The sequence below is a fragment of the Anopheles cruzii genome, chromosome 3 (assembly GCF_943734635.1).
Source record: "Anopheles cruzii chromosome 3, idAnoCruzAS_RS32_06, whole genome shotgun sequence".
Taxonomy (NCBI): domain Eukaryota; kingdom Metazoa; phylum Arthropoda; class Insecta; order Diptera; family Culicidae; genus Anopheles; species Anopheles cruzii.
This window is the reverse complement of record NC_069145.1, coordinates 34,557,498-34,629,586: the sequence shown is the minus strand read 5'-3', so window position 1 is coordinate 34,629,586 and position 72,089 is coordinate 34,557,498. Positions and strand designations below refer to the sequence as shown.

General features: G+C 48.2%; 1 protein-coding gene and 1 non-coding gene across 2 annotated transcripts; one reads left to right on the top strand and one right to left on the bottom strand.

Annotated features, from left to right (window-relative positions):
* The first annotated feature begins 33,463 nt into the window (after positions 1-33,463).
* Positions 33,464-33,536, top strand: Trnav-cac (transfer RNA valine (anticodon CAC)). The gene has a single exon. It is a non-coding gene; the product is annotated as a tRNA-Val (tRNA).
* Positions 33,537-37,874: 4,338 nt separating this feature from the next.
* LOC128273132 (muscle segmentation homeobox) lies at positions 37,875-57,900 on the bottom strand. The gene is made up of 3 exons (XM_053011051.1): positions 57,665-57,900; positions 56,941-57,616; positions 37,875-38,364 (listed from the first exon to the last, which is right to left on the bottom strand). The coding sequence occupies exons 1-3, from the start codon at positions 57,809-57,811 to the stop codon at positions 38,024-38,026; spliced, it is 1,164 nt and encodes a 387-aa protein (XP_052867011.1). The 5' UTR covers positions 57,812-57,900; the 3' UTR covers positions 37,875-38,023.
* Between the last annotated feature and the right edge of the window lie 14,189 nt (positions 57,901-72,089).

The following is a 72,089-nucleotide window of genomic DNA, read 5'->3' as shown; positions in this document are numbered from 1 at the left end:
TTCATTTGTTTCCGACCGTTTTTGTGAGATCTGGTTACGCCCTGAATCTCTATTACAACTATCTCTAATCTGACACGCTTGAATTCGTCCACCACAACGTCTGGTCGTGGTCACCTAATTCCAGATACAAGAACTAAGACTTGACAAAGCGAAAACTAACTTACGAAACTAATCTTCTCAACAAACGCTACAATCGTCGCGTAAATATACGATGCGCCGGCCCATGCTAATACGTTTAGTCCTTAGCCGGCCATATTAACGGGGCGCCATTTTCGACCCGCGCACACCTATCACCGCTGTACGATCTATAATTGGATAATATAAATTGTATGTATTTAGAAGCAATTGTTCCGTCAATTGGCTCAACGGGGTGTAGCGCAAAATTCAATTTGACTTTCCTTCTTCTCGCGCGCGCCGTAAGGGCCCAAGTCCTGGCGCCGTGTAAGGTGCGAAAGAAGAAACGACACCCAGCCGAAGAAAGTGAACCAATCAATTCGAAGAATTCAATTTCTAATTTATATGCTAAAAAGACGCGAGAACGCACGGTGCCCGAACGTGGCGTTGGCCCGGGGACTTTGGAATCGAAAATTGGCATTGGGGAACTTTTGTGTTGGGGGCACCGAAAAGATGGCTACCCGAACTGATACGGTTTTTCACAAAACCTTCACAGCGCCCAAGACGTTCGACTGGTCTGTGAGGGAGGCCAAAATTGGCCACGAAGCTGCCGATGGAAGACGTAACGAAGGAAGCCCCGGGTCGTGAAAACTTTGCATGGTTTATGGGATTGCTTTCCATTCATATTCAAATTTTCGATTTGCCGAAACGCTCAGCTCCTGGCACCCGAGCGAGCAGTCACTTTTTCGGGGCATGTAGTTTCCATTCACTTCAGCCACTTTTATTGGTTCCACTTCTCGCGTCTTGCGAGGTGTTGCTTTTATAAGAAATCAATTTCTCCCGCCGGGACATTTGGGGCCCGAACTGCTCGAAGAATTTATCGCCTTCCAACGGTTGGCGCGTCGGAGACCGTACCATCTGGCCGTATCGAGAAGCAATTCCGCCATTCTTCAAACAGTTAAAGGTCGTCCAATGTCGCCGATTTAATTTGCTTCCAATACGTGGCGATGGAAAACGGAAGATTTTCCGTCGCCGGAACTCGTTTGGCTGCCGAAAAACCCGAATCGAGTTGAACTTCGTGTGTCTATTTACGCTCCACAAAAGCGTGCAATCGGTTGAATTGGGCGATAGAGCTGCGCGAAGCTGGCAGAGATTTATCTGAAAAATCAATTAAAAAAGAAACGAGACCCTCCCAGGGTATGCAAAGTAAAGCTCGAACAGATCGGTAATGGAGATGTGGCTGGGCGTGTGAGTCGAAGTGTGGAATTGGAACAATTTCCAATTGGAAGATCCCTACGTACCGCACCGTACACGGAGGCGGTCCGGGGCACAACTACGGGTGAGGAGTTAATCGAGTCCATTAGTAAGGGAACACTCTCGGCGTGCGCTGCGCTCGGAAAGGGAAGTTAATAGGTGCGATGATTTGTTTACACCCAGCGTCATTTTTCGTCGTCCCCGTCCCCGTCCCCGGGGGAAGTGATTTAGGAACTTCCATTTGCCGGGTCCGCCGCGGAAAGCGTCATTATTTGGAAAGTAGATCAAACCGCCGCGCCAGCCCCGGCCCAAAATCGTGTCCCAGCGTCCTAGAGGCGGCGCAACACGGTGCACCGGTGCTTAATTGATGATCGTCAGCTGGCCGAAGAGTCGGAGTCGGTTGGCCAGAACCCAACATGTGTCTGTGTGGCGGTGTGGTGGTATGGTGGTGTGGCGGAGCCTGACTGCCTCCTGCCCAGCAGCCCTGCAAATATTGACCGAGCCGAGAAGCCCCGGATGTGAGTCCCTCCGATGTGGGTGCGATATTGTGTTGTGGCTGTTGTTTTGGACACTCAGCCGGAAAGTCGAAACGTCTGAAGGCCGAGGTCTGACGGCGAAACACATGGGCAGGAAGGAAGGTGCTAATCCTTCGAACAACACACACAGGGCGATCGGCGAAACGCACCGTTCGGCGCACAATTTCAAATGGGCCCGGATCTTCCGTTTCGAGTGGCCAAATATTGACAGAGGATCGCTACTTTCTAACTTCAGTTCGACGATGTGTTTGAATTTGCGGCCGGGATCGAGTGAAACCGGAGCTCCAGAGCGGTACATCCTTTTGAGGTGCGGTGAAGAATCAGGCATTCGATTGATCTTTTATAGGCAAAGCAAATTGCGTCCAGATTAACAGTCGAACTCTTCGACAGATGGCGCTCCAAGCATCGAACTTAAAGAATGCTGCTAAAACAATGACAAATCGAATGCATTATGCATCCTACGAACGTAAAGCATAACTTGCGCAGTTCCTTAATTCGTCTTTAACATGTCTAATTATTGACGCAGGTTTTCATTGAGTTTTGGTCGAACGACGATGTTCGTACCTTGTAAATGTTTCAGTTGCGGCGTCGGCCAGCCACTAACTGTCGTACTGGTATTGTGGATGGGTTTTTTGCTTTCGTAGCCAGAAAAAATATGATTGGAAATAGTATAAACTAAACCCTTCATCCAATAGATTACGTTGCACTGATTCACATCAAATGTGCTTCTTGAGGTAATTTATTCACATTGGGAAGATCTACAACTTGGGCAAAGAAGGTCTTTATAGGAATCACATTCTTCATTTTGACTCCTGTCTCAACTATTAATTGTAAAAAGGTGTTCACGGAGCGGCTTCTTCAGTTTAGCAAATAAGTCACATGGTTTTAAGTATGGTGAGCACGAAGATTGTGGAGCGATCTGGGTCGGTTTTGCATTGAAATAATCACAAAATGATCACGCAAATGTAATGCAAAACAAATATCACGATTAATTTGAACCAAGAATTGTCTCTGCAGAATTCCGGTTTTTTGTGACCCACATCATTACGCAAGGCACGCCTAACACTAAAAAAGTATTCTTTGTTAACCAAATTACGATACTCGAAGACAACTGCTGCCCGTTATTTTATAGCCACAGTAGTACGTTCAAGAATTTAGCCATCAAAAACATTGCCAAAAATGAGACAACAAAAATCATTGATAGCACGAACCGAAACGAATGGAACCTATGTCTAATATGTTCCTGACCATACTCAAGCTTTCCCAATTGTTCAACGATACTAATGACTATATCACGCAATTTTACATAGCGTCATTTTTATTTCTAGTGATTAGAAGACTAATGAAGCAATTCGAAGGCTGTTTCAAACGTGACAGAAACTGGATCCAGTATGACACCTCAAGAGCATAAGCACTTGCTTAAAGTGACAAATACGAGATTGATTGGAATAGGAAAATCATAGTGGTTCAAAGTGAACGACTTATGCAATTCTTCGGACTGCAAGAACTAAAACTGGTCGCCTACAAGCATGAAATGAGGATCTTGGTCTATTTTGCCAACCGATCTAGGGACAAAATCAACAAGAAACATCCCCAAATAGTTCAAAATGGTGGCGTTCGATTGAAATTGAGTTATCCACATTACAGTTGGTGCCAATAGTTCAAATCGCTGCCTTAATATTGTCGCAAATTACTCTCTCTCTATCTGTGACCGACGACGACAGAAACTGCGAGTTGTTGGCGCGTTTGGTTTCTGTTTCACTCGCCAAAACTCCAGACTAGACGTAGAAGTCCGTAAAACTCGCGACGCATCGCGCGATAAAGTCCAATTATCTTACCTTGCCACCATTTTCGAGCCGTTCCACCGCGCGGGAGCGTATACTTTTAGCATAAATTGGTACAGGAGACCCCCGTTTTTCGCAGGCTGTGGTCCCCGGGACGATCCCTGGGACCGGCGGGTCCGAGGTCCCTAAATAATGCAGGAATTTCAATCAACCAACCCAATCATCGAGTTCACGCATTGAAATGCCCCGCTCGGTGCCACGACGGATGGCGCCTGGTGATTGATATCGAATGCATTTTCCACGACGCAGCCGCTTGCGTCGCTCGCCGTGGTGATCATCATGAATGCATGATTGTGCGGCCCCCAAGGACAAGCGCCAAGGAGCAGCGGGGGTCGGGCTGCTCCACCCACCAACCGACCCCTGCGTGGGCTCGTTAGCCACGCGGCTCGCAACTCCACGGCGATGCATTTTCCGTCCCGCGTTTGTTCACGTCTTTGTTGATTTTAAATTGATCTCTTTCTCGATCGATCGTAACGAGCTTGTCGGATGAGGACTCCAGCCTCCTCCACCGCCCCCAGCCGGCTGCCCAGCCATCCAGTCAGCATAGGGCTATGGAACAAGCATGGGCGCACGCGTAGATTTTTATGCCATTCTTCGTGAGCGAGCAACACCCGTCGCCCCGCCACCCGGGGGCGAAACGGAGATAAGGCCTGAAGGGCTGGCCCGGCCCCGGTCCCGACCCGGCCGCGGGGTCTGAGGAGCGAAATATTTACAGCGATAATAATTGCTCTATATATTTCCCATCATGACTAATTGACTATTATGCAGCTCGTACTCGTATGTGGCCGACGGCGACGGTGGCCTCGGGGGCGCTTGCGGGGCGCTTTGCGCGAGACAACTCAATCTCGTCTCCGGGACACGAACGGAGCCGGCCAACCGGTCAGCGGAGCGCGGGAAAACGCGCCGCGCTCCGGCTTCGGCTCCGGAAAGGAAATTTATTAACCTGGGCCAATCGTGCAGTCCAGGGGGGGGGGGGGGATGGCCAGGAGCTGGAGCATAGAGCCGAAGGCCGTCGCGTCCGTCGGCCATCACGCGATCCCAACCTTAATCCTCCGCCCGTGTCTCTCTCTGTCTCTCTATATATATATTAATATTATTTTTGCTGCCTTATAAGTCGATGACGTTAATTTGCATTTATCAAAAGCAATGAGAGACACATTATAAACATTTTCAGCGGCGCAGCGCTCTTGATTGCTGCTCCTTCGACGGGACGGGGCGGCCCGGTCGCCAACTGCAATCCCACAACAGTTGCGGCCACATCATCAGTAAAGCAACCTTTTCGCGTTCACCGTAGACCATAAACGGCCACAATATCATTGTTTTCGGGGGCAGGGATTTCCACCGCTTCGCAATGGGCCGCTTCACACTATTTGTTTTCCCATCCCATTAGCGTGTGCCGGGGTGCCGTGGAAAACGAGCGGCGCCTTTCACGGGTCTGTTCGTCCGCCGCCCGCCGGCCATTGATTCCGACGTTCCGCGTCTATTATCCTAATGAGGCTCTTCGCCGGCTAATCTAAAGATGCCATTACGGCTGCCTGGCTGGCTGGCTGGTGAGGTTGGTGTTGGTGGTGCGCATTCAGGGCATTACTGACGACACCGAGATTGGGCACCGAGCTTACGGGGGCTTCCGATTGAGTTGGGATTGGGGCCCCAACTGATACTTTACACATTTATCAATAATAAACGTGATCACTGAAGGCTCGAGCTTAAGTTGCGTTGGATCTTCCGTCACGCGTTGCGCCGATCCGTCTGATTCTCCAAGCGAAAGACATTAGTTCGAACCCTCGACAGTGCATTCCTGCATTTGAGTGCAAAGCTGTAAGTTTGGTGCCAAGCATGGTTTTGTCCGTTTCAATCAAAGTCCGTCCGTTCAAATGTTTAAGGATTCGCGGACAGACAGACAGAACTTTATGTAACTAAGCTTGTTTTACTTTGGAGCCATTTTAAGAATACCTTTCCGCACAAAATTGTATGATATTCGACTTCCTCGTGAGTTTAGCTAACAAAATGGTCAACAAATTAATCTCGAAAGTCTCTAATGCGGCCCAAAGAACTAACGTGTAATAGCGACACAGCGTGCAGTTCAAACTGTTCCTCTACTTGTTTATACAAGAAAGCACATGTTTATCGAAATAAAAAGAATAACTCAACTTTATTCAAAGTAGGTGTCATCGATTGCGTTACATGTCTGCCATCCCTCTCGAAATTTGTGGAGGACACGCCAAAAAGATTGTTTGTCTTTTAAATCAAAGCATTCTTCAACCCTTCTTTCCATATTTTCGTAACAATAAAGCGCTCCTCAGCTAGGTTTCCCAGTGATGCAAACAGGTGGTATTCGGAAAGAACCAAGTCTGGTGAATTCTGCATCCAGATCCGCGTGCGAAAGTTGTTCCCAACGAAATTATTCAAACGCTGCCCTGACCGGTTTTCCAGTATGTGATAAAGGTTTATCATGCAACAAAATCACTGTGTGTTGTATAGCATTTTGGGCGCTTTTTATCCAATGTTGGTAACCGAATAAACTGCTTTGAGTGGCTCATAGTAGATCAAACCCTTCCAATCCCACCAATCAAAGAGCATTGTATTCCGTCTATAGTGATTTAACCGTACGTTCGATGTTGATAGTTCTCCTGGACTTACTGAAGATCTTTCACGCTTAGGATTCTCGAAATGGATTCACTGTTCATCGCCCATCACAATCTGATGGAGAAATGGCTTCGTGTTGTGCCTGGCAAACAGCATTTCACATGGGTTTTTTCGGACTTCCTGCTGCTTTTCGTTCAGTTAGTGTGGAACCCATTTTCCGGATCATCCCATGACCTTCAAGCGTCAGGAGGGCTTTTTGAGTCACATCTAACTGGTCCGCGATTTCGACAAGCATTCGATGCGATGCAATTTTCTTGAACCTTGGAACCTTGAAGCTTCTTTTCTTGGCAGTGAACCTATGGCGTACGCATTTCGCACATTCCAAGCACAAAAATCGACATGTTCAAAGCTCTTCAGAGTACAACTTGTTTTGTTTGAAATGGAAATCGCCTGCCAGATGTCAAAACAAGGCAGTGTTGCTAACAAAGTAGTGTTGGGACAGTTAAATTGACAGGTATATAGAAAAATAAGATATAAAATATGATCCTCTACAGATCCGGAAAATGACTTCATCAAGTTGACTTTATTGGTGGATGAAGCAGAGAATCGCTACTTTGTTGGAATTATTCAACTGCATAACTCGATAATGGAAGGTAGCAATGAGATGAGAATTGTTCTTAATGGCCCAAAAAACGATTGAAACTGCTGGGTTTGGGTACATAAACAGTGCCGCTTTCTAATTTGCATACATCCGATGATTGATGCTAATGAAAAACGATGAATAATTGGATTCGAGCGCGGTGCTCGGTACGGCGGCATCCCGCACCGCCGTCCGCGCCGACGGAAATCGCCGACAAGATGCTTAACAGCGATTACACATTTCTAATTTCCTATTGCACCGCGCGTTGCGCCTTGCCGTTGCCCGCCGGCCGGCCGCTCTCGTCGATCATTATTCATCATCCTTAACCCGGTCGCCCCGCAGGACACCCGAACCCCGTGCTTGAAGCTAATAAAAAACGGATTGTAAAACGCATCGCTCACGACGAGAAGAGTGCGCGGATCGCGGGTCCGTGTGCAAACACCGGCCGTGTGCTGGTGTTGGTTCTCCGCGGCCAGTCCCCCAGGTCCACTGACCACCGTGCCTCACGGACTGCCAGCGACGGCACACGGCCTCGAGTCTGCCGCAGCCAATTATGAATAAAATAAGAATTTATCTTCCGGTCCGGGGTGCTTCCGGCCGTCGATCATGTGCCAAACCGGCGTTAGCTCGTACTCCCTCGTCTCTGCGCCTGTGGCCACGTGGCACTCTTTATGAGATTCGCCATGAGATTCGAGTTCCGAGGACTTTTATTGCCTGGCGCTGCCGTTGTTTGCCGATGCCGCCTTTCTTCCGCGACGCCAGCCGGCCATTATCTGCGTTATCCTTGCGTTTATCTGCAGGGCTCGGTCTGGTTCTCGGGTCGTCCTTGATTGAAATTCGTTTATTTCTCCGCCCTCGGGTGCGTGAAAACCGCAACACCTCGCGCGCGCACACACAAAACACACTCTTCCGGCGGAGTGCCGGATAAACTGGTCTGGTGTTTGCTCAACTAACAGTCGGCGAGCTCCTCGGGGGTTATTCCTCCGGTTGACGTGATTTTTTGACCGGCTCCGGGGCCGCGTGGCCGCGTGGCCAGAGCCGGGAACAATAAAAATCAGTGCCCCGGTCCGCAAGATTCATATGTCATACGGCCTCCTCCTTGGCCGACCCTCCTGTGTGTGTTTTTCTCCCGCCGTCGGTGCCGCGGGCCGCCTATTGTTTCCCACCGCCCCGGCCACCGCCGGCGCGTTCCCCCTCTTGCGCAAAAGAGCGTTTTCCGGGATAAATTTAATTTCTTTCACCCGATTAATCTCGAACATAAGTCTCCCGTATCGCGTTTCCATTAAACACTGTTTAGTTTAACAACATGATGTGTTTTCTCCCCGCCCCGCCCCGACCGGCCTCGCCTTGCCCTGGCCCTGCACGACTGTGAAATCGACCCTGTCGTCGGTGGTGGCGGTGGCGGTGGTTTACAGCAGTCTTCCATCGCCCACCGTAGGGGGAAATGACTCTATCATAATCGCATTTACTTGCTTCGCCCGAATGGCACTCGGGGGCCGAGAAGAGAAAGGGGCTCCGCCGCTCCCGGCGCCTCCTCGGAAGAAATCAGAACCACGAGGGGTCGAACGGACGACTTCGGGCTCGGTGTGGCTGCCTGCGACAGAGAAGGGCGGAAGAGGATATTAATGATCCTTCTTGTGCTGTTCCGAGTGGGCCGCCCTCGATCCGGTTGTCTTGTAGGTGTCGTCCGGCGCGAGGGGATGCCGCGCGATGTTTGATGTTTCTCGGTGCTGTACGCAATTATTTCATTACCAGTTCATTAGGGTTGGGCATGCCGTTGCTGGTTGCCGGTTGAGGGTGATAAATTGGCCCGCCACCGACAACTCCTTTGCCGCGGGTTGAGTGTGTGTGTGTATGAACGTTTAACGATTTCGGTTTAATTGACGAAACCTTCGGTTTTGTTTTGTCCGCGTTGCCTTCTTGAGAACTAATTTGCATGGAACGTGTGTGTGTGTGAACCCACGAAAACCTGCCGTTGTTGATTATAGAGAATAAAGTGGACTTATTTATCAAGCTCTAACGTCTATTGTTTTGCAAGAACCTATTCGAAAGTTTTCCCATTCTTGAGCTTTGGTTTTGTCATTTTCATGTTTCTGTTGCTTGAATTCTTTTGTTTTTCGTTCTTTTTTATTTGATCTAACTATATACATTCAAATGTTTACCAGGGCCTTCTCGTCAGTTTAGAAACATTTCATTCTTGACTCTAGTTATATAGTGTGACTAGATTTGAATATTTTGACTTCAATCGAACCTTACCGATATTTCGTCTATGTTTGTATTTTTGTTTATCGAATAAGTAGAGTCAACAGTCAACGTAGCTTGATTGACAACTTTCAGGACTGACTTAGAACGAATCGTATCATTAATCCCATACGAGTGCGGTAATAGTCAATTAAGCCTAGCGGCTTCATGACAGTTCATAATAATTGATTAGATAATCATGATAAAACTGAAATCATTATTGTGCTATTTCTAACGAATGTAGTCGTTTTTAACAGAAGAAGTTAAAATAACATTCGGACAAGAATCGTATTATGACCACTGCTTGCTGACGAACATAAATGAAAATACGAAATGCCCAATACCAAATATTTGAAAAAAAACATATTTTAAGTGTATTTTAAAGTTTGGTCGCTGAAAGTAGAACAGGTTCGATATACAACATCCACATTGCTGGTAGATAGATAAAAAATGAAAAATTATTCTACAGAATGTGCAAGACCCAACGCCAAAGATACTAACTCGTCCTTAACGCAGACATTTTTCAAATGTGAGGGTTATAAATAAAAGGTTGTTAATTTGAAAATCGCGCCGTCTGGGCGGCCAAGCCGACACATGTTGTTCATTTGGACAGAGCGTCGATGAATGCGCACCCGTTAGTGATTTATTTCTTCTGGCCCATCGCTCCCAAAAGCAAAAAATAAAAGACTTTCCATCCTGCAAGCAAAGTCAAAACCCCATCTTCTTTCCCCTCTAAGAAGCTGCCAGTCCTCGGCGCCGTCCGTGTAATTGATACCGGCATAATCTTAGATCAATCATAATTAGCAGCATTCGACGGTGGGCATTTCCCAATACTCGCTTCCCAACGCCCAACTCGGGCGCGCGCGCGCAGCATTAACGAAGAATCGGCAGGAATCGGACCACAGGAAACGGGTGTGTGCGCATCCCGGTGCGTGACGGTGTCGATGCGCACACTTCTCCGCACCGGGCGACCCTCGGAAGTCCTAAACGGATTAAATTACGCCGCCAGGCGGGCCAACCGGAAGTTTCCGGTTTCGTTACCGTTACCGGAGGCCTAGCGCCGGCTCACTTCCTTTTAATTCCTTATCCCAATATTTGACAAACGATTTAGTGTTCTGGACGAGCGACCGAGCCCGCCAGCCTCCGGGTGGACAGCCTCTGAACCCCTTCGGCCGGAAGGCTCTAGGACTCCCGGATCCCTTCGCCGAGTGCGAGTGGACGCCGTCGTCGGTGGCGTCGGTGCCGGGATGAGATTAAGCACCACCGCACGGCGGCGACCGCTACGGATTCTGTCGCCCGTGTTGACTTTCTCATGGAAACTCGATATTTATTGTTGCCTCGATGCGATATTGCTTGTCGGTTTTTTCCTACCGGCCTTCCTTCACCGGCCCTAAACCCACTCGTGTAGTAGTTTGGTCGAAATTGTTTTCTCCCCTACTGTCCTCCAATTACAACGCAAAGCCGATGATGATCGTTGTTGGACGTCGGATTAGCGTCGCCGGGTGTGGGCCGGTGGTATGGTGTCGAGTGGAGTGGTTCGTTTTATCGAGAGGAACTTTTTGACTTTCTGCCAGTAGCCACGATGGCGTGAGAGCGTGAGAAGTTCAATTTACGAAATAAATTGTTTGTAGTTCCCATTGTTTTCGCAATGCAGTCAGGAGTGCCGTACGTCCACACAGAGGATTAATAGTATAATCGTAAAATTGTATAGGTAATAGAAGTGTCGCTTCCTTGCGAAACAGCACATAGTATAGTATTGCTCGTAATTACCCTTTATTTCATTTTTTTATATTTTGTTTATTTAAAAGCAAATCTTAGTTTCATTACATGTGGTCTATTGCAACTTCAGTCAAAATTCAGGCCATTTCGAATGATGAATTCAGTTCGTATAGTTTCTCAGCTAACACATGTTTTGGCTTGGTATAGCAATCTTGGCAGAAAAATGAATCCCCTGCACGGAACATGCATCATATTTTGTGTGACAAGCGAATTAAAGTTCTTCGGGTGGTTTTCATGTGTTGACTGTGGCTTATAGTGAAGCTGGACCTCGGGCCAAAGCAACGTTTATCGGTGATCCAAAACGTTCTCAGGAAGCCGAAAAGTTTACAGGACGTCGAAGGGTGCCCGATCTCGCCAAAAATACACGAAAACATTGAGGAGCTAAAGAAAGTGGTGCGGACGACCTGAACATATCAATTAGCTCATTGGCGATTCGATTTTTACCAATATTTTGCGACATGAGACAGTTCAGTGAGAAAATGCCCCCAAAATTACTCAAATTTGAGCCCATATTTTTGAATAGACACTAAAAACTTTTTCTCTTTCTTATTGTTATCTTAAAATATTTTTAACGCTTCTTAAAAGATGCATAAAAGGATCATAAAACCTCGAGTCTTTGAAGTGCTTTGAGGATTGTAAAAAAAGCACTAAGCAACTCATAGTCCCAATATTTTGTGAAGATACTTCGTGTACTGAAATCGTAGGTAGAATTTTTAAACATTGGCCTTTTTTATAAAACGATTAATTTTATCTTTGCTATTATTCCGTTGTGAGTGTTCAAAATTTAATGGTTCGATTTACCGTTCTGATTTAAGCATGTGATGAACATGCTTAAAGTCAACCCCAATGAAATCAAAGTCTACATAGCATCTGATATCCAAATAGTCTGAGTTAAAATTTGCTTACTTTATATAGTAAACACGCTTTTTATAGAAAACCCATAACTAATTTACGCATCAAACCTCCGAGTCAAATCCTATCCTATTCGCTAAAAAAAAAAATTAATAAACTTGCGTCAAATCGCGTAATCGCGAACGGTCAACTCAACGTACAACAATCAAATGAAAGACCACACCTGGCGATAGTTTTAGTGGAACCATCAGCAACGCTGACGCATCGTCCCTCTTCATCGAGTACTCCGTCCTTGGACGTGCCACCGGCCTCCGATTGACTCCGAACGACCCGAAACGACTAAAGAACGATAAATCGCGTCACATTTTCTAATCTCCCAGCACAGCATAGGAACCCCAACCAAGGTCCAGGTCCTGCTACGAGCCGGAGCCATTGGCCCGAGCGTCCGAATGGTCCCGGCCTGCCCGGCCATAAAGTTAAATGTCCAATTATGCCGCAGTAAAACTGTCCACCGTGTCATGCCGGCGATAGTGCGGACGCGTTACGCCGTACACCGTAGTGCCGCCCCGTTGGTCGGCTTGGGAATCCGCCCTGGACGGATGGAGCCCGAAAACTTTATCTATCCCAATTTCCTCAAATGTCACCTCCCAGGGCACCGGGTGGAATGTAGTCCTTTTAATTCCACGAGATACCGTAGCGTTCCGGGCGGGTCGTAGGGTCGGTTGGTCCGAACGGCCCGGCCACGTCAACAGACGAGCTGACAAGCAACCGGAGCGGAAGAGGCGACGACATGCGTACTAATCAGTGCACGCTAAATTAGTGCCACTCGCCAATGTGTGTTCCATCGGACCTGCTGCGGTCCTGCTAGCTGCCAGACGTTCCGAAAACGGGAGCGCCATCTTTTCCGGCTCTTCCATGGGGTTCAGGTCTTTTTATCGCCCTAAATGCCGCTCCCTATCGACCCCACGGGCCACTGGTATTAATCTTCGACCGGTAACGATCACGGACGGATGGATGGCGCGTCGGGTCCCTGCACGCCATCCGTAATCAAACGTGCATGGGTCGCCGTCGCCCCGGCAAGTGCAACATCCAATCAGCGAGGACGAGATAGGGCTCCGAGCGCCCCGAGCATGCCCGGCGGCCGAGCATGTCACGATGGCAAAGAAAACGAGGCAAACAGGAGATTGATGTGGTTTTCCACCCAGGTCCTGACGGTACGGGAGCATCACCGATGTCGCCTTATATTTTATTATTTATTACAGTTTTATTACAAGAGAAAATTTATGAGATGTGAAAAACGGATACCGAAGAAAAGTGACTCGGTTAGCACCCGCATCTCGGCACCGCCCCCCGGGCCGGAAGTGCCAGGACGTGGCAGTGCTGCTCAAAAACGGGATGCTAAAGGATCCATGACACGGAGAGCGAACTATGGGACAGGGACTAGCTTCGACTGGGCGGCCGATATCAAATATGTAGCTGGCTCAATTGTGGCTCGGCGTGTCCGAGAGGAGTGCGCCGTCCGATCCATCTCGTTGGTTCCATTTTATTTTATCCCCTTGCATGACAATGCCCTTGCCCACCGTGAGGCTCACCGCGGTAGCCTGCGGTGGCCAGTCATCCCCTCACGAACGACCGGATATTTGATATTCGAGATTATGCAAGGGATTCCGCATGCATGGGGCCCCGCCGGTCCGGACTATTTTCCGACTCAAAACTCACCAACACACACTGACACACGACTTTCAAATTTGATTTAAGAAACGCCTTCCTTCGGTGTGCTTCCCCGGGAAGGATCATAAAAGTGTTGCTCGAGTTTCCAATCTTCTCACTCGACGCGATCGACCCGAGACGATGAAGTGTATGTTATATTTTTATGGGCATTTTATGATCTTCACAAGACGGCGCTGTCGGTGTGGGCCGATGTTTATGTAAAGCGAAGGGGAAGGAAATAGAATTCTTGCGCGGAACATCGTACGGGCGTGCTTTATGCTTAACCGGATGAAAGCCAAAGTTAAGTAAGAAGTATCAATCCAGTCTGGACAACCGAAACACATATTAAATGATAGAGTCCTACAATTAAAAAAAACCGAAACCTACAATAAAATTAATGTTGTTAATGGTGTTAATGGAGAAGTTCGAAAATTGGACCCATATTCAAAAACGAATTCATTCAAAATGAAAGAATATGAATGTATCTTCGCCACACTACACCAATATTATCGATTAAATATTCATTAAATTAAAAAAAAAATGCCGGAACGGACATCGATACATCATCGTCACACACGGCGAACTCGTTAACCGTTTATTCCGCACCCGCTCCGAACACCGACGGTAAGAAAACCAGGCTCCAGATCCTGTGACCGGATTCGAAAAAACGCCGACTATCAATTGGGGCGCAAATTTTAATATAAATGTAAATGATACTCGGCTCGGGCCCCGGGCACATTAATAAGGATTACAGTGTATTAACGAGGCATCCCGGGGCCGTTTTTATGACGTGCTTTGTTGTCATAATTTCCCGGCGCTCGTCAGCCAGTGCACTGCCGGTGCTACTCGTCGATCCCTTTTTCGCTCCCTATAACACTTATCTAATTTCACGCAATTTTAATATTCAATCTGTCCGAGCTCATCCCGCACGTCGTCGCAGCACCGGCGCCTTTCTTTGACTTCCCCTTACGACAAGGATGGAAAACCGCAATTTTCCGAACATCGCCGCCGCTTGGCGGGAAGGACCCATACTGTGCTCGCCGGATGTGACGTGATCCACGCTCACACTGGCCAAACTGGCGCACACGCGTAATAAAAACGTAATTTCGCTGCTTCACTCGGTGGCTCGGTGGCTTCTGGCAAGTGGTGCTAGCTTCTCGCATTTCACTAAATGGCCACCGGAGGCCCGGGCCCCGGAGAGCGGCTCGAAAGAAACAGAAATGTCCTGCCGTATCCCACTGCGACGCCAGCCTACGCGCGTGGGAAGGAGTGCTCACCGACCGAGGTTCCCCCCCCTGTGGCTAAGCTCATGCGAAACCATCGCAAAACAAGCCGACGGAAGGGTGTGCTTTGCAACAACCCACATCCGGACGCCCGGGAGGGTGACAACCCCCGGGTGCCCGTTTGAAAAAGGATCTGCGCTCAAGATGAACGCTCACTGCCGGTTGGGTGGAAAGGAACAATATGCTTCCATTTATGTAGCTATAATGCGGCCAACAACATTAGTTTTCCTTTTTTGGGTCGAAATTCGTATTATCACGATGGTGAGTAGCGAAAGAGTGACTACATACATGATGTTGGCATAGATCACACACACCAAGTTGAAACAAAGTATAATAACGAATTCGTAAACTCGTTTGTGTATTTTACTGTTTTATTTATTTACTAGCAGGCCCGGCGAACTCTGTTTCGCCCCAGAGGCAATGGGCCCCCGGTGATAGGAGCAGTCGGTAACGCTCGTCCCTGTATCGCAGCTGGCCATGGGTTCGATTCCCGATTCCGGCGTTCCAGGGGGGTTGGCGCGGGACTAACAATCCCGCCCGTAAAAACGAACGTTTAGAAAGAGTATCAGAGATTAACATTGTCGCTGGTTGGTGCAGGCTAAAACCGTTCAGCGGTCGTTGTCCAATAAGAAGAGAAGCACTTCATTTCGTCAGCTGATCTTGGAATTACTGGCAGTGTTTGGCGGAAATTTCAGGACAGTAAAATCATTGCCCCTCCAAAACATCTCGCAACATGCGCCAAACATCTCGATTATATACGTCATTAGTGAGCTAGTGAACGCTGCATTAGTGAAAAAGAGAATCCAACAATTGTTTTCTGTTGCTCGCTCTGTCTGTCCCGTTGCAGTATATAAAAAAAGACACATTGTGCGTATTGTGGCTTCATTGTGACGCGATCGGATTATAAAAAGTATCCTATCTGGGGCCCTTGGACCTAAGCTACCTCCACACCAATTTTCAGCCAAATCGGTTCAGCCGTTCTTGAGTTATAAAGGGAATAACAATAACGCGGTACTCTTTTATATATATAGATTTATTTTGAACTATACACGACTCGCTAGACTTAATTGACTTTAATCGCCTTCATATCTACTCTTAAACTAATAAATTGTAAAAGTTGAATACGGCGACGAAATATCGCTAACGCTTAATTGAAGCCAAAATATTCAAGGACTTGTTAGAATCTATAACACTTGAAATGGAAAGGGTTAAACTGCCCTAGTCTAGTAGAGTACGGAACTGGAGTCAAGAAGTAATAGTTTCTAAACTGACGAGATGGTGCTGATAAACGTTACATAGACAGAAAGACTGGAGTCAAGAGCTTCAAGTTCAAGCAGAATACGATCTAAGGTACGTTACAATAAGATTTGAGTAAACAATCCATAAATGAAATGAACCCATCTTAAGAGTTAAATAATTGAGTGGTCCAGAGCTGAATGATTCTTGTCGTTCAACAAAAAGTTCAAACCCCGTGCAATATAAATTGGTACACGATTGTTTCAACACCCGTTCATTGCGTGCTGTTTGATTTCACAAACCTCCCCATGTTACGGCAGCAACAGTGGCCGATTTCCTGCTACGGCAATCCGAACGCATCGGAAGCGTCCGCGGAGTGCCGCGGACCAAACGCTCAACATAGAGAATCAGCCAACACACCGACAACCGTTTGACATTTCCTAAGCAGACCTCGTTTCCCCGCTCGCTCCGACCTGCCTGTCAGACATCCCGACAATCGAAGGCAATATGCAAAACCACGGAACTCGAATGCCAACTCCAGAGACTCTTTTTCATCACTGACTTCAACACTTCCGCCCAACATACGGCGATAGCGGACCGCTACGGCCGAGTGTCACTATATCTGGCCGAACCCCCCCCAACCCAAGCCAAGTGCCGTAGTTTTTCCTGTCAAACATTTGTAAATGAGTTTTGCATTGTTTTTATGCCACCGGCGCTACCGGCGCTCGGTTTAATCGGTTTTATAAACGAGTACTAATAAACCCTCGTCGCCGCCATCGCCGCCGTCGGCCAACCGGCCGAGCCGAGCAGGCTGTGGGTGGGTGGGCAAAAAATTTAATTAATATTTATTTATTGGATTTCTATTGTTATTTACTGCCGGCGATGGCGGCGGCCCGATGCCGCGTGTAGCGTGGGACGTGCACAATGCCATGGGACGGCCGATGGAAAGTTTTTCTTGCAGAAAATCCGCAACACCTTCCGAACACGTCCGGGATCCGGGGCGAAAACAATCGCCATCGTGTGCTAACTCTATCGCTGGAATCGACCCAATTTACAGTGCGGCGGCGCAATTTGGCCTCAGTCGAGCAAGCGTTACTTCTGTCGAACAATCCTAAAAAACCCGCTTATTGTTATGTGATTAAAAGAACAAAATATTTGTAAGTCTTTAATTCATGTATTAAATTGTAGTTCAACTAAAACCGACCATCCATAAATGCTGAATCTTAAAGGACCACGTCTACCAAGATACGGCGGTTGTATCCTATTTTTGTCCGCCACTGTGTTCAGCGCCCCCAAAATGGAAACAACGAGGGCACCCGGAATACCCGGGCACCCGGGATGGCAGGCTAAAGGTTCAACGTGGGGACAGCAACAATACAAAATTAATTACAAATCGTGAAAAATACAAAAAGGAAATTATATTTCATTTTATCGCACATAATTCATCAGGAGAAGTGGAGAAAAAGTGTGTGTGGATTCGCCCTCTCGTTCATTGCCCCGGTTTTCCACTGCAATTTGGCGTAAGTTCAAGCTCTCTCTGTCTCTGTCTCTCTTGGCTATTTTGCGATTGTTGGTTTTTCGCTCCATCTCTCTCTCGCTCTATTTTCTATTTCTCGCTCAGTCTTTGTAGGTTTTCCCGCTTCGTTTGCTTCGTTCCTGAGCGATGTCACATTTTCCTGCAAACAGTGGAATCGGGGAACCCTCGAACACTCGAGCATAAAGCAACTCCATTTTCGTCTCCCGAGGCCTGTGGCTGGAGATTTAATCCTACAGCCAGCACGTGCTGGGGCCATGATCACCACGGGCAGAAGCCAGGGCAATCGCTTATCTTCTCGACGTAACGTTTCCACGGAACTCCACGGCACGCGGTTCACGCGCAGAGAAAAGACGTCATATTTCTTATCGCCTTCGGCGTCATTTTGCCTTTCCACACAATTTCCCCGGGTCCCTGGGACTCCTTTTCTGACGGAGTGTGTCGTCCTTTTAAACTCGTTTCGTAAGTATTTGGGAAATGTACCGAAACATGCCAATTACTGGCGACGCGGACCGAAGCGAGGGAAGCGAAACTGCGGATTTGCAAGTACAGCTTCGGCAAAGACACTTTTGTCTCTGCTGTTTCCATCTCCCGGTATCTTATTATTATTCTGTCATTTTCTAACTCGACTTCCACTTGTTCATGATTTGTTTCTCTGGTTCGGTAGCGGTATTGATCAGGCATTATCTAATATGTGGCATTGAACGGCGAGTTTAATGTTGCATGCTTATCTTCACTGGTGTAAAAAATGCTATCCCGCATGAGTGTATGTTAATTTATAACCACTTTCGAATCAGAGTATATTGTTTGCTTTACGGCATTGCTTGCGCAAACAACCAAATCACTCAATTTATTGCGAAAACCATAAATGAGCATTTTCAAGGTCTTGGAAGTAACTGTCGGACCCCGTGGCGCTACGCTTCGCAATCTCATTAACGACGACGAGTAGCGAGTGAGCAAAAAGGAGCCAACCGGCCACAAAAAAGAACTGGAGCATTGCGTTAGAACGTCTCAATTACGGAACATAATTTCTGCCGTCGGGTCGCAGGGCTCAAATGTTCTACTTCTTCCCATTTTTTTTGGTTCGGACGTTAGGTAAGCAAAAACGGTTCAATCATGTACCGTAGTTATCTGGTTTTTCTTGTTTCGTTGGAACGCAAACCTACCTCCCGACGGACATAAAATCGTGGCCAGAAAACACGACACAACTTTACGACTTCTCTTGACCCGCTTTGTGGCTCATATTCTGGAATCTCAAACGATAGACATGGTGGTGTTCACACGTAGTAAACCGATGATCTTCATCGATGATTTTATTCGCCAGAGAATCCTCAATCACTTATCTAGCTTTTTTTCAACAAATAGTTTGATATGTCACACACTTCACAACAAGCCCCAGTGAACAATGTCCGTCGTTAGCGTAACGCCACGGAGAAGCAAAAAAATGTAAACGACACCATGACAACCGGATGCCGTGTGTGTCAAAAAAAAAGCCACGCAAACGCAAATTGGCACTGACACAGGATAAGAAAACCGGCCCAGCTATCATCAGCGAGCGAAGCGGGCAAAATAATAAAAACGTGCGATAATGGCCTTAATCCTGGTGGAAAATCATTCCTAAACAGACAGATTATTCATCTCGAGCCGAGGCTCGCCGTCCGAAGATAGCGAGCGGGGCGAAGGCGCTTAATGCCGGCCATTACCAAGCCCCAATTCCAGCACGCGGGCCCCGGTCGATGTTGGCCGACGGTAGCGAAGCACTAATTAAGACATCAAAATATTGATAAGTGAGACAGGAAAATAGAGGAACAGGAAGGAAGGCAAAAACCCACAAAATGGTTGAAGGAGCCGCTCGAGCATCGCGCGGATTATGTTGCTCTGGGAAACGGCGTTAACTGTGGCGGTTGGTGAGCGGGACATTGCCATTGGAACGCCAGCATAATACATTCCGCTCGGGCTCGGGCTAGAAGTATGACCACCGCTATGTCCCGCACGATTCAATTACTTTCGGCGCAGCTAATTATCTGGCTCAATTAATATTGGTCACCTTGTGCGCTCGGGTCGGCAATGTCTTCATTCTGTCGGGCGACGGTACGTGAGACACAGCAGTAGCTGGGGCCTCCGCCAGCATCCCCACGGGCCAGTGTCCTTCGTCGCGGGTACCAGTGGGCTGCTTTACGTTTAATTAATTTGTTTTCCAGTAAATAACTCCAATTATAAATGCCGTCCAAAATGCGGAGCACGCACCTCTCGCTCACGAGCCGTGCGTTCGTGAGCGGAAGAGCCACGGGAATTGGCCCCGGCCAGGCCTGGCTGGCTCGAAGAAGCCCAAACCCGGGCGCGAACCGGGGACGACTTTAATTACATAATTTGCATAATATTTCAGCAGCCCATGTCTGAGAAATTGTAACCACCGAAGCTAAACGCTCGACCGTGTCCTCCTCTCGCTCCTGATTGCGTACGTCCCGGGGGTCTCCCCACGAGGTTGTAAGACCTTTCCTTTCGTTTTCCTTGTTTTTTCGGCTCCTCCGATAGACACTGACGCACACAGTCACCAGCAGGGAGTTCACGCACACACAAACACTGAAAGCCCGGAAGTATGCCGAGGAGCAGCCCAACGAGAAAAGAGCTGGCGCTATGTAAAGGGGTTCCCCACGAAAATGGCTCCGCTCGACACGATGCACATGCCCGATGCACGCGTCTGCGCAGTCCTGCGTCCCTCGGTGCTGTTGGCAATGCAAACACCGCGTTTTCCCGAGCCCTGCTGATAACGATCCTGCGCTCATCGGCAGCCGGAGGCCCCGGAGTAGTCGGTCCGGTCGGTCGTCGTCGTTGCAATCGATTCCTTCGGTGGAGTTCAAGCACCGTCTCCTTGGTTGGCTCTCCGTTGCGAGTATATACTGGCCACTTCTCTACCGGATACCCCGACACTCACACAACCACAGCTTCCAGTGTATACCAGCCCTCTGTGTGTGTGTGTGTGCTCATGAAAACCACCAACAAACGAAGCGACCAACCAATAAATATGTAATATCAATATGTCCAATTTGGAAATTTGCAGAAAATTTAAGTTTATTGATTTTGTTGTGGCCCTCTTCGAGGGTTTGGGCTGCTCCACGTTATTGGGCTCCGTTCGGTTCCTTTTTCTGGGGGCCTCCCTGTTATGTTAAGCTCTGGTCGTCCTTCGTGCGAGAACGAGACGGCTTCAGGGGCTTTAGCTCCTTTTTGCAACCAAACTCAGCTTCAGGCAGTGTAGGGATTCCATCTCCGGTTTCGCCCAACAACACTCTCCCCGGAACCGGTTGTTTTTTTCGGTGGGTGGGTGGGTGGAAGGGTGGTGAGGAGGCCATTTTGGTGCGCATCTCGTTTTGCGCCACGACGGATGTCCATCCGGCGGACGGACGTGGTACCGTAATCGAAGCGGTGACCTTTTTTCGTCCACCCAACCCAACAAGACTTTCAACCCCGAGGAGCTTCCTTTGGGTGTCCTTTGTTCGCACACACACACACCCACACACACAGCCGTACAAAATGGCCACGAACAAGAGGAAGGCGTGGAGGAAAGTGGGAAGAATTTGTGACACCGTTTTTTCGCAGTCATCCTCGAGAGTTAATTTTTCTTCAACTATCAAACACATAGCTTCCGGTCGAGCGCCGTGTTCGAGAGAGTCCAGCACTGCGGGAAAATATGTTCCTGAACGGTGCGGTAGTCGGAAAACTAATAAAGAGCGAAGAGACGGCTACTACTCTGGGCGTTAAATTGAGGGAAGTTTGGAATTAAATTAAATTTAAAGTTGAGGTAAATAAAGAAACGGTCGAAGGCGTAGAGCATTATGGGAGGTCACCAACAACAGCTAGACAACGAATTGCCCCTTCGGAAACCGTCGATTGACAATTAGTGGCCTTATCCTGATCCTTTTTATCTGATGCCTTATTCAGAGACATATATTCAAACTTTATTAAAATTTCTTGTTTACTTGTAATTATTACAAACATTAAATTAACCATTAAAAGGCTGAAGCTGAAGGAAACAACTCCATTTAGACTCAGAATTCCATTGGCTTTCGGAACAGAGTAGCACTAAACGATAGTTGAGCCTGGCGACTGGTACTCTCCACGTCTCGTCACGCAGCATAATCAATTTATCACCCATTTACACCATTTCATTCGTGCCAAAAGGCGATCTATGCTGGGCCGTGTCTAGGACCTCATTAAATGTCCGACAGCGGCCAAGATGTGGTAGCGGCCAATATAACGATCGGAACTCAAATAGAGCGTATTGGGCGCGCGTGTGCAGACATGCAATCGGCATTTGCATTTCGAAACATCGGCCCCCCGACCGGGAGGGAGTCCGTTCGAGACCTCGAATCCGGAAAGTGAAAGGGGGGCAGGACGCGCACCCCGTTCGGCTGGTAATTGGGTGCCTAAGTGGACACGTAATTTGCTCGTTTATCGGCACTCCGGCTCTCCGTTGGTGTAATATTTTCACCATCCTTTTCAATTCGAAGTCTCCCAACCAACACGCTTCCCTACCCAAAACTACCTGATGGACCTGAGCGCCGAGCCACGTCCACTTGTGCACTGTTTTCGACCGGCGGCCGGCGGCCAGCGGCGGGCGGCTCATGGCCCTCGGTCGCCGGATGTTGGGCCGCTGGGAGGGAGAAAACAATGCAATTAAATGTTTATTCCCGCGCTGTTTCGTCCCGTCTCAAGACCCGGCTCTTCGGCCGGGTGTAGCGTGCCGGACCAGAGGAGGACCATTAACCGATTTGTGTTTCAGTTTTGCTCGTTTTTGGAGGCTAATGGAGGCCGGTGGCGCGATTTCACGATTTGCTCGAATTTTCAACCCACCCCCGGGTCGAAGCCAAAGGAGTGGCCATTTGCCCGGGGAAGAAAATCGGAGATCGGCTGAACCGTGGAGACGGAGCACTACAATGGGCTTCGGCCGGGAATTGGCGGCTTAAAATGGTTTCGAGTGGTGGATGAAAACAAAAATGAAATGGTGGATGAACGCACTTGGTAAGTGCACCATAAAACACGCTATTTGCATTTGGAAGGTGATTTTTGCATAAGTTTGTTTTCATTTTGACATCAAGCATTTGTGAAATTAGAAGCGGGTTCCATCTGCTCCATGATTAAAACCTTTTTATTTACTAAATATGGTTTAGTCTGTTCTTGTTTTTCCGCATGAAAAATGTTTGTATTGTTGTTCAAATTTGACTCTTTCTTTGCACATATTTTTCGCTTCGCTCGTTTGTTACATATTTTTCGTACTGTTTGCTGCGAAGCATTCTACATATCTTTTCATTTTATATGATTTAAGCAAACACGTTTAATCGTTTTTGCTTTAATTTAGTTCGTAATTTAGTTAGTAATTGAACCTTATCTTTATCGTGTTTCCTCATATATTTTTTTCCTTTTTCCTTTTGCCTATTTGGTTTTCCGCTTTTTAAAGCAATTCATGAAATACTTAATCAATTTTTTCAGTAACAATCAATGGAAATATTTCCTGCTGGGCGCTGTGGGGCTTTTTCTTACTTTTCCGTTGTTTGATTGATAGTTTTGCTGCAACCGCCTCGCGCGCCTCGCTCTCCCAGTGGCCGGCTAGCTGTTGGCCAATGCACCATTGTGACGTAATGTGCAATCGGACAGTGGACAGAGGTGCTCGAATGTGCCAGCAAAGTAGTTGCTCGTTAAATGTCTTTATTAGTCGCTTAGCGGGCCTTCCACGGATTGGAAACCATCTCGGTGCCCACTTCGTCGTGCAAACGGTAACCTTCCCTGCCGGCCCGTTCCCTCCTCGGCGTTCGCTATTATTAAATGCCACCATCAGCCTAAGTGATGTTTCGCTGCCATTACCCTGAACCACCGAGCGTGCGCCCCAAACGAAGAGCGAAATTATTTAACTCTTTTCTCCTGCCGTCGTAGCGTTTCTCCTGCTCTCGTACCTACCCCGGCCGGGGGACCGATCTGCAACACGTTAAACCAACATGGGATCCTTTCGTAGCCCCATGATCAAACCACGGGACGCTTGCCGCAGTTTCGCTCGTTTATTTACCGTTTGTTTTGCCTCCCCCACGGGTGCGGAACGGATTTTACGGAGCCATGTCTCACTTCTGAGTGTGCAAATATTAGCATACCGTAGCTCACAGCCCCCAAGCATACTTCCTGCCACTTGAGGATCGATCCGATGCCCTATGCATGACAGCAATTTGCGATGTTGACAGAAGACGCCCGACGACGACGACGTCGCCGGGGCTGCACAAATGTGAAGATCGCATCGCACTAACCGCACCTTAATGTCAGCTGGGTGCATGGCCAGACGCCAGCCGGATCAATCATCATCACGTCGCGGCCCGTGACCGCTGCCGAGCTTTCTCACATTAGCTTTCACCTGGCCGAACGTTCCGGGGTGCGGTTCCGATTCCCCGACACCAGCGCACGGTAACCACGGTGGCCGTCCGGCCAGGTCCGGGACCTTCGTCACCCAAGACAAATCCAACCCAATCTCCTCGCCGCGAGCGGAACTAATCCATGTTGCTCTTCGGCTTACGATGCGCACAGAGACCGGATTATCCGTGTAAGCATCGGTGGATTGGACTGTCACCGCACTCAATGGGATATTAATGGAGTCAGTTCCTTTTAGAGAGTAGCTTTTCTCGTGAAAAGTCACCTCGAATGGTGTTAACAACAAAGAAACAAAAAAAAACGCGTCAAAAGATCCATTGTGATGGGTGCTTTTTGGGACCTTCATTAACCTTTGGGACCTTCTTCATCTTTGGACTTTCATTAACACTGCCACAAACCTGTCAAAATGACCTGGTCGTGAATTTTAAGTTTAAAACTTACACGGCACATAAATTTTGCTTTCAGAAACGGTCATATGACATTTTTAGCTATAAATAGAGGATACATTTCATGAACTTAATGCTACTTATAATATATTATAGTATTTGTTTAGTTTGTAAATATTTTTTTTTACTGACATTTATATCAGTAGGGTCTTCTTCCATTCCTTCGATTTGAGACTGAGCCCTTTTTTTAATTTGAACCTTAACTTTAAAATTATGTTTCTGTCATTCTCCAAAAAATAAAGTAACTTTGTGTTTCAGCGTATTAAAAATGACGAATTTCGTTCCGAGTAAAGGCCATTTGCGGAACTCGCTACTTTTGCATTTTCATTTGAAGAAAAATCAGTCACAGCACGTCGTTTGCTTCTGGTGGACATATTCCAGGAGTGAATACTTGTGAGAGATGGTTTAGGCTACTCAAAAGTAGTGATTTCAATCTGAAGGATAGTGACCATCCTGGAGCAGTGAACAATTTGAAGTCGAGGAATTGCAGGAGTTGTTGGATGCCGAACCAACCCAAACACAACAACAATTGGCAAAAACACTGAAAGTGTCCCGAACAGCATCGTTTCCATCGTTCAAAAGCCATGGCAGAGATTCAGAAGCCTCAAACATGGGTGCCACACAAATAGAACGAAGCGCAGTTGAAGCATCGCAAAACCATTCGAGAAATGCTTCTTGGACAGCCCCAAAGGAAGTCGGTTTTGTATCAGATTGTCCTTGGCGATACAAAATGATAGTTTTAGAGAACCCAAGGCAAAAAAAAAATGACTTTCACCAGGTGAAGCTGGTCCATCCATTACTAGTCCTAATTGTCTCATGTGACAGACGGTGGTCAGTGTATGATCGATATTGAAGCTATGGTGTTCCATGCTCCTACCTGAACCAGGTGAAACGGTAAATTCCTATTGCTACTGGCAAACAAATTGAAGATTTTAACATTGCATTAATGGATAAACGACAGGAATAAGCCCAAAGATACGGTTAAGCCATATTAACGGCGCATAACGCTAAACTCATGAAAAACGCAATAGAAACTCTTAATTGTATTGTATTCTTAATTGTATGTTCTTAATGGTACGCTGTTCTGGACAATGATGTGAACAGCTTGAAACCTGAACTAAGCTTAGTTTCGCTAGCCATTGACTAACCAGTCGGCAGTCGTAAATAGTTACGATAAATGTAGAGAGAAACTAGTAGAGAGAGACTTACTTACGAAGCTTAGCTTGTGCACAATTTACTTGCTTATACGCTTGCACAATTTACTTGCTATATCTTAGCAGAGAGTTTGTTTGAATGATGTCAAAATAATTGCCTCTTGATGGAATACACGTTTGTGTTGGACCTTTGACACACTCTCATTTTCTTAGTTACACCCAGATGCCTAATGGAGACACAGTTGTTCTACGGTGCTCCTGGAAGAGAAGATAAAGTTGTATACAGGGTGAATATAAAAAAATGCAACAAACTTCAGACTGCTGTCATTTCGAAACCTCCCATACTACAGCTGTCAGATTTTTACCAGTGACAGTTCATTATATTGTTTATAAGCGTGCAAAAGCATTTTGGTGGGAATTTTACAGAAAAAAAGTTATTCGTGATGGAACTCAACCGTAACAGTATGATTTCATTATATTTGGCTGGAAAACCACAAGTGGCTATCTTTAGAGCCCTCCAGCATTTAAATGTCAATAAATCTTTTGTGTCTCGTACCATCGCTCGTTACAGTGATACTGGTGGCGTAGCCTGACGTCAAGGAAGTGGACGAAAAAAAACAGCAACATCACCAGAAATGGTTCGAAAAGTGAAGCAGCGACTTCATCGTAATCCGTGTCGCAGTGACCGAAAAATGGTTCGTGCGCTGAACATATCGCAGTATGCCATTCGGCAAATATTGCAAAATGAGCTTGAACTAAAGCCATTGAAGTTCCAAAAAGTGCAAGATCTTACCGATACACCAAAAAAAGTTACACTCGAAAGAGCCAAAGACTTGCTTCGCTTGGCCGCAAGTGGTGAACTGGCGAATTCGGTTTTCTCCGATGAGAAACCATTCGTTATCCAGCAGTTTGTAAACAAATAAAATGATCGTGTTTACTTGCCAGAGAGGCCAGCTGAAAATTTACACCTTCGGTTGGCCACCAGAACTCAAGTGCCGACCATGGTGGGGGTGTGGGCCGCCATAACAGCCGATGGTCGCTATCCGCTCGTATTAATCGACCGTGGCGTCAAAATAAATGCCGAATATTATCGCAAAATATTCTGAAGAGTGTATTGGAGCCTAGGGCACGCAAACAATTCGGTCGCAGACCTTGGACATTCCAACAGGACTCAGCACCATCGCAATCAGCACGCGCCACCCAAGAATGGTTAAAAAATGAGGTTCCTCGCTTCATTTCCACCGCACAATGGCCACCAAAATCTCCGGATGCCAATCCGTTGGACTATTGTGCCTGGGGTATTTTCGAATGCAAGGTTTGAACTGAAAAATACCAAACTTTCGATCACCTCAAGCAAACGCTTCGCCGAGAATGGGACAAAATACCGCAGAGCCACTTGCGGGCAGCGTGTAACGGTTTCATTGGCCGTTTGAAGGCCATAATTCGTGCCAAAGGTGGCCAATTCGAACAAACCTAATTTGTTCTAAAATTTTATGAAATTTCCGACATTTTTAGCTTTCATTCAATAAAATTGAATCAAAAATGAAAAAAATATGGCGTTTTACTTTGTTGCATTTTTTTATATTCACCCTGTACTTTAGCATAGAAACAGCCAATGCTCCAGTTCGAGCTTGATCTCAGTTCAGTCATTTGCAGGACCTACATTCTAGAGTTGGTATTTTCAGTTACTTCATTCAGAGACAATGCTTACAGTTTCTTCTCTTGGTTGAATCGGATTGACTTAAAGAGAGACTGAGGACCTCCACCCAGAGTCTCTATAATGTAATACCCCCATAAAGAGACGAATGTAGCCTGATGGCTCAACGTCCCTATTAATCAATAACAACTACAGCAAACACTACACCATTTTGAAAGAGAATTGACAGCACACAGTATCTCTCCACATCTCTGTAAACATTTGGTAACCATCATGTTGCGTGCCCGATGCGCAAATATTCGCCTAACGATCGCATCGGAAAGCTGCGCGCGATGTTGAGTACCATTAGCCCTCAAAGCCACCGGAAATCTGTTGCTTCACTGTGCGGGTCAATTATAACACCAGCAGGAGCATTACGAGCATGCTTCCCATTACGATGTGCCTCCGCCGGTACCGGTGAGACTGGTGAGAAGTGAATTTGAACACTAATTAATTGAATGTTCAGCTTACAACTTCTAACATGGATCATTAACGGGCGCTGAATCGGAATCGGACCCCGAAAATGGCCACCGTCGGCTAGTCAGGCTGTGAATCGACCGCCGCTTTAGACAGTTTGGCCAGAGGTTCCAGGGGCTTAGGAAATCCCAACCTGCCACCGAATTGGTCTTTCTCCCATTCATTAGCCCATCATAAGCTACCTGTTGGCCGCGGGATGACAGCTCTTTCCGTTGTCGCTTCCTACCGGCCAGATCGTGCCACCAGGTTATGTTTCCTGATTACCGGAACAGGGCCCGGGCTTGGCGCACAATGTGATTAGAACGAAATCTAATTAATTATCGGTGAATTACTTCCTTCGCTGACCTGGCGGCGCTTCTCACGGATGCCCCACGGCGATGGGCGGCACTAAAAAGGCGGCCCGACTTCAGACGCTCGACACACGGCCACGGGTTAGAGCAGAGACCGCGGCGAGTGCTCGTAAACGTGTAAGTAAGTTGTTGTTAAATTGGTCGTCGAAACTGATCACTCTAGATGGTCCCGCAACATGGGGAAATCGAACATCTGGAAATGAAACAACCGACCACCGCTACGTTACCGGAAGCGTTTGCGAAGCGTTTCCCGGTAAATTAATAACAATTAAGCATTTTCTCAGGCACGTTTTTGGCGCTTTTCGCGCGCGCTTAGGTCGGGGCGGCGGATCTCATTACCATGTTGGCGGCTTCGAGCGAACGTGTGATCGTAAACTTCTAGGACCTGGAAAGCCACAGCCCGAGACGGTCCGAGCCAAGCGCCATACGATCAAAACTAATTAAAGCAGCAGAATATGCGGCCAGCGAGCGATAAACCCGAATCAACCGGATCAACCTGCCCATCCTGCCCGTATGGCTTTGTACGAGGAAGCCACCCCGACTTTGGCCCGGGAAGCGCCCAACAAAGGCTAATTACCTTCATTACCTCCGAAGCTCAGTGCGCAAAGTGAGACGATTACGCTCGGCGCAGCGCCCACGTCGATGCCCTCCGTTTGCATTGGCCACGCACTGCAAAATCCGGCCGCACTGAGGGCCTTCGGGGCACGCCCGCGTCCAGGCTGCGCGCCCCGATGGACGGACATTATCGTGCCATAGTCGTAAAATTTCGTATTCATGACCAACGGCGGCTCGGCGGCTCGGCGGCGGCCTAATCTAATGGGTTTCGGTTTTATGCTTTCAATGTTTGTCTTTCTCGGATCGCAGCGAAGGTGGCCGCCCGCGAAAAGCTCACCCCTTGGGCAGCCTAATATTTTAATAAAGCCATTAAACAATTGCCTCCGCGGAGTACAATTGCGAGCTCCGATTGCCCGTGCCTTGGAGCCACCACATCTTGGTTCGGTTACGGTGCGCTGATCGTAAAACCATTCACTCGGACTCGGAAGCTCTTCCCGACGTTCCCAGCACGGAAATGGAGTGCCCAAATGATAGTGACGGGACGGGCACTTGGAATGGAAATTTGTTTCAACCGCCAGCCGGCCGGTCGGTTTGCATAGGGTCCGGGAGCGGGAGTGGTCGGTTTCGGGGTTCCTGGGTTCCCCGATACGATTTGAATACGATTCCGTGATTCCGATCCGGCTTTATGAGCAATGGTTTCACATCGATAAAGCATCCAGCAGGGGCGGAGGTCGTTAAAACACCACCGAAAACTCTGGACTCCGGGAGTCACGCACACGCACCTCTCCCATTGCGCAGCACAGCCACAAAGGAAATAAAATTCGGAGCGCGGAAATTAATGGGCCGATTGGAGAGAAATTGATAACATTCCGTGGCCCGCGGATCCTTTTTTCCCGGGAGAAGGGGGGTTGGCAGCAACAATAATGGGAATGGAATGGATCGTTTTTCGGGTTTTTAGGTTTTAGGGCCGCGCGGAGGGATCACCATAACTCCGGGCGAGCGATGAGCGATTGCCACCGGCCGCCGGCCGCCGAAGTTCGCCCTCCGAAAGCAGGAAGTCGTTAGCGCGGCCCAACTCGCGGCAGCAGCATTCGCGCGTATTATACTGCGTCGTGAAAGGGCTTCCTGGAAAAGCTACAAATTGCGGCATAATTAATGAGCAACCCGGGCTGCGATAACAAACCCGGCCACTTGCTAGCAGCAGGGAAAACCTACGCCAAGGATCAAGGAATGCAGTTAAGCTCAGGCAGAGGTGAATTCCAGCGATGTTAATTAGACAGGATACGCGCGGGAAATGTTCTCCATGTTGGCCGACCCCCCCAGCCAGCCAATCTTGAAGCAGCGTGTTGAAGGACGGTAATTTTTCACGTTTCAAGCCAAGGATTTTTTGCGCGCGGCTCGCTTTGTCGAACCTCCGGAAGCCATGTCGGATGTGGAGCTGATAGCTACGCAGCAGACGACACTTGCGCCACAGGGAAGTTCTCCAGGGATAGTTCTAGTTCTAGGGAACAGCTACAGTGTATGTTTGGATAACTATAATCCTTTTGTTTATTGAAAAGTCAAACAAAACTGAAGCTTGGCTAGGTGTGTTTAAAAATGGTGATAGTCCGACACGTTCTTGAATTAGTCCTTAAATCCATACGCTGCACAGAGTAATCATCAGTTCCAAACTCTTCTAGCACATTAAAATACTTGGAAGCTCGTATACAGCAGGAACCTTAAGTTGCCTTTTTATTGCATAGTCAGAGCTCTACTGTGATCGGTTAACCTTGACTGATACCTTGTACAACATTATTTGTTGACATGGCCTAGGCTGACAGTCTCGGAATATCGAATAAGTAATTGTAAGTAATCGTAGTGTCGATATACACTCAGTACAGCCTTCAGATATAATTGTTCTGAAACCAAGTCTGCAGATCTGAATTACATGTGATATTCTCAATTATTCGATGTTTCAAAAAGCTCCTAATTTTCCAATTGTTACCAAGTCTGGGCATTGTGGTGGACAGTATAAAATCATCGTAGTTCTAGAGGTACTGTTTGACTGTTCTGCCTTGTGGATTGGTGTATCGTGCTGATCGTCTTAACTAATAAAGGTTTTCCTTCATGCATGGTATTTTTTCATCAAATTTCGGCAATCAAGTGGTAGGCTTTCGTCTTTCGACTTCGACAAATCCCAATTAAAGTGCAGGGAACGTGTAATGAGCATCTCAACAACAATCTTTATCTTTTTTTTACTCTTAAAGAACGGACTGAGCCGTATTTATTAAACCTATATTTAGTTATATCGACATAACATAAACTTAAATCTAAGTACCATGAAAGATACAGGTGGCGTGGTATTTCCTCCAACGCGCAAACGCCTCATCCATTCATCCCTTCCCTTCCCTTCCCTTCACATCTTCAGCTATTAATATAAAAAACTCAACTAAAACAGGCCAACCAACAGGAGGATAATTAATCAATGAAAATCAATTGACTTAGTCATTCTAATGCAGGCGTGCAAATTCATCTAAGTTTGCAAATGGCTTTAACAGTACACAAGATTAAATCAAATCTTTGTTTCAAAGGTTATCTTCAAGGTTAGCTTAGAAGGTTAAACTAATGCATAACATCTTTCAAAAGCGGTTGAAACAGCAACTAAACACACATTTCTTAACATAATGCAATGTTCAGACAACGATTAATATCTTGTCAAAAATTAAAAAAAAATACATTCAGCTGCGAACGAGTTAGTAAGACCATTGAAGTACCGTTTTTGGTTTAAGTATAATGTCCGCTATTTTGGAGGTTCTCGCGAAGAACTTGCCCCAGATACCACCGAACTACCGAACTCATCTCGAAGGATGTCACCAAAGATAACGAATTTCGGTTGTGGATTTGGTCCTCAACTCGGCCACAACCATTCTCTCTCTGTCTCTATCTCTTTGGAAGCCGTCCCTGGATACGTTCATATTGTTTTTCCCGAGATAATTGACATAAATTCTAACGAAATCTGATCTTTGCTTCGCATCTTATGGACATAAGATCTGCGCTAACGATCGCCTCATTTGGTCAGTAGCTCGCCCCGCCGACGGGCGGTGATGGTGGTAAAAATATTCAAACTATCCACAAGCCCTCGGGGCCGAAAGTTGGCGAAATCATCGAAACTGGCACTGGCGGTGGATAAGGAAGGAAACGAGAACGGGAACGCGAACCCACATCTCGCTGACACCACGCGGGCTTTGAGGTGGAAAATTTATTCATTCACAAAACAAACTCTCCCATTCATTAGGCGGAACAAACGGGACGAGCTCCTGTACGAGCCGCGCTGCCGGGCATCAGATTGCCGCGGCCCGTAGGATACGTGAAACCGGTTCGGCTGGCAACGGACGCCGGGCGGGGCGGATTTGATGGCCTTCCGAGCCTGTCATCGGGCGGTAAACTAGTCCGTCAGCCAGTCATTCAAAAACGTTACCATCCAGCAGCAGCAGCAGCAAAATGGAGCAAGGCACGAACGAAACACAACTCCGCCGAAGGGGCAACGTAAGGTGTGTGATATTAATTTGCTTTTTTATCTCTATCTGTTCGGTTAATTTGTTTATATAAATACTTGTCCAAATTAAATCCGTCCCAGTCCGCTGGCGGCAATGAAGTCGACGAAGACGCCGAAGACGATGAGGACGAAGTCGGTGATGATGATGGTGCTGATAGGGTAAGCGATAAATGAGTGCTACCGAAGCGACATCCTCGAGTCTGGTGATCCTATCACGGCGGAGTCGCCGGAAGAAGATACCCCGATCTCGACCCAGACTGCTCTCGCAAATTATGCTATGAACTCACGCGAGGAGACGCCTAGGTCTCTACTATCGCGCTGCTCAATCGGCGCCGTTAAACCGAGCCCATCCGAAAGCCGGCTTGGCTCGGGACGCGTAGACGTCCGTCGTCATCCTCTGCTTCGCTTAAATATTTGAGCAGTCAAATCCAACCGTCGGTGAACCGATTGTTTCTGCGCTCACTTTCTTCACATTTAATTCGGCTGATCGATTAGGATCTCTGAATCCGCGATCCTCCCAGACTCGCGGGTTCTTCGGCTTTGGTCCTCGGTAGCAGTGTGCGGAGGCCGAGCCGCATCCGAACCGTGAAACAACAAACATTTCTGCAAATTGCAGCCGCTGCACAGCGCATCGTCAGCTGTGGCTTCGTGGCCGCGTCAACGCAACGAGATGTGAAGATGAGGGTTTTATTGCTCATTACGCAAACCGTAATTGCCATTACACGCATTCGCCCGGCGGCACCGCGAGCTCCGCGAGATGTCCCCCGGCAGATTGGCTGTGGCTGCGTGCCAGAGGAGCGCTAGTAATTTGATTTAATTAATTCTGAGAAATGAGTGATTTGTGTGCGATACGTTCTGCGGCCTGGCCCACGGTGGACACAACCCATCTCCGGCCGGCACTGCCGTCAGTAAGTGTTGCATTATCTGCAACAACGATAGTGCAAACCTGAATTTGTTAAAAATAGAATAAACTAATAATAAACAAATTTAGAATCAACAACTTGTTTACTGATGATGATGTAACAGATGGGCTGAAAATGAACATCGAACGAAGGAGCCAATTCTGTCAACAGCCGCAAAACGTTGTTGGCACAATTGTGAAACACGATGGCTCACCTCGGATAGCAACAAAACTATTCGAAACGGACAGGATATCTGAATCTATTGTTTCTCAACATCGTTTAGATGCCATAACTGAGTCTGGTTTCTTATAAGCAATCGACAGACCTCAACGTTTCCGTAGTGTAGCGGTTATCACGTCTGCTTCACACGCAGAAGGTCCCCGGTTCGAACCCGGGCGGAAACAAGTTCCTGTTCCTTTTTCATTTTTTAATTTGTTGTTTATTATATTAGGTTGGTAAAAAGGATCTCAATTATTTTGTCGGTAGATGGCTCTAGTGATCATTATCATTAGCTAAAGTATGAGTGAGTTACAGAGTATGAACAATGGAAGTCATTAAACATAAAATTCAGTTCATTTTACAATTTTTCTTTGTTAAAGGCGAAAATGCAAGCCAGGCCTCTGAAATTATAAATGCTGTTTATGGTGCCGATACTGCAGCAGCTAGTCACGAGCAATTTCGGTTTCGTCGATTCCGTTCAGGCGTTTTCAATGTCAAAGATGCACACTTCGCATAGGCAGCCCTGTGTCGCCGAAAATGTCGATAAAATCATAGAAACAATCGACAAGTTAGTAGACGCATCACCCAGGAGCTAAAAATCATCGAACAGTTTGAAGCGTGGTGAAACAACCGAAAACGGTGGTCGAACTAGGACCAACGGCCATTAAGGTTCTACTGCGTATTTGGTGGGATTTGAAAGGAATCATTTGTTATGAGTTGCTTCCGTATGACCAAACACTAAATTCAGATCTCTACTGTCAACACCTGTACTAACACGAGCTTAGTTGGGAAGTTTGAATTCATCCGCCACATAGCCTAGACTTGGCACCAGGCTAGGATTTTCGTATAGCTTCCTCAGTTATAAAAAAAACGGAGATCTAGAGAAGATTGCGAAAACCGATGGCTAGAGTTTTTCGTCAATTAAGACCAAGATTTCTATGAGCGAGGCATTATGAAGTTACCTTTAAAATGGCACGAAATTATACAACAAAACGGCGCATATTTTACCCAGCTCGGACCTACCGAAACATCTCAAAAAATGTTTTGAAATTCACGTATCAATAATGGTCTTCTTTATCCTAATATTTTCAAACAAAATAAGGAACTGTGTAAATTATTGCTCACGCTCGTGTGATTTATTACGTTCATTATTTGAATCAATTAAAATACGTTTGCATTATTCATCAAAGTTTTAGTAATACTTTCGGTCTTGGTTTTCAGCCGAATTCAGTCTGAAATCAGTTAAACAAATGGCGCTTAGTCTTAAATATTAATTGACATGATCAACGAATTTTTTATCCGTCGATTGTCATTTGGACGGTAGACTAGAGAAAACATAAAATCAGCTCGCAAAAACTTACATCCACCGATGGCGATATCAGCAAACTTCTTTGCGGTCAACACTGAAATCCTCAAAATGCTCCGCAGAAACACATCGCATCGTGTCGCAAATACATTGAATGCTCAGGTATACATATAGATTTGTTCCGAGCTGCTTTGCTTCAATCGACACCAGAGCGATGCCACGAGAACGAACCCGGGGACCAAGAACCGGGGACCCTCGCAACCCGATGGCCCCTGGCGAGCGTAATCTCCGGGATGGGTGAAGAAGTCCCGGCGACGACGACGGATTAGTGCGCTGAGCGTTATGGCGCATAATTATTTCTGATTCGAATATTATTATTCCGTCATCGTGGTAATCAGCCGACCGGCCATCGCGCATTGCCATTCACGTTTCGCAGCCGGCACAGCGGGACTGCTGCGCCGCTCCATCCGAGAGGGACACTATCGGCCCCGGAACGGATGAAGCGAATCCACGATAAAGAAAGCGAACCCTCGCGGGGCTCTGATGTCATTAGAACCCCGTCTTATCGTGTGGCTCGTCAGCCCTGGAGCCCTGAAGTACACGGCGGCGCAATATTAACCCCCCGGGCGGTCGGCTCGTGGCGCCCAGCTTCGGCTGGCCACGGTCCTGTCCGCCGCGCCGCGGGGTGAAATCACTGAAATCATCATGCTGTCATGGGTGTCGGCATGCGGTCGCATCGATTTTCGGCCCAGCGCGCATGAAGCGGCCGCCATTAATTCATAACTTCCTCGCCCGGTAATGAGCCCCACAGGCCCCGGGTTGATGGACGGTCGCGGGAGGCAACCGGGACCACCCCGTGGCGTGGTGTGGCGTGGCGGGGAATTAACGATCGCGGCAATCGTGGCCGCCGCGCGGGATTAATTGAACGTGCCGGGAAGCAATAATTCGCTGATTGTGGATAATCGTTGCGAATTAAGCGCCGTTAAATGGCGCACAGTAGCGAGAGCTGTAAGATATCCGTGGTTCCCGGTTTCGGTGCACGGAACCCGAGTGGTTCATTACGATGCAACGACCGACGCATGTTTCTCGATCCATTACGAGAAACGGATCCTTATTTGATCGGAGCTTGATTTTCAGTTTGATGCCAATATGCGTCGGTTTCATCAACCCAACGACAGTGTAATTAATTTGAATAATTCGTCAATATGTGATGTCCATTGCTTTCAGATAATGACAATGACAGGACAATGTTGCAATGGTCTTTCATTTCGGTTAGTTACTTCTTCCCTTTTACCTGAAGATCCTTTTTTAGTGTCTTTAAATGATTCAATGTGGTAATGTTGTCATGTTCCAACAATGTTTATGTGTCCCTCGGTGACAAAATTTTATCAGAACCACAAATGTTTTAATATCGTTCTAAATGCTTTTGCCGTCCAAGTTCTCCAAGAGCTGCTTGTTTATTGATTTATCATTATTAAAACGGACAGAGCTGTCTTAAGCACCACTTGGACTGGCCAAAAACACTGAAAGAAACCCTGTTTGGATTGATGTTTTGAAGACTCGGTACTCCATGGCCTGTTCCAAAACCAGTTTGAAGGAGTTTTCGGGAAACACTCAACTAGTCAAGTGAGTAGGGATACCTGGGAACTTCGAAGAACACACTTCGAATAGATTTCCTTGTTAGGGATTTTTTCCGCAACTTAAAACTAACACCGTCTCATAGTAGGTTTCGAGATCCGTGAGCGATTAGGAGTTGAACCGATTGGGTCGTTGCAAATTGGGCACTTTTCCAAATTCTGAACAAAAATACTGACACTTACCTTGGATCTTATATAGGTCAAGAAGACTATTCAACTATCAAGCAGCTATCTTGTGATATCTTCGCAGTACTCTGAAACGACTCGCCCTTGACCAACGTTTTGTTTTACCATTTTCGTTCATTTATTGTATATAGTTTTGTTTTCTTGTGTGTGTGTGTATGTCCTTTTTTTGTTTCGCGTTTTGAGTATTCTTACATTTCAAATCACCAGCACGTTCGCACCTAGACCTAGACACAAAAACCGCGTTCGCCTCGTCTTTTCTGTTTCGGCCGCGTTCCTGGGTTCTTCGCTTGTGGCTTCTTGTGCTAACTCTCTCTCTCTCTGTCTCTCTCCCTCTTGGCGCTTTACCGATCTCCGGCACTCCGGTTTCCGAATCGAATCCCCAAAGCCCATTCGCCCACCATCTCTCGATTGCTTATGCTATTGCGAGTCATTTTGGCGTCACCAGTACCACGGTCCTAGTCTCTCGTCCTTGCGCCGTTCGCCATCGGCGCTCATTAGGATTCCGGGGGGGGGGGTTCGGGTTTTTGTTTCTGTCCACCTCAGTGTCCGAATTAACCTTATTTGCCTTCCACTTAACGCCCGTTTGTTTCTCCAGCGATCAATCGCTCGGGGAGGGTCCCGACCCCGAAACAGTGTCTTTGCGACACCGGCACCGGCAGCTAAGTGCTCTGGCCGCCCCACCGGACTCCCTATTAGCGACTCTAATGGCGAGGGAAGCTGTCATATCAAAACGAACGCCTTGCCGAAGACTGAGGGCCCGACCGTTCCGAAACTAGCCTGTTCATCACACTCCTACCCCTATTTACACACACGCACGCACACACACACACACACACACTGGTCGATCACACCCTCGAACGCCTTTCGCGGACTCTCTGCGGACGTTATTTACAGAAAACAAAAGGGGAACAATTAAAACGCCACCGAGCCTGGGCCGAGGCTCCAGCCGGGGGCGAGGGGAGCAAATTGCCCAAAACCACGTTTCGCACCGAGCCAATATTTACAAACCCGCGCTCCACCCAGCGACGGCCGTCCCCCGTTCCCCTCCGCACGCAAATTCCGGGCCACCCCACATCACATCATAAAACTGATTGATATTTACAAAAATATTGCTGCCAGCCTCCGAGGGGGAGCGAGGGGGATGGATTGTTTGGGGCGGCAAACAGGGGGCACGGGTGGCCCCCGGGGGGAGGCGTTTGGAAATAAATAAAATTAAACTCTTCTCACCTCACGCTCACGCATCCGGACGGGCTCGGGGTTCGGGTCTTGGATAAACAACTCCGGACCGGACAGAGAGAGAGAGGGAGAGTGGAGGCGGTGTGTGTGTGGAAACCCGGAACCCGCTGAGGGGGACACTAAAATAAATAGCTTAACGTAAACGCCGACGCCTGCTGGGGGGAAGATGGTGACCTCAGGAGCAACAGTCGTTTAGAGGTTTACAGAGACACTTAAATGCTAGTATTCACAATGGTTGATTGGTTGGTTGGTTGGTAGGTTGGTATTGTTGGCCCCGAGCCGGGCCTAGGGGTCCGGGCGGGGTCCTCTACCCCAGGTGCATCGCGCCCCCCATCAGGCTCGGGTGGAAGTAGCCCATGTACAGCTGCGCCCCGGGAGCCCTCCCCAGCGCCGCCATCTTGATCTTCTCCAGTTCCGCCTCCTGCAGCCGCTTCGCCTTGGCCCGCCGGTTCTGGAACCAGATCTTCACCTGCGTCTCCGTGAGCCGCAGCGACGAACTGAACTCGGCCCGCTCCGCTATGCTCAGGTACTGCTTCTCGCGGAACTTCTTCTCCAGCGACAGCAGCTGCTGGGTGGTGAACGGGGTCCGTGGCTTCCGGTTCGGTTTGTGCTTCCGCAGGTTGCACTTGATGCGCGGCGGTTCATTATCTGGAATGGGTGCGAAAAGAAAGGGGAGGGAAACACTTTTAACAACGATGTGATTGTCAACCTTAAATTATGGCTCTCAGGCGTTGAAGGTCCTCGCGACTGCCTCGCGTGCCACGACTACATCCATCCATCCAGCGCACCCCCGAACATATGGTCCTCGACCCTCGATACCGCACCCCGTGAGAACCAGGGGTCCGAAGTGGGCCTTGAAGACACGGGTTACTACAATATTTCAAGTGACAGTTAATGAACGAGAATCGGCGCCTCGCGATAAATCCCCAACACCGACGGCAAACGAGCACCCCGTTCCGGGCCAAAACCCCGGGCCAAAGATTTATTACGATTTTTAATTTTTCATCTTTCTGAGCGGCGCGAACGCGGTCTGTCTGACATTTGTTACCGAACCGAGCGTACACGGCAAGAATCGATCGCTCCGCGCCAAACGGCGGCGAAAGAAAAATCACGCGGCGGAGAGAACCGTGTTCTCCGCACACTCCGTCGTCCAGGCGGCAACTTCAGACGTCCGATGCGGGGATATGTTTATTTTTAAAGAGACAACAGAACAAACCCGAAACGAAAGCGAAGACATTCTCGAGAGCCAAGCATGCCGCCGCCGCTAATAGACTATTAGACCACGGCACGGCGCGGGGCACGGGGCATGGGGCGCATCGGCGGGGAGTTAATTGATAGGAACACACCCGGGGCCCGCGGGAGCGACAGTCAGGAGAGCCAAGCAAACTGCGCTCCGGAGACCGGGCCGTCGGGTAAGTGACACACACTGAATTATTCCCTCAATCAGCGTTAGCCGCGTCCGGAAGCCGGATTTGTGTACTCGGGCCCGACTCGGGGAGCCGCCACTCGACGGATCCTTACTATTGACTTCCACTGGGAAGTTCCAAGGGGAGGCCAGTATATCCCGGCACAGAGGCACTCTTTGACCGGAATGCTGTCGATGACACAGGTGGTGGCACGTTCGTTTGTGGTATAAAGAACGTAGAAAACTGTGGAACGTTTCCATAAAGATCTAACCTCAACAGGAACTTCAAACTCAATCGATATTTGGTCGGAATTGACGAAATTTGTTCAAAAAGTATCGCGACACAAGTATTAAAGTTTTCTTCGATTGCAGGGACGTGGTGCATCATGAGTTCTTGTTACCTAGTAGAACGGTCGATAAGGAATATTAGCTGCTAGTTATGCGCATTTTGCGCGAAGCAATCTTTCAGAGACACCCGGATTTGTGGAAAAACAAAATTAGATTTGTGGAAAACCTCCCTGAGATTTTTGTGACTTGTTTCCAAAATTGAAGGAGGCCATGAAAGGACGCCGCTACGCTACGATTGAGAAGATAATGACAGGCATCGAAGGAGGCGATGAACTAGATCACAAAAAATGATTTTTTTCAACTGCTTCGAGAATTGTAAAACCCGTCGCCACAAATGTATACTATCTGATTGCTTTGTAAGGAACAAATAAATATTCACTAATAAATAAATATTTTTAAAAAATCGGCGATATTTTTTCAACAGACCACGTATTTGTGATGAACTGTCAGACGAATTATCCTGGAGTACATGCCATTTCATAATCTCAATCGTCTGGACCGTATACCGTCTACCGTCGTATATTCTATCGTATGGACGTAGAAATGGGAACGATCTTCAAGATATGAGAGAAATCCCAGAAACACTAGGCATCGAAAGTAATCTGAATTATCTGATAAGGCGTTGTAAAATGCAACAAGAGGAGATGCAACACATGTTAAAGAATATTATTCCATATTATAATATTATGTTGATTTCCATATCCTCAGAGAAAGGATAGTATGTAAAATTACAGCCAGCTAGTGATGTGACTTCCAGTCTAATATGGGAATATTTAATTTCTATTCAGTGTGTTATGAACGCAACAAATCCAGACAGGTCTAGATGACGTTTCGGCCTGTCAAAAAACTCCACTTAGTCTCGGCACCCTTCATAGCGTCTCGAGTATCGAAACGCAGCAATCGCACTGTGCACCTTGCACCACACACACAAACACACATAAATGCCCCTGCCGTGGGAGTTTATGGAAAAGTCGGACTTTTCAATTAACATCGGACCTCTCGAGGGCCGCCCTTCTTCCGCGCTCGGTGGCGAAACGATATGCTAATATGCCACCGAGCCCCGAGCCAGAGCCCGCGAGCCCTCCAGCCCTTCACCACTAGTACCAGCAACCCTTTGTCCCGTGTCGAGGCCAACCGACGGCCCACGCCCATCGGACTCGGTGGCACATACTTTATGTTCTGCCTCTTCGGAGTCCCCTCTCTCTCTCTAGCTCTCTCCGCGTCCGGCTGCAGTTTGCATCGAATATTGAACGTTCTTGCATTCCATGCGCTCGCGGTGCTGCCCTTATCGTGGCCCCCTTTCGCCACTGTCCCTGTCTCTCTCTCGTGAGCGCACTCACTGACGTTCGTTGGTGTTAGTGTCCCGGGTGTTGTGTCCCGGTGGTGCCATTTGCGCAATGCGCACGCTGCACCGCGCGCCATCGCCAGCGTGTGAACTGGAGTTTAATAAATTAATTTCCCTACCGGTCCCGGGGCCTGCATTTGCGTGTGTGTCTCTGCCTGCCTGCTACCTTCTTCGTGTCCCACCCGAGGTGCGCCCCTTCGGTGGTGCAGCGCCGGTGCATCGCCTCTACTAATTTGTTTGAACAACAACCACAACAAGGGCGGCGTATCGATTAGCGGCCGCATGGGAGTTCGAGTTCAAATGCCCCACCACCACCCCGTGGCAGCCCTCCACTCCCGCTGCACCTCCCCGTTGAAGGTTGCATTTTTATGATGAAGACGCGCGAACGGTTCGCGCGGGCGCAAAATTTGCATTCCATTAGTGCCGATTAGTAGCGCTGCTTGTTGCACACGCTCCAGGGAGAGAGAGAGAGAGAGCGGGAGAGAGAGAGAGTGGGAGAGAGAGCACGGCCGGGGCAATCTAATCGCGGATCGCAAACACTTCAACCGGGTCCTTCTCGGAAGACGCCGACCCAGCAGCAGCCCGCAGCCCGGCTTCCAGTGGTGGTGTGTGTGTCTTCGTCAGAAATTCACAAAACTCACCCCGAACACCAGAGGGCGCTCTCGTGGAGGGTGGAGGAATATGGGGGGCTGTGGGGAGGCTTATCTAAATTGCTAATATGCTCGGTGTAGAGTTGATCAAACGTGTGGCGGGGACGGAGGTCCTTCAGAGAGACTCAAACAAAATGGCCATCAATTCATTAGCCGCAATCAAATCAATTTGCTGTTCGGAACGTTCCCCCCCGCGCTACCACGGGCACCCCTCCCAACACTCTCTGCACGAACCGTGCGTGACGAATTCCTGCGCCACCACCTGCGATCCGGACGGCCCTCTGTCGCTCTTCCTATCCGCCCCGTCAGCTTCAGAGCTCAATGCTCAATGACACACATGTTTCGGCCCACCAACACATGCGCGCGCTAAAAATCGCGCGTTGCGCTTTGACAAATGGTAATAAGATAATCTCGGCATCGGCATCGTCTCGGCACAAAGGAGAGGGCCCCGTGCCGTCCCTCGCTGCCCGCGATATTTGGGGCGACTTCCGCCATGCCATGGTGAGTCGGGGCCGCGATCAGGGACACACCACCGCCATCGCCACCAGGGTTTCGCTTGCTCTCCGCAACATCCGAAGAATGTTTCGAGCGCGTCCCTTTGATGTTGCTCACCCGGGGGCAGGCATGCCAAGGGGGAGCTGGCGGGACTCGTCGCCAAAAATACGCAACAAAGCGCAGCTCGAAGCTCGCCTCAGACCGATCAGACGCGCGCGCATCGGATCGGAATGTTCCGCGGTCCCAAGAAAGTGTACCAAGGGTTTTCGGGCGAGCAAATCGGTACCCTTCGTCTGCGAATTTGCCGCCCAGCTGTGGCCGTGGTGGTGGCAGTGCTGGTGGTGGTGGCAGTGGTGGAATGCTGAATGTCGCACATTTTAATTTGAGCCTAATTGAAATCGCAGCTTCTGCAGCGCGTTGCAAGATGGCGTTGGCGATTTTGGCGTTCAACGTCGGCCGAGTACGTCGCTCAATAGTCCATTGAAGGTGTCTAGAGTCTAGCCTAGCATCAATCTGCAACTGACACGGAGGACTTGAAGTGACACGAACATGAGATCAAGCAGTTTTGTATGCAGTACGTTTCGGGACAAAGTTGACAATTCAAATAGCGAAGTTTAGCAACGACGACTCTAGGATGTTCTCCACGATCTAGTGGCCTAATAGTTCTTCTTAATAGTAGCGATACTATTGTTGTCCTATGTGCAAATAATATTTGACGTATTTTCTAATGCGGTCGACATGAATTTGCTAGAGCTCTATGGAGCGGTTTATTTATCTATTTCAAGTTCAGAAGTGAGCTGCGATGTCTGACTGACAAAAACAACAACAGCTAATTGGTTAGGGAACTGACGAATGACTCAAACAGTGACTATGGAAAATGAATACATTACGTCACCAACTAAGTGACGAGAAACAGTGACGAGAAATTGTTATATGTACGAAAAAGATTATTTAGCTATAGTAGGGTGTTCAATAAGTCCGTAGCCTCCAGTTCGTAGCTATGTATTCGGCCGTAGCCGAACAGAGGACGCTGTTACGAGCCTATTATGCTGGTATACTCTTTATTTCAATCGATCACTTAATTCTTTTTTTACAAGCCATTTAATATCGACAAGTCACAGTATTTTTTACAACGGAAAAAGTCAAGTATCGTGCAGTGATTGAATTTTTTTTTAAGGTTTAAAAGCTAAGAAAAATTATGAACAAATGTTGAAGGGTATAAAAACTCTTCGCCATCAATTAGTACATTAAAAGGAGGGCTTCTGAATTTAAACGTGGTCGTACAAGCCTTAAAGAGGATCCACGTCAAAGATGCTCAAAAACAAACACAACTCATGAAATCGTAGAAAAAATATAGGCTATCGTATTGGAAAACCGTCGAATGACTGAAAGAAATATGCTACAAGGCTGAATAATAAAGTGTATTTCAAACCATAAAATTGTGTTTTTCTTATCGAGGCTACGAACTTATTGAACAGCCTAGTATGCTATTTAGTACGACTTTGTCCGTGTTGAGCGTTTCAGTAGTTAAGTACAGTTGCAAGAACTTCCGAAGGAGAATCTGACACTATGTGACAGAAGAACAATAATGAAGTCATCAAGTCATCTCAATCAATTCTTAAATACCATCGATGATGTTGACATGTTACTGGTATTTCGAAATGAGAATGACAGCAGTTTTACTCTAGAAATAGACTCTGTTCAAGACCAAAATCTAATTAAAAATAAGTTTGTCATTTACCGCCCAGAGAATCATTGGGTCAATGTGTTACATAAGCTAGCCAATATGTCCTTCTAGAAAGGAAGCATCTGGTTCGTGATGTGTCTGTCGATCTGATAAAAGTTGCTCCTCCGCAATGAATCTTCACTTTAATAGCCGTCCATTTTGGGCCCCCATACAAGTTGGTACGTTACAGGCCTCTGGTACTAGGTGTGACACAACAGGCCTCGCCATTACACTGTTGTGTTCTAGGAGAAGTTGATCAAACCACCACAAACAAACACCCCGAAAGGGCCGACGCGTGCGTGTGAATGGAGCCATCAGCAAGGCCATTTCACGCAGGCGCCCCGCTAAAGGACACCCGAAGCCCAATAAATAAAAGGGCTACCGGGGGATACCGCGGGGCAAACGGCAAAAACCCTGTAGGGACGGCATCTGGTCGGCGAACGGGTTAGGTACCCCTTTTGATCGGCTGCCTCCTTGCGGGTAAAGGGCTTGCGGCTAGAGTCCGGTGTGCTAGGTGCCGGCGTGAACGCCACTATCTCCCGTGCCGATCAGGGGCGAAGAAAGAAATAATTAACACCAACTCCTGGCACCGGCGCCACCGCCGCCGCCGGCCATAAAAGTGTTGTCCTAAATGATCCTGTGAAATGAAAAACTTATGGCACCCCGGCGCGGAATTAAATAACCGGCGGATCTGCGCCTCATTCGGGTCCTAGTTGTTGGTCCTCCACGTGAGTGGAGTCCTTTCGCCGATCGTGGCATAAACCTCCAATCGAATTTCAAGCCAAAATCGGCCGTTGCTTGTGCTTCGCCAAATCCATCGCCAACAGCACACAATCGCACGCCAAGTCACTGCGTGTGTGAGTGTGCAGGAGCCGTCGGGGACGGAAGACCAAGGGGACGGAACCAGTGGGGGTTGAGGCGCACCCGTCCGGCTCGACGGCGTCGAAGGCGTCGAAGGCTTTCTGCAATTAATTAGCTACCATTTGCATACAACCACTAATTGGCTTGAACTGACCGAACTCTCGGGGGCTCAAATGTCCGCAAAATCGCGACCGAGCCTCTCGGTTTGCTTTTTTCCGCTTCTTCTTGGCGTTCCCTTGGCGGCCCATGTGTCCATCGGTCCATGTTTTGCTCTTAATTTTCGAATATATTTATAACTTCGGCCCCATGAGGCCAAGCGCATGAGGTGCGCTTGGGCTTGCGAAATTCCTAGGACCCTGGCCGTAAAGAGTGCGAACGTCTGCACGACTCGAACGTAATCTTGTAATCTGCCTGGCCCCACCACCACATTGGGTCCCACCATGATTGGGTCCCCAGAAGACAGCTTTCCGGTAGCAGCATCAGCCGCCACCGAAAAGGTGCAACAATAAACTCGATCGTATCACCAATAGAAGTCACCCAATCGACCGACCGGCCGGCTCATTGTTCCGGCCGCGGCCAATAGTAGCTGAAAAACTTAATGGACTAATTAAATCAATTACACCTGTGATAAACCATTTTAATGACTCTATATAATTTATAAGCGCGTAATTTATGTCTGGCCCCGGGATCCTTCCGGGGCCCCAGGTCCTTTCGAGACCGTTCTGCCGCTTTTTTTTCGCTTCCCGTTTTTATTCACCCGTCGCACGCAACGTTGGCCCGTTGGTGCGCACGCTTATCGCAAATGTCACATTTTGCGCGCCATTGCCACCGGTATTGGAAGAACGGATCGGCCGCCGGTCCTGGATCGGGGCTCGCGGGACCATTTAAGATAAGATAGGTAACCCTCGCGCAAGCTGCAAACGCCGCAAGCACCGGCAGCCCTGGGCCACTAATTATCGTCGCCCGGCTGAAGGGGTCCTTAATTTTCTTGGTAAATGATTTTTTGCTGTTGAAACAATTCCTGAAGGAACCTCGCGTTCTCTCTCTTGCTTCTATCTTAATCGGCCGCACGGCGACTTCCGCGGCAACCAAAGGAGGCCGCCGCCGGAAGGCGTTATTAATTGGGCGCGATTATTGGGCCGATTAAAATTTATTGCCAAAATTAGCGATCGACACGCAAATTTTCGTACATTCGGTGAGCACCCCACACCCGGTTCCGCGGTGCCCGGTGGGCGGTATGTGGTGTGTGGTATGGGTGCGCCTCTCGCTAACCATAATGCTCCGGTGGGCGGTCGAGAGGGCGCAATCTCCACTAACGTCCCACGGGCCTGGGCCAGTAGTGATTGAGATAAGCTTCCACTTCCAACGCCCTGGTCGATCCGGGTGTCGCCTCTCGCCTGGATGGGCTGTGATTGTTATTAATTTATTTAAACTCCAGTTCCGGTGTTTGGTGAGCCGACTGCCCAAACCCAACCTAGACCAGAAAGTGGTCAGTGGCCAGCAATGGATTACCCCGATAAATTGCATTTCGGGACACGGACACAGAGAGAGAGAGAGAGAGAGAGAGAGCGCTCCCCAATCAACAGCACCCGGGCGGTGCGTAATAGAGTTATTAATTTTTATAACCATAATTTTTCCATCACCATGCCCGACCACTGGGTGTGGGTCATTGGCCATGGCAGCCTGTTCCTTGTTTGTTTTTTTGTTTCCTTTGCCGTTGCTTTGCCTCACTTCGTCACTTCCGGGTGTAGCGTGTGTCTCGCTGTCCTCGCGAGCTGAAATTGAAACTTCCTCCCTTTTCGGGTCATTTTCGGACGTTAGTCTTGGGGGATCGGTCGACCGACCCGCCGGCGATCTCGTCTCGTCTCGAGAATGAAAAATGAGATCGATCAGTGTGACACGCAGATACTGTCAACCGCTTAGCGCTACTCGAGTCTCCGCTTCGTTCGCGTATCCCTCGAGTCACAAGTGTGTTCGCAGCGTTGTATTACCACGTTGTTCACCGAAGCCCGAACATGGAAAGCATCTCGCCGACCAGTTGTAAAGTGATCTCAGAGTCAAGCTTTACAAGATACAGAAAGATGCGGTTTGATTTGTTTACTTGTGGTCCTTACACTCATCTCGGACACTAGAAGCCTGGTGACAGGCTTGTGAAGAGAAGTTTTGTAGGTTACCAATAAACAAGATTTATTTAGAGTATAGAAGGCTGTTTATTAACAATTCACTCAGATTACAATATCGATCAAATGACCGCCTCCATTAGACACACACATTAGGTCTTTTTGTGCATTTTTCATTATATTTGACAACATTTCGGTAACAGATAACGTAATAGCGGCAATTTCCGCTGTGATCTTAGCTTTCAGTTCTTCACTGGTCTTTGGTTTACTGGCATTCACCTTACTCTTCAAACCCACAGCAAGAAGTCAGAAAAAATTCGGTAACAATAAGCACGCACGTGATCAAGTCAATTAGACGACAAGACAAGATCAGAATGCGAAACATTTAAGTTAGAAGGAAATGTCAAATCAAGTATTGCTACCCTATTAGGTAACAATTCTTCCCTTGGGTCTTCGAATAAAGTTAGAGTTTCCAAGAAGCAAACATTTGTTACCTTTGACCGAAGGTATTCTCGGTATTTCTGAATATCCGTTCCCTTGGAAGAGTCTCCAAGAGAGCCGGAGCCTTTCGAAGACCTTGGACATTCCACCAGAAGTTGGGTTCAACTTCGGTCTTTCTTGTTTTGCGAGAATACAAACAGCCTATCGTTGGCTCAATAAAATACGAAGTTACAACAACTCAGCTACGAATCCAATACTTAGCGACCAGGTCACAACCGATTCAAACTAGACCCCACTGGAATCAATCTAAATAGACTATTAAGATAGAAATAAGTTAGAGTTAATAGTAGTTAGCCTAGTATATAAAAGAGATAAATGACAAGCTATTGCAGGTCAAAATCCCCAAAAATCATCAAACAACAACCAGTTTACGTCTCTCGGAAAGGCCAGGGCTTCAAACACCCAGGAACCCTGATTGACAACTGGTAGTTGAATGAAATTAAAAGTTAAAAGAGACGAATGTTAGGCTATTGCAGCTCAAAGTCTCTATAATACAAAAGAAGAAAAAAAAACAACCGATTCAAGCGTCTTTTCCGGGGCGAAGCCGATGGCCGATTTTCCCCGATAGAAAACCTGATAAACTTTGGCCACTGTTTCTAACTTGATGAACTGTTGCCCTGCTTAAATGGCCCCGAAACCCGAAGCGGATTGTGGTTCATGCGAAGGGATGGGAACCCAGAAAGAATCGGAAGATCCCCGATCAAGATGGGAAGCGCCTAATACACGACGAAAGATTAGCGCTGTATCAGCAAACAGTTCGTAGTTCAAACACCGCGTAGGAAAACGTGGTTGACCGCAAGCGCCGCAAACGAACGCGAAGTGCCACAGAGAAGAAATGGAAAAACCGGAAGAAACCACCGAACAACGAACCGAAGAACCGAACCGCTGGCGGGCCACATAAATATTTCATTTCGGCTACGAATTTTAATCACCCTCCTAAACGCAACAGAACGCTCTGGCCGCTCCCGAGGACCGCTACGCCCCGCTGATGGCGCGGCTTTTGGGGCGGTTTTTGGGGCGTTTTGTATTGGGCCGCGCGTGAAGGGCCCGATGCTTATCGCCGGTAAATGCTAGTTTTGTAAGCTCATTCTCACCAACCACCCGAACCGGCCCAGCGAGCGAGCAACGCGGCCCGCGTTGACGGCCAACGTGTGGAGCGGACACGAAATTAATTTTCAAATCATCACGGACACGGCCACGCCATCAAAACCCGGCCGGCCACCGAGCGCGGACGTCATCATGCCGAGCGCTCGCGATCCGATGACGTTCCGGTGCGCGCCAAATTCGCCGTTACATAAAACAAATCTAAATTAACAGCTTCATTAGCAACGTCGGATGCGCTCGAATGTGGTGTCCCCACGGCGAACCGCTCGGCCTAACCCTTGGCGGTGCAGCGGCAGACTCCGTGGAATCCTCGTTAGAATCCCGCCGAAGTACCAGCCTTACGCCGTTTGCGTGGCGTTGCGTTTCCGTCGCGGCCCCGACCTGCAAGGGTTCACAGAGTCCCAGTACGGACCGACCGACAGAGTGTCGTTATGGATTGAAATTTATTCATCTCATTTGCGGCCACGGTTTGGGTGCGCGCGCCCCTAATGATGGTTGGTCCCGACTTTCGCGACATCCTGCAAGGGCCGCGTATAATTGTTTTCGGGAAAACTGCAACGATCTGCATCACAGACACGCACACAGCAATGCTGCTGCTGCTGCGCTCAATAGCCCGTCACACGTTTCGGCGAAACGGCAGCCCAATGTGTCATACACACGCCTTTGGGACCCCGTCCAATACGAACGCCACATTCTTGGAATCGCTTAGCCGAGCGTCGGTAGCGTTCGCGGGGCTGTCTTTTTCTTTTGTGTGCCACATTTTTGGCGGATAAGACCGCGGGTCGCCTTAATTGAAAAATACTTTCCGCCGGCGATTGCAACACAGGGAACGGATCTAGAGACGATAGCGGAACACCCGAGATGTCTGTCGACAGGGCCTCGAAGGTTTTCTGGCGCAAGTGTTAGGCGATGGTTATCCCTGTCCGATGTGACAAAGAATCTCTGTCATCAGACCCCTTTCGAACACGGTATAAAGTAGCAGAATGTAACTGTGACTGAAGTTGTGTCAAAGGCAGTCAACGTCAAACGCTTCTTACCACGCGAAAGGATGGAACCAAATGCAGTGGCTATTGTCTCGACCGTCGCACAATTGAAGTCGTTTCTAAGTGACGCAGCAACCGACGGCTGTAGTAACAGATTGTAACTTCTGCTCATCTCGGACGAAATTGGTCATAACTCCAAAATATTGTCAGAATTCTCTCTGAATTGACTTTGCCTGGTATTTCTCAGGTAAAGGCTGTGCCACTTAGAATCGGGAAAAGTTGTATGTGTTCTAGCAGCGCCTCTGGTGGTCGGATAACAAATGTTTCCCAATTATGTTTTTAGTAAACATTCGAGTTTCAGGGCTGAAAGTTTCATCTTGGTATGCGGAGTATATAGAAAGTTATGCTCAATGGAACTCCAAAGAAGAAAAATGATTCTGCACACTCACGTCGATAACCCCACGTGGTCTGCTTTAAAAATCGAAAAAACACTCAAATTTGCAAAATCTACTGTATATGCTGTGTTCCACGCGCAATACCGTAGATCGAAAGATTCAGAGTAGACGTCGTAGTGGAACATACGACTGCCAGCTGAACTGGAAGATTTTGAGAACAATCAAGGCAAATCCTGGACTTTCGGTTCGGGATTTTGCAAAAACATATGGTTCCAGAAGAAGTACTGTCCAGAGGATCTGTCTACGAAGAGGTTACTGTTTTTTTCTTGCATTTAAGCATCCAAACAGTACACTTAAGCAAAACCTAGTCACCAAAACACGCGCCTGAAAGTTGTACTAGAAGGTTCTGACGTGGTACATAGGATGCTCGTCCATGAACGACGAAACATACGTGAGAATGTAATTTTTTTTTTAATTCTTCTCTCAAAGTACGATAAAATACCTTCATTTTGACACCTTGACATGTTTTCTAAGTCAAACCAACCCCGAGCTAATTCTAATTTTTCGCGATTCTTTAGTTTTTTCAGAGTTAGGATTTGCACGGGCAAATCTTATACTCCAACAATAATCGTTCAAAACTTCCACGTTTTGTAGTGGATTGACGTATGCTGCTCATTGTAGTTGGGACATTCAACGGTCTTAAATTTCAACTAGTTCTGGACCCATCCAACACACATTTGTACCGCTCTTATTCCTTTCTACAGTTGAGTTTTGGTCGAATATCGGACATCCCCAATATTTCCACAATATTCCATTTTGTCGTCGGAGAATTATGCAGAGTCAAGAAGTTCTCTCTGGTTGCCCAACTCTTTCGTATATTCTCCCGGTTCCGAGGTCTCCCGGGCCATGTTTCGGAACGAAGCGACGACGACGACAACATCGGAAGGGAAAACTTTCCAACTTCCACTTCGATTGGGCTGGAATTTGTTCGCGGAAATCACTCGTTTTCAGCGCGCGCGCGCGCGCGAGTCGGGATTTGCATTTCAAATTCTTCGCCCACTTCGCCCTGGTGCTGGGCACACTGGGCCGGGTTTGTTTTTTTGCACGAACCAGGACGGCCACGTCACCGCGAGCCAGCACCACAAACACACCCGAGCACACGGGGCGGCTCTCGGCGAGTCTCGATGTAGAATCGATTTCCTGGCGGGCTAGGAGCATAAGGGGCTTATGCACCTCCCGAGAGTACCAGCGACACAGAGGACACCGCACACAGGCACAGGGGCCGGCGGAAAATTTGCAATCTCAATCATGCTGGCCGCTCGGTCAAGGATCGCGTTCGGACAATCAAATCATAAACCATTGCACCCCACTAGTCGATCGCAATGATCGGGCTCGGACCACGCTGCGGCCACTACGCGAAACAATGGCGTTGTAAATTATTTTCAAACACACACACACGTCCGAGTGAGCGAGATGACACATGGGCCGTGGGCCGCCGGTAGGTAGGAGTTGTAGCCATTCGCCGGGAAGTAATAGAAATGTTCCAATCGGAGAGCTCGGTAACTTTGGGCTGAGCTAATTGTGGCCTGCAGCAGCACTTTTGGGAGAAGTGAACTTAAGACTCTCTAGCATCAACTTAATCGCCACCCTCCTGATTGTAGCCGCCTCCATTTGGGTCCGGAACATTTCTTTGGAACTCTTACGGTTGACGGAAACAATGGCCCACCGAAAAAGCGTCTACCAAAAATGTGCCCAAACACGGTATGGGAGGAAAGTGGTGACTCGGCTCTCTATTTGCGGCCTGTTGGCTGATGGCTGTGTGTGTTGTGGTTCTGTTGGTTCAGCGCGAATTAATATTAATTAGTGGAAATTACAATAAATAATAAAACGACGGCCCGAGCCGGGCGCGGACCGCACTTAGCGCCCGGCCGGCCATCGCGTGCTGGGAATCTATTGTCAAATCCCTGTTCCGTATCACAATCCATCTACCAAGTGACCGCCACTAATTCATTCACCCCCCCTTGGCCGGCCCGGGACACTCCACCACCCTGCCGCGGAACTAAGGACCAGCTGAGACCTGACGTGGTGAAGTGATTTAAAATTATTATTACATTAATTTGATACTTGTTTATAATAAAAGCGAACATGGAAAAGTATTGTTGTTAATTTATTTGTTATTGTAATTTCCGTCCCTCAACCCAATTTGGCCCAACCCACCTGCCGTCCCCATTAACCCGCTCATCTGCAAGGGGGCCTCCGGATCTCACGCGGATTAAAGCCCATGTTGGGGGCTACCGATCTCCGGTAGCCGGTCCGGCGGCCGGCAAGATGAAGCTGGCGGACCGGAAACTCGGCAGAGAGAGAGAAAGAGAGACAGAAAGCGAGAGAGAGATCGCACGCATTTCGGGGTCCAGGGACACACCGACAGACAGACGGGTGATGTTATGCGCCCGATCGTCTCAAGACTCATTAGCGATCAACGCTGACGGGGCCGCGGAAGTGCCGCAGGCACCCCCTCCCGGGCGGGTGGGAGACACCCGTATAAGGAACGGGGATAAGAAAACGGAACGGCCTTATAAAAGTGTTTTAATTTGTTTCCAACTACCTTCCGAGGCAGGAGTCCGACAGAGACCGCACGGAGATGGAGTTCGTTTTTTTTCGGGCTGCTACTGTTGGGGACTGTTCGTGTGTGTGTGTGGCGTGTTTCTTTGTGTTGCAGGCGATGCACTTGCGGAGCGGCAAAATCCGGTAGTTGTGCTGATTGCAGATAATCACGACATGTCGCCTGCGAGGTTTTATTTCATTTCGACACCGCGCCCTGCAACTGCAACCCCCCGCACCCCGCTCTGGTGGTACGGAGGCATTCGGCTTTTATGGCCGCACCGGGTTGTTGGTGAAAATTATGTGAAGAAATGAGTTTTATGTTGGGCCGTCTTAAGGCAATCGGCTTTTGCGCAATTTGTTCGCGCCCGTCCGCGTGGCCGCCTTAGTGCCGGGCTGCCAGGACCGCACACATTTCTTTCCGGTGCCCACCCCTCGCCGGCCCGTCACACGCCCCGGGCCACGGGCGGTTAAGTTATGCAACGAAAACAACCCTGCTCCGGAGTTTGGCGCGGAACCCGCCAAAAAACAGAAATTAACCAACGGAACAACGGTTGACATGGAAATATATCAAAACGGCGCCACACGGGCTAATTAAAACACTTATCAAAACCGTCTTGGGCCCCGGGACCAGGCCCCGGCACTTCCGACTCTACATTAAGCATTCGCTGGACGGCGGCGGCGGCGGTAGTTGGTAGTTGTTTTCCTAATGACTTAATTTACCCAGCAACCCCGAGGTGGTGCCGAGGAAGTAGGGGGCCACGGGTGTCGAAAAGAACGGGGCAAACCGGTGGGGCCCCACAACAAATAAAACACAAACAGTCACGAGGCGACGCGCAGGAATGAAAGATGGCGTCAATGGGTTGTCAAAATTTAATTCAAAAACACTCCCGCCGGGGACCCGGGAAAAGCTCCCCAAAATGAGAGAGAGAGATGGAAAGAGTCGGAACGAAACCTTTACTAATTACACACACCGAAGACCCGCAGACCCGGGGTCCGGATCCGTGTCCGGCCGCGCAAACGCGCCTGAGGCGCTGAGCCGTTGACGCGTTCACAAAATGGCGCAGACGCACCCCGCTTCGGTGGGGGACCGGGGAGGGCGTGAACGATCGGCACGGAGGGTAGCAGGAAGCGAAGCCTAGTTTAATTAAATTATAGAATTTAAACGGTGAAATTATGTTAATACCCCCGAAAACCCGGAAGGTTTACCTTCGGTTTGTTCTTCGCGTTTGACAGCTTCTCTCTATCGCCGCACTCTCCCTCACTCTGTCCCTCTCTCGGGGCTAATTCCTACCACCTGCCTCCGAGTTTCTCTCCCGGTGAAAGACAAATAGCCTCGGGCGCTTGGTGTGTAAACTAATTACAAGTTAATTAACCGGCCATCAACGGGGACTTCCTGTTCTGGAAGTCACCGTTCCGTTCCCGGTCCACTGCTAGATCCCGCTAGATCCCGGGCCGACAATGAAGTCATGAAGCAGCCTCTCCCGGGACCGGCCTGTCGATCGATCCGATCCGCCAGTGGCTTTGTTTTTCCCACGACGTCCGAGATCTTGGGCCCCGGGGAGGATCTCCACACCGATCTCGGCCGGGCGAGATGTATCTCAAATCTATTAATTAGCCTTCCTTATCGACCTCCCTCTCGCTCTCTTTCGCAGCCTCTCTCTCTCTCTCGGCCAGCAGAGAATTCTAGACGCACCGCGTGGTTCGGAACACATAAAAAAGTTACCGCCGGCGGATCGCAGCGCTGCGCGGCTAATTAATTGCTTTCTTGCCTCCGTTGCGCACCCCGAACACGGCTCAGATTCCGGCCCAAAAGAAGCGCACGGCCCAAAAAACGGCGGCCCATCCGGAGCCCCGGAGTTCGGTTCTCGGAAGTGGACAAACTGGTGGCACTCTCGGGCACCCGAAAACCCTCGGACCCAAACTCGAGTGTGTGTGTGTGTGTGTGCAGGGGACTCAAGCATTCCTTTTGGCCGGGCCTTCGGAGATGTGTGGCAGGCCCTCGATAATATATGTTTATATCTTGCCCGACCGATCGTTTGTCATCTGCGCCCGATGACGTTTATCCCGACGGAGGCCGTCGGCCGCTGGGCGGCGTCCGTCTGTGTTTTGGTTTATTTTTAATTTCGATACGTTTTCTTATGCCTTCTTGCCTTCTTCCTAATACCTCCTAGCCTTGTTTGTCGATCGATGATTTATGTCGATCGATCGATTGGTGGTGGCCACCGTGCGTCGATCGCCGCGATCAACGCGCTTTATCGCGACACAAACTCCGGCGCAGGTTTTGTGTTTTTTTATTTGTTGCCAACTTCTCCGCGCCAGCGCCAGCAACAATAATAATTTACAAATAAGCCGCAGTCAGGGGTGCGAATACACCGAATGGGCTTATGGCGACAATCGAGCATGGCGATATTTTGGGAAATTTAAATCTCGTAACCAGTCCAGTGTACGTTCATATGTCTTTAGGTTACGCTACATTCGCCAAGGATTTTAAGCAGAAAGCCCTGAAGAATATAGAAACGTTCACAAAAGGCTGGAACAGTATTGTGCCTCACGTATACAAGTGACACTCTTTTTTCTTATCGTGTGTTATAGAGACTCTGAGCTGTAATAGCCTTGCACTCGTCTCTTTCTACACTAAAAAAAGAAAAACTTCAACTCTAAGCTAACTCCACTCCATTTTAGTTTTGCATCAGTTATCTATCGGGGTTCCTGGGCGATTCAAACCTGGTTCTTACGAAGATTTTCACTGGCAGGACAGGTTGAAGTAAGAAAACTCCGACTCTGAGGGCGTCGGCGACTATGGTTCGTCGGCAAGGGCTCACTGACTGAAAGCGACTCAAATTGAAGTAATAAATAGGGCCTCGACTCTGACAAGTGGCACTCTGAAAGCGCTGTCGTTGATTATCTTATAAATGAAGGGTAAACTTGCATCCGAATGACAATTGTACGTCAAATTGTTCATCTACAGGGTGCGCCATAGTTATGGTACCTATTTAAATGTTGAATAACTCCAGCATTTTTAAGTCGATTTTGACAAGTCAACCAGATGCTGAAACGTCAATTTATTAGTTTTTAGTTATGCATCGGTTTCTTCCAAAACAATGGGCGCAATTGTAGCGCTGTACATTTTAAATAATCGTTCAATTGTGAAAACGGAAATCAAATACGGTCATCAAATCAAAAGGTTGTCAAATACAATGAAAAATGCCCATAAACAATTAAAAATGCCCGCTTTTTGTGTTTCTAATGGAGGCGGTCATTTGACCGATATTGTATTCTAAGTGTAATGTCAATAAACTGCATTGTATACCCTAAATAAATCTTGCTCATTTGTCAAAATGGGCTGAAAAATAGCGGAGTTATTTAACATTTAAATTTAAACAACTATGGCGCACCCTGTATTAAATCGTACACACCATGGATCGTCCGTACATGATCAGTTCGAACCCTGACAAATCATAAACTTGGGTTCAAAACTTTTAGTTGGTGCTTAATACGACTCTGTCGTTCTAAATAATAATAAAAAATTAAATTAAATAAATCGTACATATCGAATAAAAGAGGCGACGACTGTCGAAAGTATTACGAACGGTTGCAGCATTCATCAGCAGATGGCGCACTAAGCACAGCGATGAAAATATTATTACTAAAACATTGATCAGTAGTGGAAATTCGTTAAAACCCCCAGACAAACGTGGAGAAAAACTTGCACAGTTCCTCAATTTGTCTTTAAAATATTTAACTATCGGGGCAGAGTTTCGTCGATTTTTAGCCAACGCCATGAACAGCAAACATTCTAATTCTCCCTGATCATGATCATGATGTTTCCACAACTTAAATTTCCAAGGTCGACTAGTTAAAAATCCCTCAAACCGTAACGAGTAGCGGCCCAAATACAAGTGCTGCTTCGTGCGAGTGAAGTAATTGATAAACTGTTTCAGTTGGAAACCTGATTCAGAACACTTCAAACAGTGCGCTTCAAAAATATCCTAACCCCCGGAACGGAATGGAAGGCATTTGTGTCCCGTGTCAAGTCCCATTACGTCTAATCAGCAACGATTAGGTACACGTTTTGTTGTCACCCATCCTGGCCTCTGGCAACCACCACGCATGTGTGACTTTTCGGTGGCCCGCAAGATGGCCAATCCGAATCAAGAATGTGTCGCCTTCGAAGCCTCCGTTTCGTTCGCTTCGTTCACTTTCCATTAACTTTTTGCCCATCACGACGACGGCTACGGCTTTTTTCACGTTTCCCACATTTGCCACATGTGGCCCTGGCCCGGCTCTTTAGTGGTTTCAATCTGTGACGGGATCATCACGGTCCCGTCATCGCGGTCCCTGAGCCGAAGTTCCTCCGCGCATCGTTTCGTCTGTCAGCGGCCGACCCGAGCAGGGTGTGCGATATCGATTTCAGACCTCATGGTCTACGTGTGGCCGTCGGCAGGGCACCTTTGCCAACTTCCCGGAACAACTTCACGGAGTTGCGTCTAATTCAATCGCATGCGCAATCAGTGCCTCGATAACACCTCCGGAACGAGGTCACCGCTAATCCGTCCAACTAGAACAACAACATCCCTCGGTGCCCAATTTCAATACCCGAACCCGGAATCGGAACCCGGAGACCCCTGGAGACCCCGGAGACCCCGGAATTCCATTAACCCCGCCGCTAGGTGTCTAGGCGACTTACCTCCACCGAGTTGACCGGCACCGAAACCCTGGCCGGGGAACAGGCCGGGCGGTCCGAACGGGCCCGCCATCTGCCGGGCACCGGGCCACGGGACACCCCCGCCAGCCATGCCACCCCAGGCGGCCGCCGCCGCCGCTAGCGCGCTGAAGGGCGTCGGCCGGATTGGCACGTGGCCTGCCAGGGGTCCGGCCCCGGGTGAACCCCCGTGCGGGCCAGGCATCCCGAGGTGACCGCCGGACGGGGAGCCGGGTGAGCCGCTGCCCTTGCCGCTTCCGCTCAGCTCGTGATCCATGTCCTCGATGTCGACGATCGAGTCCTCTTCCTCGTCATCGTGGTGCGAGTCGTAGTCGTCCGACTCGAGCAAACTGTGCGGCGTGTCCCGCCCCGTCACGTCTCCCTCCGTCCCGTCCGCCGTCTTGGCCGAGCTGGCGTCGGGCTGGGAGCGGGGCGAGCAGGAACCGCGGAGGTGCGAGGACGACAGGTTGGCCGGCAGCTCGGGCGATCGGCCCGGCAACGGAGTCGGTGTCGTCATCGGGGTCATCGTCGTCGCCGATGACGCCGTCGTCGTAGTCGTCGTCGTCCCCGACGGCAGTCCGTGCTGCTGCGCGATCAGTGGACTGATTGGACTGTGGGTCGGGGAGGTAAGGGCGGTGCTGATCAGCCCATGGAGCTGGTGCTGGTGGTGACTGGGGTGGTGGTGGTGGTGGTGGTGATGGTGTAGGGCGGTCGGCGTTTTGGGCCGCGTGTCCGCCAGCAAGGACGCCACGCTGAAGTTGCTGATCCGCGAGTTGCTCTTCTGCTGCAGGGGCACCGTCGGGCTGGTCATCGCCATTCGTACCGGAGTTACAGTCATTCCTGATGACTTTAGCATGAAGATCCGACCGACTGCCGCAAAATGAGTTAGACACACACACACTGTTAAACACTCTGGTGGTTCTTAAACTGCTCAAAGCGCTGTTCTGAGGGGGTGACAGAGATCCGTCAGGTGGTCGCAGACGGGGACCGTCACATCACTGCACGGAAAATGGCTGCCAAACCGGGCATCGCATCCAGACAATATCTGGAACCAAACGATAACAAACGGAGCCGCAAACACTTCACTTTTTCTCACCGATCCTTGGGTGACCGATCCCAAGATTGCACACACTTTTAATACACCAAACACCGAGAGTGAGTCCGTCGCCTCCACCGCGGACTCTCTACACTCTACTCGGACCTCGGACTCGGGAATCCTTGCAAAGCACACCGGAAAAAAATCTGTCTTCACATGCTCCGACCGAAAAAGGATTCTCTAACTTCGAAGTCTGTTGTCTGTCGTCCCTAAGCCCTCTCGCCAACGATCGCTTACCGTGCGTGCGTGAGTGGCGGACGTAAAAAGGACGTGCGTTCCGGACTGCGTCTTTCGAGAAACTGAACATACGGGAACTGGTTCTTGGCCAACACACATCATAAGCCTCACACATGCACAGGAGCTCCGTTCGAATTTTATGCTGGGATGGGTGTGTGCGTGTAGCAGCTATGTGAAACAAACGAAAAGACTGCTCGAATTAGTGGGCGGAGTTGTTGCTCGACCAATCAGGAGTCGGTATATAAAGCGAATCTTCGTCTTCTATGTACCTCTCTTCCCCATGCCACCCTTCCCAACCCTAATGCCCCTTAGCATAGTTGACAGCATAAGAAGGAGAAAAATGAAGTTGTTCATATTTTACATCGCCAGGAACTGGGCAAAGAGGAACGACACCTCCTGTTCCTGTGTGTGAGTGTGTGTGTGTGTGTGTGTGTGTGTATCGATCGGAGCTTATTTTCTGCGCGCCCCAAGCACATACAGACAGTTTGCGCGTGCTGGCAGCTGCTAAATTCTATTAAAGCCGGTCCACGGTCCGTCCTGTCGGAGTCCTGGGGCCCCGCAGTCCCCCGTCAGCCCGCTGGCCATAAAATGGTGTGCTCTCTCGCTCGCTCACTCGGTCACTCTCGCCCATGGCCCGACCCATCCTCTCTCCCGAGGGGGCGATTCAATTTTCGTTCCATAATTTCTTATTTACTGTGTAATTAATTTTCGGACAAAACGGTCGCCGCGCGGGTGCTCCGTCCCGACCCGACCAGGCCAGCCAGCATCCCGTGCGGGGCCCGGGGCCGCGGTGTACTGGCGAAACGACTTCTTTCCACCATTTTGTGTGTGAGTAATTTTCGCTCGGTTCAAGGCTCATTTTATTCTGGTTAATTTTTAATGGGTTCACTCGCTCTCCTTGCCTCGCGCTCCTTCGCGCTTCCCGGACCGACGGCTTCTGTGCAGGGATTATATTCGGGGCCCAGAATGGCGTGGCACACCCTGGCCGGCTTTTTAGTTGGCGAGCGAATCCTTTCCGTTGGCGGTTCGTTGATTTTTTTTTCTCCCCGTATTACAGAGGGAGCGAGGCGATAGTTTATCTCGGACCCTGGTTCACTTAGCTCGCCGCTTTTTGCTCAAAGGTTGCGCCCCGAAACATTTGGCACCGATGCGGGATGTAGATAGGAGCCTTGGTTTGGTTTGGCGATTCACCCGTGGCGGTCTAATTAATCGACCCAACCAGGGTTCTTAACTCGATTTCTGCCTGCAGTTTTCAGTGACAAAATCATCGGACGACAGGCCGCCAGGCAGCTAAGCCAAAGGGTGTCTGGTCCAGAATAACCTGCGTTCGGTCGGTAGGATTAACAATCAACCGTGTAGGGCCTACCTTATGTGCAGCGGCTAATAAGCAATTTTTCGCCTTCACTCCGACCGGACACCGGACCGGAAGCGCACAGTCCGGGACCGTGGCGCCTTCGGGGGATGCGATCAATAATCGCCATCGTCCAATGAGCATTGCGTAGGCTGAACGGTGAATGGAGAGGATAAGCTTTGACGGATGAGTGTACGGGCGTTCCAGGGGCGGATTGACTCTCTGCCACACAGCAACAACAATAACTGTCTACCGTAATGATTATTGATAGTAAGATGCGCTCGAATCAGACGACGGGAGAAGGACGATCTTTTCAAAGGATGTTGATTATGAAGCCGCGCGTTTATCACGCTTATCTACCGAGACGTACGCTTAGCTCACATATCCTTTCCACTTCTCTCTCGCGTCTGTCAAACAATAACGATCAAGAATTCACTTGTGAATCGTCTTTCTCGTTTGAGGGCAAACTATAAACTCGTGTTGCAAGATTCAGTTACTCCCTAAGGTAGCGATTTGAAAGAAAAGACTCCAATGCAAGCTGTTCGTTATTAGTATTAGGTTTAAAACTTAATTTTTACGGTTTTAAAATAGATCGCATTACTCTCTAAATGTCACAAATTTGTTTTTTTATATGTGTTTGATAGCTACTGTCATTACGCATCTAACGCATCGCATCTTACGCATCTTTTTTAAGCATTTGAACATGCCAAGTTTTGTTCCTGGTAGAGTGTTTCTGCGGGGAGTACTTTTTCGTGACTTCAATATGAAGAAAACTGCTACCGAAAGCCATTTAATTTTTATGGAAGTTTATGATGAAATTGCTCTTACTGACAGAACGTGTCGGGTTTCCACGATGGAAAAGTTGCGATTTTGACTTGCAAGACCAAGAGCGACCTGAACAATCAAAAAAGGTCGCTGATGAAGAATTGGCAGCATTGCTCGATCGGAATGCATGTCAGGTGCAAACAGAACTTGCAGAAATGTTAGGAGTTGACCACACGACAGTTTCCCATCGCCTGAGTTTCATGGGAATGATTAGAAAAAGGTCTTATTGGTGTCCAACTGAATTGAAAGAAAGAGACATCGAAAGAAGGAAAACCATTTGCAAATTTCTGCTTGCAGGGCAGAAAAGAAAGAAGTTCTTGTACCGAATCGTTACTGGTGATGAAAAGGGGAGTTATTACAGGAATTCTGAATGCAAAAAGTCCTGGATACAGCCTGGTGAACCAGGTCCATCGCAACCAAAGCGAAATATTCACTTTGAAACGGTTATGCTATGCATATGGGGGGATATGAAAGATGTGATGCACTATGAGAAGCATATGAGCTTTCAGAACCTAATGGAATTATTGAAGGACAACGTCACGATGGAAAATTATTGATCGACAACAATTAATGCATTAATGCATCAAAGCTTTGGCCATAAGACGAGAGAAAGGGTTAATAGACATGGGAACAGTTAACCCCCCAAGCTGTATTCACCAGATGTTACTCTTACGGACTAGTATGTTATGTTCCGTTGCATGAGTAACGATTTGGCAGCACAGCGGTTCACTTCTTATGAAAGAATTGTAGAATGGGTCTCTGAGTGAATCGCTCCTAAAGATAAGAAGTTCTATCGGCAAAGAATTGAGGAATTACCTGAAAGATGGCAGAAAGTAGTAGCTAACTACGGACAATACTTTCATTAAAGTAGTCATACGTTTTGTTGTTGTAGTTAGGACACAAATGTCGAATAAAAACCGCACGAATTAAGTGCCACATTTAATATGTCTTCAATTTTCGAAGCTCCAGCGCTAGCAGCGTCGTCGTGGATTTTATTATGTTATAGCTCGTGAGTTCTAAATCGCTTGTGCCCATACAGATTGATTTGCTGGCCGCAAAATGACATCATTATTTTTCTGTTACAAGAAACAAGGGCGCTAAGAGTCTCTCTCTCTCTATCTCTCTCGCTAGCCATTAGGCTGTCTGTGCCTGTGACGGCCACGGAGTAAAAATAACATCCACAGTCTCCAGCAACAAACCTCGGAACCCCCCCCACACTGGGGTGGAAAAATGAATGATTCCTGATTGACACCAACGAAAAGCCACATAAACAACCGGCACGTAGGAGAGTGTGTGCCTTCTTCATCGTGCGTGTCACGAAGAAGAACAGCCAGGCCAGGCACCGAACCGCCCATTAGTGATCACATTATTAATCAACCACTTAACATGCAACAAACCGTGTTAAACGGTGCTCATCGTTATCGTCGCTGCTGATGTTTTCCTTCAGTTCTATTTTCTTTTTTCCTCTCGCGACTTTGTCACAGAACTTCACTACCGTCACAGTTTTCACGGCTGTCTTCGTGTCGCTGTTTATTTACACTTCCACGTGCCCGAAATGTGTGTCGGGAAGCAGGAGAATAATGATAAATTCTTTCTTAATTTCAAACCATCCATTTCCGCGCCCTGGCGGCTCTTAACGAATGGAACACAGGAATTTGTGGGATTCACAGACCATAAAATACCGCAGATGCAACATCCTCTTTGTAAATGCATATTCCTGCATATCCTTCCGAGCTGGATGGCCTAGAGACTGTGCGATGATTTCGGGAAGTATACTAATGTACCGAAGTGTTGTGCTTAGACCGAGGAGGAGGAAGACAAAAAAGGGGTTCTCCACCAACGCCAGGTCCTCTAAGCAGCAAACAAAACTAGCTTTCAAAAATCACTGAACCACCGAAATTGATTTATCGCTTTCGTGACGCCAGACAGAGGAGGAAACGCAAGACATCCTCTGACGGGGTGTCGCATGGCTGTTAGAGAGCACCGGTTCCGGACACTCTTCTTGGTCGGACACAAAATGTGTCATTAATTAGAAATCTGGTAGACTGTGACGTGTATTTATTGTTGAATTTCTTCCGTCCGTTCCATTCGTCGAAGCTGGCGCCAGCATGTTTGGTTCTCATTACAAGAATGTCCAACTATTAAACATTCCTCTGGCGGGTTCCGGTAACACAAAGCTAAATGATGCAGTGATATTTCTTGAACTTGACCATAACTTCGATTCCACACGTTACGTGCACAGATTTACCTACCGGATCTTGGTCAATTAAATGCCGCGCGATTTATGTACACCCCTCGGTGCGACCATACACCATTTTTCAACATACGTGCCATCGGCGCCTATGTATTGGTCCCTCGTGTCCGGATATCGGTGTGGTGCGAAATAAGGAGAAAATAACTGACGAATCACCTAAATGGTTCCGAGCGAGCGAAATTGCCAACAAAACGGCCCCCGGACTGCGAGCGTTTAGGGTTCATAAAATTTACTGGACGACTTCATCGACTTCATTCCCTCGGGGGGAACCCGGGTCCCCGCAGTAAATGGTTTGCGGGGTCCCGTTCCTGGCGAGAACGGGAGCATCCCTCTGGTCGTTTTCCTCTCGAACGATGTCTACACACTCGTGCAAGATGTCGATGGAAACGATGCCCTCGCTTGTTCGTCTATTATGCCGTTAGACATAATGGTTAAGGATACTCCCCTCGTGCCATTGGTCTGTCCGCTTTCTCCGAGGTGCTTCTTTCTGATCAAAAACACCCGACACCCGACTGTTCGTTCGATCCAGAGACGCGAGTTCATTTAAACCATCCTGCATGAGAGGGATTCAGCGTCAGAACTGGAATTCAAGAATCATTCTTCATGTTCGAGAAATAAAACTCACATTCTCACACATTCTAATTGCGAAGTTATTGGCACAAGCGTCACTAAAAGAATTGCTGGAACTTTTTCGAAACAAACCCCTCGCGACAAAGCTGTGACGTTACTTTATCTGTGCCACCGAATGGAGAGAATAGCCATCATCTAACTGAAGCCAGATTTGTTGGGTCGCTTTGCTCTGGAAGTGGATGTATTCAGGATTTGCACATAACATCCCCGGTTCGTACATAAAAGCAAAACGACCCTTCGAATGGTTCCACGGAGGATGGAACACACCGCCCTAGAAGAGTCTTGATAGAATGTACATTTGACCGGAGGCGATTTCCGCACGCAAGGGTAATCTATTTATGGGCAATGAATTTTTCATCACTCGCCCCGTTCCCGGTCCATGAGAACTCTCTCTCCCGACGACGACGACGACGGTTTCGTTGGCTTTCTTGTGCCACGTTGCGCTGCGTTTGAGCAAATATTTTAATGAGATAAGTGATTGTAATTGAGCGTTGCTCCACCCCAGATGAATCTCCTGCTCGACGACACTCGCGGCTACGGCTACGGGTGTTCCCCTCGCATAGAACGCATGGAAGAAATCACGCGCCGGCCGAATCGGGCTTATCGGGCGAATGTTTGCCGCCATCAAAAGATGGAAACCCAAGGGTGAATAACACAATTAAATTCAATTTTCCCCCTAAAAAGGATCAGTCGTTCGCTCGTAACGGCAAACGACTGGTAGGCTACACGAGCAAGGATATGAACGTTATGCTGCGTGCATAAGCGTTGCTCACTTTTTTCGAATTGAATGTTTTTGTTGAATATTAATAGTCATTTATCCTGTAATAAAATTGCTTCGTTTATCATGTTCCTTTAGACGTATCGCATCCTGAATGACCTGAAACGTTCGAAGCTTTCTATCAACGCAACTTTCCCGTTTCAATTGTGTGGACACTCAGGTGGTACTTTCAGACTCTCTCTCGCTGTCCTGTTATCATCACACGAGAACACAGACCAGAATAATAAAACAAAAATTCGAAGAAACACTCCCATGTGTCACTAAATGCCCTGGAACCTGCTGTGTGTGCGTCAAGGTACAGCCTCTGACAACGGCACAGCAGTGTGCGAAGGTCCACCTCAAATCGCGGCATGGGGCAAATTTCTGATGAATTTGCTTTAAATTGGACATTTGCCAGTTGGCCATTTTGGCATGCGTGCGTGGGGTATTTGTTTTCTCCGTCATTTCGCACCTTCGTGTTCCTTCCTTTTATTCCTGTTTGGTCTCTGCTACATCGTCGCCCAAAGCTTCATTGACAGACCAAAGTGGTACGTGCCGGGGCCGTGTGGTACATGCCAAAAGGTTTGGCAAAAGCGTCGTCCTCCGTCGGGACTTGATTGAAGGACGAAGGCTGACGTTTGCACAAAACTGCTTTGTAATTGTGCGGGTGGCACAGCTTCTTTGTTGGTGAGCGCATTTGTTCGCTTCAAGAGCGTCACGAGCCACCACGGGCTGAAGTGGCCCAGTTCGGGACGATAATGTAGGTTTGATGGATGTTAATAACGTTTGTATTGTTGGCAAGAGTCAAGCTTAAAATATCATCATCTCATTTGGCTACTCAGCGTATCCCCGTGTGTAGCCGACGTGCGTTTTGGGCATTACGAATGTCATTTGAATAGCCTTTGTTCATAGATTGATTTTTTAATAGCTTGATCTCGGAACGGGCAGGATTAGGACATCAATTTCTGGTGACTTGTCAGCATCAAACTCATAACCAAAAATTGTTCTATGAATAGCTAATTGAATATTATAGCTTTTTTTGACGTTGTCAAACCAGACATTCAAATGAATATGAGATTTAATTTCAGTTGTAGAATAAATTTATGAATTGTAAAGACTTTTACTTTTATGCAAACAATTTATCGCCATAGTTTTTTTATTCATGCTTTGTAAAAAAAGGTTTTCATTATTATAAGAAACAGCGTGCTCGGTTCTCCTGTGCATCCATTACACTTAAATTGTCAGATTAAGACGTCGAAACAATTCTCACCAGCAACTGAACCATGAGAAATGTGCTTTAAAAAACATATTCGTCCCTTCAATCACTCAAACCGTCCCGGCTGTCAAGGGCCAGTTTGATCGATCGATAAATCATTTAACGCGAAACTGATCCCTTGGCAGATCCCACAATTATCACTTTCTCTCCCAACTTTACTCCCAACTCCGGCGAACTTGGCAAACCTTCGCATCGTGTCGATGTCGACGAATTCCCTGTGGATGTGCTGGCAAACGGCATGGATCCTTCATCGATCAAAAGTGCTTCAAACCGTTTTCGGATCGCAGAAGCATTATTTTATCGTACCCTTACACTGTTCTACGCTGGATTTGCTGGAAAAGCGGATGGAGATAATTAGAAGGCAATTAATCTGTTGTAAACAATGGACCAAACATACCATATCTCGGACGAGGGGCATCGAACCACTAGAACCTCCATCATGACATTTGTGGCCGTTTATGTTCAGAGGTTTCTGGCGCAGGTAGGACGGTTAGTTTTGCCCCATACGGTACTGCCTAGAAGCGAAGTCCTGCGGTTTTTTTTCCTCAACAGATTGACAATGCAAGCGCCGACGTTACTTGAGCAATCCCTTCCAATTAAAATGGTGCCCCGGGCCTCGGCCCGATTCGACTCGAGGTGGCACAGATAGGAAGGGTAGCCCTGCCCTGACAAACTTACAAATGACACATTGAGCAAGAGGATCCTAAACATGATTGGCTGCAATTCCAGATCCAGACCCATTTGACAGCTGCTGCCTCGGCCACATCCTAGTGGGCCAGGATTCTGCAGCACGGACCCTCGCCTCGGAACACACAGGCGCACCAAACGGGAGGAACAAATGACGAAACTAGAAAATCAACCGCATCGACACCAGATACAAAATGTGTAAGAATTTTTACGACCTTCCCTAGCGTGGCTTTCGGAACCGTACTCGGTTCTGGTGCTTCGTGAAATGCTGTGTCAAGAATTGCCAAGAAGTGAGGACCACTCGCCGAGCGGCACTAAAGATGAAGCCAACACCTTGAGCATCGATCACCGGAGGAGGCAATAGAAAAAAAGCCACGGTAAATACGACTTTAATGAGTTGAACCACTCGAAAACGCACAATAGGCACAGCAGAGGCCATAAAGGACACCTTTTCACAGCGGCAGCATCTTTTGTAGCGCGTGCTCTGGTGAATAGCAGCTTCTTCAAACGGGCAAAAGCATAGATTTAACTCATTATGTTTGCGCTGCCATTTAGTTTAAGCGTCAGAAACCCAACTGGATAAAAAACTGAGTGTTTGAACCACATCCTGTATCAGTAAAGAATGTTTGAAACAAAACAACGATCACCGTAAGGAATTAATTTAAAGTACATTTTTGAGCTTGTGTTTGTTTTATGTCAATCTAATCAGTCCAAAATAATTTTATTAAAGTCTAAGCAATATAGACAAAAGGCAAACTAGCCTCCTCTCGTTGAGTTGGCTTCCGTACCATCGAACATCAAACGAAGTTCTTAGCGTTGAAACCCGAACGAAATTGCATCCTTATCGTTAAGATGATTAAGTAAGATGTTTATCAATTGCCAGGGGAACAGTAAAAGCTACAGCGAAGCCAATCTACAGCATGGCTTTCTATTTCTTATGTCCAATTCTTCAAACATAAGGATCGACGCGAAACCGTAATGCATTTGCCAGTGTTTTGCTAAGTACTTAATATTCTCCTAGCGACTCCTGCAAGATCCGTATCCGATGCGATGGCTGTTACGAACCTCCCAGCCATTTTCACCGCCCCAGGGGCTTTCGGGTTCGGGATGGGAAGTGATCGTTAGCTTTAGCGGAGTTCCGCGTGCGCGTATCAGTCACTTTTATTTTTGCTCGTTATCAGCCAGCTCCGATCGTAATCCGTTCTTAACGAGGTGTTTTTGTTTTTGGTCCGTCACAATTCATCCGCTGGCTTCGCATGCTGGTACGCGCCGTGTTGGGTAATTGCACGACCGGAACGAGCCAGAGGGCCCCCGCGCCCGCTTTCGGAACCGGGATTTGAATTGACAAAGGATGATTTCATAACTGTTGGCACGATAAAAATCTTGTACACGTGGAACCCTCATTTTGGGCACAAGGAAGACGCACGGCGCGCACATGCGCGCCGATTGTCCGAAAACCCATGTCTCCCTCGGAAGGCGACAGGCCGTGCCGTGGCTTAGCTTCCGTTCGCTGTTCCGAAGTTCAGCTTCCGCTCAGTATCCCAGGCAGACTGACCTTCGAGAGACTTTGTTTTCGGTGTGTGTGTGCAGGCTGACAGATTGGCCGATCGGATAAGGGTTAGCGGAGGCAGCACTCACATCGCCGGGATAATTGGTGCTGATTATGTGCATTTGTGCATCGTGCTGATTGTGCGCTGACTGGGTCAACCGCATCCAGTACACGAGAAATCATCAAGACAGATGGTTATTATCGATGTGTGCCACGATATGCTAATTAGAATCGATGAGGGCCACCGTGGCAACGGAAACGAATGTAAACCCAAACAGAGACAGGCCGGAGGTCCGGAGCGATTTTTTCTCACCGATTCAACGGCGACGGCTCTGCCAGCGTCATGCTGGATTGAAGGTTCAGTTTTGAATTTATCATTCCGGTAGGGATACGAACTGTAGATACATGTCACGATATGCAGGCATAATTCTGCTCCATAACTTGTATTACTTTAATGACTTATACTCTGCTGTCTTAAAGTAGCTCTAGGGATGTTTAAAACGCAATTTTAATACATTTTTCGATAGGTCGGAGTCATGAAATTATTACTACAAATATTGGCTACAAATTCTCCTTGAAAATATGGGACACAAAACACAATTCTATACGCTTTTTAATGCATCACGATAGTAAGGCTCGATTGATAAAATATTATGGTTATAATTGTATTTCGTCTGGCAAACGTCTTGGTTGCTTCGTATATTGCAATACGATTAATAAATGAACACATGAGCTTTCACCATCGCTGGTGTCACATCCTGGGCTGCTGAGATTACATCCGCTTAGTAATTATTTCGTATTGTGTTCTTCCGGATTCTTCTGGCTTCTGCCGGAATGATTTAAAATGAGACAGAATGCCGTTCCCGTTCGGGAAATTTTTCCGCGGGAATTTTCGAGCCTCTACAATTTAATTCGTTTGAACGCCCGTCGCCGCAATTCGACGCTCGTTTGCATTTTCCGTGGTGTGGACGATGATTAATTGTCGCACACTCGGAGCGGTTTGTTTTTCCTGTCCCTCTCGGCACGGATCTTTGCGTATGTTTTAGTTGATGCTGATGCCGACTTCCGAGAAAATTGGCGGTAAACAGAAAGCATTCCGTACGCCGCCGCCGGGACAAGGTTAGGTTATTAATCGCGTGTTGCAACGCTTCGAACGCTGCAACGCAGCTGTTCACTTGAACTGCGCCGACATTTGCGTGCAGTTCCTGGGCTGATACGGCACCGTACGCCCGTCGGACAATCGGATAGCCTTTCGATCGTCTCCAATCTTGCGTATCGAACCCTAGAGACCGGGCCTAGAGAGGGAACATATGTTTTGACCGCAACATAAATCATTGGATCAAATCCGAGGTTGTTACGGTTACGATAACCGGCCGAGTCAACGAACACGATCTCACTGGAGGGATCTAACGGACCGCCGCCGAACGGCTTTGGAGCCCCAGGAGACTATTCCAAGTTCCCAATGCGCTTCGCCTCGAGCGGTTTAACCACTGGCGTGACTTATGACCGTCGCGGACGAACACTTGTTCCGACACTCGAATTGCACTGCTGAACGGTTCGGTTTGCAACCGGAGACGTCTTGGGTAACGATCGATTGCAAGGATCACCAACCAGGCCGAGTCCGAGACCAACTTTGCATGGTCCTCGGAGCGCACTCGAGTCGAGTGGTCTGCGACACGCCCTTGGCGCCAGCGCGGGATCCTATTTCGGCCACAAAATGTGCTGATAATTATCCTAGCGGCGCGATCCACTGGTGCTGGTGGAAGCCGAAGAGCGTAGAGAAATGGTAAAATTTCACGGTCCGTGCCTTTGAAGTGCGTGTACCAACGCGAACAGATTACGCCGCCGGACCGTTTGGCCGATGGTTGGGCTGATTTGTTATGGGCTTAAGGCGCAAATTGGATATGATTTATTATCCTCACTTAGTGTGCTCCAGATGCCCCGGGGGTTATCGGTTAACACCGCGGGCACCGAGCAGGATGAGCGGCTAAGTAGGCGAAGATGTTGGCACGCAAAGGTTTTGGGCTGTTTGAAGCACTTCCATTTCAAAACGGCATGGTGGACGAATTCTTTCATTAGTTGCCATGCAAAACCATCGCCATGCATTTCATTTTGACCTCCAGCACTCGGGGCCCATAGTGGTACTTGCCACCGGCACCTTGCTTCGCTTTCCTCCGACACGGTCACAACTTCACGATCGCCGATCGCCGAGGATTCCGCTAATTGCACTACAATAAGCCATAAATTTTCATAAAATTTCGAAATTATTTAACGATGTCAGCCAATAAAATTTATGTCAAATTTGCATCCGCTTCGCACCTCATTTGCCGTTGCTGAGCAAACACCAATCGGCAACTTCGCGGTTCATTATTGATCCCGAGATCCCGAGCCAGCAATCAAGCGCGGCGCAATACGATTATTAAAAAGGCTGCTCCACAGCTTCTGACCGTGTCGGTGAGCTGTAGGTGAGCCGCCCAACACCTTCGACAGCGCGCCAAGGAAACGATAAAAGCAAAACAATAATTCCTTCTCAAGCACCACCGTCGGACCATCGGGGTAACGGAAGAAGATCACAGAGCAAAATATTAATAAACAATAATTTATAGCACCAGTTGCCGGCTTAAATCGCTGCTGATCAATAAATTAAATTAATACGATTTTAAACAACCTCAGAGCCTCCCGGGTTTGGTCCAGCTGCAGAGCCTAGCGGCAGCTGTGGAGAAGAAAACGGTATAGAGTCGCCCTCAGTCGGCCGCGCCTTTTGTCATCGCCCCGCGCTGACTGGCCGGCCGACGCTGCTTCGGCGGCTTCTCAGGAGTTTGTATTGGAAATTGATTGCCCAACCGGCGGGAGGCCTTCCCGGTGCATTAGCAGCCTCCTTGCGAGCCTTTGGCCGATGGTGCCGACAACGCTCTGCTAGGCCTCCAGTCGCGGCCGAACTTAAACGGGACGAGACAAACAATCCTCTCGTCCACGCACTCGTCGGGTGCGGGTGTGCTCTGCAAATTAGCGCACCAAGCACCAAAACACTGGACCGGCGGCAAGGACCGGAACGAAGCGGAGCCTGCCCGAGCCTGCGGGGCGTGATTCGGTCCCCGGAAAGATGGCCCTAGATGGCCGAAAGGAACGAAATGATGAGCCAAGAAAAACCGGGTCATTGTCGCAAACAATGGGCCCGCAAAGATGGGCCGCTGTGACTTCACGGGAAGAGACACTTCAAATTCACGGCGGGACACATCGGGATTTTGAGAGCAAAACAAACGTAGGACGGGTCCTTGGTCCGATGTCGTCCTAGCCAAAAAGAAACCTGTGAGACACAAAGTCTCCTGCGTGAGGTCCGTTACGAAAATTGCTGTAATCAAACGAACGATTAGCAATCGACCACTTTGGCTGCGGGCCGGTGTGTCACCAGCGCCCGATAATGCAGCTTTATTCTGCCAGGAAATATGCTGATATTTACTTCTCCGTTTAGCACATTCCCATTGAAACCCCGCGGGCAGCGGTTACCTCAGAAGGTACACTTTACATCCGCGCGATCAAACGGTGGCGCTGTTTTGTGGTGGCTCGTGTGATTGGCCCCGTGCGTGATTCTGGTGGTTCGTGAGAAATCTCACACATTTTGCAAACCGGCCACCGGGCGATCCTGCGACCGACGGACCAAGCCGCCGCGTTCCGTGGGAAGTGGTCCTCTTGAGCAAACAGAGCCGTTCGACGCGCAAAATGAGCGATAATGAGCTGAGCACACAGCCATTGGCAGCCATTAGTCATCCATGTGATCGGTACAATTGTGTCACGGTGAAACAATCCTACGCTTGTCACGCTTAGCAATTGCACAAAAGGCATCCTTACCACCGCCAACATGAAGCTGGAGAAAAAGTTTAGAATTTAAACAAAGTTTCAGTGTGGCTGATTGGAATGAATGGGGTACCCAGTTTAGTTTTTATTTCTGCCACTTACTTGGTCAAACTGCATGAAGCTAATGGTATCATGTTTTGAGACCGTCTGCCAATTAGGTTGTTTACAGCACAAATTGTTTAAGACCTAGATGAGTAAGTTCAATTGAAAACAGAAACAGATGGTATAAAATATTAAAAAAATATCGTTTGCAATAACGACATGCTTAACCCAAACGCTCACAGAATTCAGTTGAAGAAAGTTGACGCTCGAAAACCTTCATCGTATCTTAGAGGATTTTGCGCAACCATTGAACAATTTGCTCGACTCAGCTCGATAGGCTTCAACCGATGATTTGAAGAAAAGGCACAACGTGGCAAGAGTAGCTTCAAACTAGAAAGGGATCAACTGGAAAGTTGAGAAAACATTCCTATGTATTGGATGTGGCTATAATGAAAAATTCTTATCCTTGAAACATTAATGCCTCATCTCGATAACAACAATTTTGCTAATAAATTTAAATTTGTTGTTATTTTTTGGAAATTCCCGTCATTGGTATGTCTGGATATACATTTTTA

Excerpts from the sequence above, each read along its gene's own strand:
- LOC128273132 (XM_053011051.1), bottom strand. The coding sequence starts at position 57,811 with ATGCTAAAGTCATCAGGAATGACTGTAACTCCGGTACGAATGGCGATG. Across the intron at positions 57,617-57,664 it reads CGCGGCCCAAAACGCCGACC|CACCAGCTCCATGGGCTGAT; the intron begins GCCCTACACCAT and ends AGTCACCACCAG. Across the intron at positions 38,365-56,940 it reads TGCCGGTCAACTCGGTGGAG|ATAATGAACCGCCGCGCATC; the intron begins GTAAGTCGCCTA and ends CACCCATTCCAG.